This window comes from Triticum aestivum, chromosome 2B (genome assembly GCF_018294505.1).
Source record: "Triticum aestivum cultivar Chinese Spring chromosome 2B, IWGSC CS RefSeq v2.1, whole genome shotgun sequence".
Classification (NCBI taxonomy): Eukaryota; Viridiplantae; Streptophyta; class Magnoliopsida; order Poales; family Poaceae; genus Triticum; species Triticum aestivum.
The window spans coordinates 443,747,347-443,819,046 of record NC_057798.1 but is presented as its reverse complement, the minus strand read 5'-3'; the positions used below and the strand labels follow the sequence as shown (position 1 = coordinate 443,819,046).

Sequence of the window (71,700 nt, the reverse complement as noted above, 5' to 3'; positions counted from 1 at the left end):
TGAGGAAGCTCCTTGTCGTACGCCCCGTGAGGCTTGGCCCCTCGCGAGGGTCTTGAGCTTGTGTTGATGAAGATGGACTGCGCTGGGCCTCCTTCGAGCCACGCCGCAGGCCGCAGGCAGGCAAGTCTGGGGACCCCCGTTCCCAGAACGCCGATAGTAGCCCCCGAGCCCACGGCGCGCCTGAACTTGGCTGAGCAAAGAGGCGAAAGGGCAAGTGTGAAGCGTCGTGGGCCCTAACAGCCTGCGGCCTTGGGCGCCGCGTGGCGGTTGATTGGACGTGGGCGCCTCTGCAACCGCGCGGGATGATAAAGGAGCAGCATCTCCCTTGCCTCCTTTACTTCCTCCAGTTGCTGCTCAGATCCCCTTTCTTGCACCTCTCCTTCCTGCTTCCGAAGTCTTCAGATCTACTCCGCCTGCGCTCCCTGGCCAGTCATGGCACCTCGCCAAGCCCCGGCCGGAGCTTGGTACTCCCCTGCCTTGGACCCGCCAAACATGTCAGCGGTGAGCCTTGCCCTGGTGCGCCAGATGGCGGCGGCGCAGGGCATCGACAGGACGAAGGCGTTCAAGGCCGGCTCCTCCGTCCCTGAAGGCCGAGGGAGGACCTTCTATCTGCTCTTCGTGAGCGCCATCGTCGCCGCCCTGGTGCCTTCCTTTTCTGAGTTCTTCTTCTCTGTCCTCCGCCACTACAATATTCAAGCTCTGCACCTCCATCCCAACTCCGTCCTTCTTCTGGCGATCTTCGCCTACTATTGTGAGGCCCACGTAGGGGTGAAACCCTCGGTGGCCTTGCTGCGCCACTACTTCTCCCTCCGGACCTCCCGTGGCTCTGCCTCCGCGCGTGCGAGCTTCGTCGCGTACGGCGGCTCCATCGCCATTTCGAACCCTGGGAAGAGGATTGAGGGCTTCAGGAGCAAGTGGGTCTTGGTGGATGCTGGGCGCACCCACCCTCGGCTGATCCTGCCCACGGAACACCCTACGAGCTCCGACGACTGGTCCCGAGTGGAGCTTCTGGATCCCTGCACAAAGCTGGTGTTGGAGAAGATGGACGCAGATCTGAGGCCGGCCAGCGTGGCGACGGCGAAGCTGACCGGTGCGTCACTGCTGAGGGAGTTCCTGGAGCATCAGCTGGCTCCGCTTCGTCAGTACTCGCTTCCGATGTGGAGGCCTCACCCGAGCCCCGTGGTCTTGGCCGACGAGGATCTGGCTACGGTCCTCCAGTCCTTGGTTGGGGGCGATGTGGCGAGGCTGGAGGGCGCCCATACGCCCCTGTTCCTTCGCGAGGATTGGGAGCAGGTAGTGGGGTCCATGCCCGTCTTCAACGGGGACGGGCCCATGCCCGCGGAGGCTCCAAAAGACCTGGTGGACGTGTCCTCCGGTGACTCCAGCGAAGAGGAGGAAGAAGGGGAGCGGGAAGAGGGGGTTGACTCAGAGGCAGAGTCAAGGGCTCCTCCCCTTCGGCGCAGGTCCCGCACTCTCCGCCTCCCCCAGAGTGACGACGACGAGGATGAGGATGAGCAGGGCGGCGGGAACCTGCCTCCGATCCCGAAGAAGGACCAGACTGGGCTGATCCCCCGCGGGTCTGCCCCGGCCCCGAGGCAATCCGCAAGCGCACCTCCTGCTCCCGAGCTCCTTGAAGCTGACCCTTGCAGCCGGCTCTCGGGTTTTAAGTATGGCTGGAAGCTGCTTGAGCCCACCTGCGACGACCTGTAAGTCCTCGATTCCTATCTTGATTATTGTTTTGTTGCCGAGACTTGATGCTTGTATCTCCCAGCCAGGCTGGCGCCCGCGGCAAAGAAGCCGAAGGGAGCTCCTGAGGCCCCATCCGTGACAGTGCCCCTGCCCGAGAAAGAAGGTGACCATGACGCGCAGGCCTCTCCTGCCCGGGCATCCCCGCGAGGTCAGGCTGAGCCTGCTGGGGCGAGCTCAGCCCCCTTGACCCAGGCGACTCCCGAGGTGCCCTTGCTTGACGCTGCCTCCACTGCCGTCGTGGCGCAGCTGGTTCCGCCTCAGGATACTGTGGTCATGCTGCCGTCTTCTCCTCCTACTCCACCGACCGCTGCTTCCCCGAATACTGTTCTGGATCGCGCCGTTGCCGGACTAGACCGTCTGCGGCAGGATCTTCTGGGCGCCGACCCTCGTCTAGTGGCCGGGCGCTTGGAGCTGGCTTCTGGCTAGATTTGCTCCGATGCTTCGATACGGGCGGCGCTGGTCCAGGCCTCGTTAGCTTGCGACGAGGAGAAGCAGGCCGTCATTGAGGCGAAGGTTGCCCGTGATTCTGCCCTTGGGGAGGCAGCTAGCGTCCGAGGTCGTTGTGAGACGCTGGAGAGCAAGCTGAAGGGCCTGCAGAACCAGCTTGCCGAGGAGGTCCGCCTTCGCCAAGAGCAGGAGGAAAGCATGAAGGCTTGCGAGGCGGCCGTCAGGGACCTGGAGGCCAAGCTCAAGAGGCGCCGTGGCCGCTTGGGCGCGCTGGAGCAAGAGCTGGAGGCGAGGAAGGTTGAGCTGGATGGCAAGGCCCGGGTTCTTGCCGAGGATCGCGTGGATTTCACGGACATGGAAGAGAAAGCTCGCACTTCACTGAAGACACTTTATGACAGCGGCCTTGAGAGCCCACTGGCCGGCGAGGAGGATGGCCCCGCCAAGCTGCTTTCCTTCCTGGTTCGCGCCCTTCACGATGTCACCCTTGGCCTTGGCCCCACGGCCGAGGCCGAGGCGCGCGTCTTGTCTTCTGCAGCGCTGACGCGGGTCTTCACCCACATCTATCTTCGTGACCCCAACATCGACCTTGACAGCCTACTGGAGCCAGCGAGCAGCGAGCGTGCCGCTGCCGCTGCTGAGGCCATGAAGGGTCGTGCGGAGGCCCTGCTGGGGAAGTTCTGGGCCTTCAGTACCAGGCCGAAGCGGAGCGCTGCTAGCCCTACTTCTCCACAAGGCGAACCTGCTCCGCGCAGCTCTCCCGCCGGCAAGTGACTCCGCCGTGGCTCCCGTCCTGCTTTTAATTCCTGCACATGTACCATGCCTCGGGGAGGCGTTAAAACTTATGTTTGATGCTGTGATAACAGCATGGACTGTAATATTTGCTTTTGAATTCCCTGAAATTTGCATTATTCCTTCCTACTTGCTTATGTTCTACGCCGGCAGAGCCCGGCCCCGTGCATACCTCAACCGCCATTGGCCTCGACTGGAAACCAGGACAGGACCAAGGAGTGAGGGGCTACGTGACAAGTTAGGCTCCAGAGTCGTGATGCTCAGGAGTCCCCCTTGGCGCTCGAATAGCAAGTAGGGAGGTGAGACGTGGGGGTGACTCCTTAGGGAGGTGAGATGCGAGTGGATCTGTCGTTCTACGTCTGCAGAGCCCGGCCCCGCGCATACCTCAACCGCCGTTAGCCTTTCGGAACTAAGGAGTGAGGGGCTACGTGACCAGTTAGGCCCCTGAGTCGCGATGCTCAGGAGTCCCCCTTGACTCTCAAACGGCCTTCATACCTTGGCTCTGCTCAGGGAGGGACGCGCGATGAACCAGGCCCGGGGGGGCCTGGCCAGGTGGCGTGCGTCTGGGCGTGACCCAGGCGCAGCCCTCGTGCCTAGCCCCTTCGCGCGGCACTCCCGAGGGGAGGCATTGTGACAAGGCCAGACACTGAGCTTCGGGCTCCCTGAGGTTGATGCGGCCCGAAGGCCACCCTCAGTTGTTTATCACCAGCGCGGAGCATAGTGCTTCCGTATGCGTACGGGCATAGCCGCTCCTCGGCAGTGTCGTCAGCCAGCGCGGAGCATGGTGCTTCCACTGGTGCGTGGGAGGGGGCTCCCCTCCGGGAGGAGCCCCCGGGGCATATACAGCCCCACCCTGACACGTGGCTGGCACGGTAGGGCTTGACGAGGTGTATCTGGGCACCCGTGAGCCAGCGCGGGACTCATGGGGCCCTACCTCAAGGCGGGTTGCGCCTGGCTCTGGGCCTTATCTTCGAGTGTGTTCCTGCAAATTTGGCCAGATGCCGGTGCTCTACGTCTTCGGGTCCCGGCTCTCGGGCTGGTCTCAGCTATCGCTGGCATGCCAGGTCGTGATGCCATGGATAAGACCAGAGGGTGAGGGCCGGAGGGCCGGTAGGAGCCCTGAGTCATGATGCTCAGGCACCCCCCCTTTAACGCGCAAGCTGGGTTAGATGACGAAACTCTACGTCCTCGGGTCCCGGCTCTCAGGCTGGTCTCAGCCGTCGCTGGCATGCCAGGTCGCGATGCCATGGACAACACCAGAGGGTGAGGGCCGGAGAGCCGGTAGGAGCCCTAAGTCGCGATGCTCAGGCACCCCCCCTTTAACGCGCAAGCTGGGTTGGATGACGAAACTCTACGTCCTCGGGTCCCGGCTCTCGGGCTGGTCTCAGCCGTTGCTGGCATGCCAGGTCGTGATGCCATGGACAAGACCAGAGGGTGAGGGCCGGAGAGCCGGTAGGAGCCCTGAGTCGCGATGCTCAGGCACCCCCCTTTAACGCCCAAGATTCCGACACCCAGGAGAAAAAGGCACCAAATAACAAGCATGGTGGATTGAAAGCATAGCCCTAAGATAAGCGCAAGAAGGATACATGCCGCTGGGACTGGCCCGAGTGGCTTGGGGATGATGCAGCCCGAGGGGCGCCCCCAACAAGGTAAGCTAAGAACATGAAAATAAAAGGGGATACATGCCACAGGGGCGGACCCACGTGGCCTGGGAATAATGTGGCCCTGAGGGCGCTCCCAGCTTGAAATGAAAACTTGAAAGATGTCACCTGATGACGCTGGAGACGAAGGGGTGTTGGGGTAGCAGACTCGGTGGGCTACGGGAGCCGATCCTCACGAGCCCCCAGGCCCTGGGGCCTCGGGAGGCTCCGGAGGCGCTGGTGGCTCCTCGCAGGCCATCTCCATCTCCGCCAGGGCTGCAGCACGCCTGACCTCTTGAGCCTCCAGGATGGCCCTCATGAGACGTTGGTGCGCAGCAGCCGCGTTTGGCAAGCCGAAGGGCATGCGCACGTAGGTGTGGGGCGTACCCTCGCAACGTCCCACTCGCGAGGGCCAGAGGCGCTCTTGAGACGCAACTCGGTTGAGCCCCGGTATGTCGATGTAGACGCGCAGCCCACCATCCTCGCCTGGGTGGGGGGCCACGGCAGGTAGGCGGCGGCTGGCTCTCATGACCCTTGACTCCTGTAACTCCTGAATGGCCTTGCTGACGAACTCCTGAGGGTTTGGCCCTCCTTGCCTTGCTCCTTCTTGAGGGAAACATGCTTCGAAGCACGCCTCCACGTGGTGCCCAAGCGCCTCCCTCGTGACCTTGGTGAGGTCGGTGGCCCTCTAGTGGAGAGCCCCCGAGCCCTGCCTGAGGAGGGTGCCGGGCGCGCCTCCCTATGTGATGGAGGGAGGCTCCCCCTGAGCAGGCGCGGGCCCAGAGGGGCCTGCCTCCTGAGGGGCCGGGCCGGTCATTGTCTTCTTCTTCTTGAGGGCGGCCTCGGGAAGCCTCCTGCCTCCGCGGTCCGGGTCTTCCAGTGACGCGGCCTGAAAGGCTCTCTCCAGGGAGCACACTGCGTCCCTCTCTTCGCAGGGCACCGTGATGACCCCGCCCTTCCTGGCATCTTGAGGACGTTGTAGCCATGGTGGGTTACGGCCATGAACTTGGCCAGCGCCAGGTACCTGAGGATGGCGTTGTACGGCAGGCAAATGTGGGCGACGTCGAAATCGATGAGCTCGGTGCGGTAATTGTCGCGTGCCCCGAAGGTGACAGGAAGGCGGACCTGCCCTATCGGGACCGTGGAGCCGTCGGTGACTCCGGAGAAGGGCTTGGTTGGCTGAAGCTGACTGTAGGGCACTTGAAGATTGTTCAACGTTTCTACAGACAGGACGTTGAGCCCTGACCCGCCATCGATGAGGGTCTTGGTGACTAGCACGTTGCTGATGATTGGGGAACAAAGCATCGGGAGGACTCCGGCTGTGGCCGCACACTTGAGCTGATCCGCTGAGCTGAATGTGATGGCGCATGCCGACCACCTAAGAGGGCGCGTGGCCTCGAGCTTGGGGAGGACTGCAGTTACTTCGCGGGCGAACTGCTTGAAGATGCGCTGAGAGGCTGGGGCTTGAGCTCCGCCCAGGATGCAGGCGATTGCGCGTGGTTCCTGGAAGCCCCCAGCCCCCTCGTCCTGATGACGGTCTTCATTTCTCCTTGGCTGTGGCGGCAGCGGAGGGAGGCCTGCGTTCCCTTGCGGGCGATCCTCGCGAGGCTGATCCCTCCAGCCCCCCTCGCGAGGTGGGTCCTGCCAGCGATCCTCGCGAGGCTGGTCGCGCCACCCTTGGCGTGGGCCGTGGTGTTCCCAACGTCCTGGATTCTTTCCTCCTCCTCGGTCGTAGCCCCGGTCGTTGTGGTCGGGACGTCTGCCGACCCTACCCTCACGCACGGCCCGGAGCTCTTGGCACTCATTGGTGTTGTGGGTGTGGAGGTCGTGGTACATGCAGTACCGACTGCCCTTGGAGGATTCAGGCTGATCTCTGCCCCGCTTGGTGTCTGGCTCGGCTGCGAGTACGGCAGCTCCCTTGCGCTTCACGTCCTTGGCCTTGGGCTTCTTCTCTTCGGGGTCCACGACAGGCAGCTCGAGGAGGGAGAGGCGCCCCTCCTCAGCCCTGGCGCACTTTGTCGCCAAGTTGAACAGCTCCAAGGAGGTGCATAGGTCTTCATGCATCGCCAGCTCCTCCTTCATCTTGACGTCGCGCACGCCGTCGGAGAAGGCTGAAATGATGGCCTCCTCCGTTACCCTGGGGATCTTGAGGCGCGCGTTGTTGAAGCGCTGGATGTACTTCTGCAAGGTTTCCCCTGGTTGCTACTTGATATGGCGCATGTCGCTCACGGCGGGTGGCCGGTCACGAGTACCCTGGAAGTTGGCAATGAAGCGGGTGCGCATCTCGCCCCAGGAGGAGATCGTGCCTGGGGCCAGATTCAGGAGCCAGGTGTGAGCTCCGTCCTTGAGTGCCATGGGAAACCAGTTCGCCATGACCTTTTCGTCCCTGTTGGCGGCCTCGATGCCCAACTTGTAGAGTTGGAGGAACTCCGCAGGGTTAGCCGTGCCATCGTAGCGAGGAGGCAGGTCTGGCTTGAACTTGCCGGGCCATGCGACGCTGCGCATCTCGGGGGTGAAGGCGCGGCAGCCCGCCATGGCCATAGGGGGCCTTGGGCGATGGTGAGCTTGGTCCTGTGGGTCTCCATGCGTCGCGGCTGGGGGCAGCGCAGGGTCTTGATGTGCTGGAGCAGGGAGCGCTCGGGCAGCTTCTCGAGGGCGAGGGACTTCTTGGCAGCTCCGTTCTTGCCGCGCTGGCGCCTGACGGAGCGGGTTCCGCCCAGGGGCCGCGCGCCTTGGGGCCAGGGCGCCTTCTTGAGGAAGAGGCGGCTGAGGCGCCCCATGAGCTTCATTGCCCACGCAGGGCAGGGTGCGGTGCAGCGAGAAGAACGGTGCGGGGGCGCCTCCGGCGGCGCGGACGAGCTCGGCGACTCGGTCAAGCCACTCTTCGTAGACATCATCGATGGGGCGGTAGCGCAGGAGCTCGTTTGCCGCGATGAGCGCAGCTCGGGCCCCCATGGCCGCGCGGGGCGCGCGTGACGACGAACCAGCGGGGGTGAGCGAGGGCGTGGCAGTGCGGCCGTCCCACCTCATGGACGGGTGCCGGGACGATGCTTGTTGTTCGTTCCCCGCCGGGCCGGTGGCGGCGTTGACGGCGGGTGACGGGGAACGACGAGGGCGCCCGCTGACGGGAGCCATCTGGGCGACATGGGAAGCGAGGGCAGCTCGGCGCTCAGCGCGAGCCCGACGAGCGTCAGACATGGATGCGGTGGTCGCGGAAGAACGGGACGACGGAAGGCAATTTCCGGCGCACCCCTACCTGGCACGCCAAATGTCGGATTTCGGGTTCCGGCAGACCCTTGAGGTTCGAACACTGGGGTGCGTGCGGAGATTCAACCCTCTACCGACTCGCTCCTCGCCGAACCGCTGGGACCTAAACTACCAAACTGAACAGCACAAGAGACACAAGATTTATACTGGTTCAGGCCACCATTGTGGTGTAATACCCTACTCTAGTGTGTGGTGTGTGGATTGCCTCTTGGGCTTGATGATGGACAATACAAGGCAGAACAGCCTCGCGAGGGGCTGTTCTTGAACGGGTGCGATGAACTGCTAGGGTGAGTTCACTCGCTTCTCTACCTCTCTCCCTTTCTGGCTGATCTCTAAATGCTGGGCCCCTTTTTCCTCTAGGGGTGGCTAGTCCTATTTATAGGCAAAGGCCTTGGGCCTCTTCCCAAATATTGAGCGGGAAGAGCGCCAACAATTGGCCATTTTGAAGGGGAACAGCGGGTACACTTATCCTGACTAAAGTTGGTCCTCGCCTGTCAAAGGCTCTCATGGTGACGCCGGCTTGGGCTCCACAATGACTTCCTTCCGGCTGTTGGGCTGGTCTTGGTCTTGTTGCACCGAAATGGACGCCTTTGTCCGATGCTCTCGCCTGCGCTTGCCCCCTTTGCACCAAAGAGGAAAGGAGGACACTGCGCGGGCTGGCGCCCGACTGGCGCCCTTGGTCGTCATGGCTTGCGTCATGGGCACATCACAAGGTACCCCGCCTTGAACTCTCCGCCTCCTCATGAGCCAGCCTGACGAGGCCGTGCCTGAGGAAGCTCCTTGTCGTCCGCCCCGCGAGGCTTGGCCCCTCGCGAGGGTCTTGAGCTTGTGTTGATGAAGATGGGCTGCGTTGGGCCTCCTTCGAGCCACGCCGCAGGCCGCAGGCAGGCAAGTCTGGGGATCCCCGTTTCCAGAACGTCGACAGTCACCTTCAGGGCGCGCGACAACTACCGCACCGAGCTCATCGACTTCGACGTCGCCCACATCCGCCTGCCATACAACGCCATTCTCGGGTACCCAGCGCTGGCCAAGTTCATGGCTGTAACTCACCACGGCTACAACGTCCTCAAGATGCCAGGAAGTGGCGGAGTCATCATGGTGCCCTGCAAAGAGAAAGACGCGGTGTGCTCCCTGGAGCGAGCCTTTGAGGCCGCATCACTGGAAGACCCAGATCGCGGAAGCAAGAGGCTTCCCGAGGCCACCCCCAAGAAGAAGAAGACGTCGTCCGGCCCGGCCCCTCAGGAGGCAGGCCCCTCAGGGCCCGCGCCTGCCCAGTGGGAACCTCCTTCTATCGCATAGGAAAGCGCGCCCGGCGCCCTCCTCAGGCAGGGCTCGGGGGCTCTCCCCTGGAGGGCCACCGACTTTGCCAAGGTCACGAGGGAGGCGCTTGGGCACCACTTGGAGGCGTGTTTCAAAGCACGTTTCCCTCAAGAAGGAGCAAGGCAAGGAGGGCCAAACCCTTAGGAGTTCGTCAGCAAGGCCATTCAGGAGCTACAGGAGTCAAGAGTCATGAGAGGCAGCCGCCGCCTACCCGCTGTGGCTCCCCATCCAGGCGAGGATGGTGGGCTGCGCGTCTGCATCGACATACCAGGGCTCAACCGAGCCGCCTCTCAGGAGCGCCTCTGGCCCTCGCTAGTGGGGCGCTGTGAAGGTCCACCCCACAGCTACGTTCGCATGCCTTGCGGCTTGCCGAACGCGGCTGCCACGTACCAGCGCCTCATGAGGGGCATCCTGGAGGCTTGAGAGGCCAGGCGTTCCGCAGCCCTGGCGGAGATGGAGATGGTCCGCGAGGGGCCTCCAACGCCTCCGGAGCCTCCCGAGGCTCCTGGGCCTGGGTGCTCGTGAGGATCGGCTTCCGCAGCCCACCAAGTCTGCTACACCAACACTCCTTCATCTTCAGCGTCATCAGGTGACATCTTTCTAGTTTCATGTCTAGCTGGGAGCGCCCCCCCAGGGCTGCATTATTCCCAGGCCGCGTGGGTCCGTCCCTGCGGCGTGTATCCCTTTTATTTCATGTTCCTAACTTACTTTGTTGGGGGCGCCCCTCGGGCTGCATCATCCCCAAGTCGCTCGGGCCAGACCCGGTGGCATGTATCCCTTTTGCGTTTATTTCGGGTCATGCGTTCGACCCACCATACTTGTTATTTGATGCCAGTCCACGGCACCTCTTCTTCTCCATGTCGACCGCTTGCACGTTAAAGGGGGGGGTACCTGAGCATCGCGACTCAGGGCTCCTACTGGCTCTCCAGCCCTCACCCTCTGGCCTTGTCCACGGCATCGCGACCTGGCATACCAGCGACGACTGAGACCAGCTCGAGGGTCGGGACCCGAGGACGTAGAGCGCCGGCATCTAACCAAGTTTGCAGGAACACATCACAAGATAAGGCCCAGTGCCAGGCGCAACCCGCCTTGAGGTAGGGCCCCATGAGTCCCGCGCTGGCTCACGGGTGCCCAGATACACCTCATCAGGCCCTACCGTGCCAGCCACGTGTCAGGGCGGGGCTGTACACGCCCCGGGGGCTCCTCCTGGAGGGGAGCCCCCTCCCACGCACCAGTGGAAGCACCATGCTCCGCACTGGCTGACGACACTGCCGAGGAGCGGCTATGCCCGTACACATACGGAAGCGCTATGCTCCGCGCTGGTGATAAACAACTGAGGGTGGCCCCCGGGCTGCATCAACCTCAGGGAGCCCAGAGCTCAGTGTCTGGCCTCATTGCAACGCCTCCCCTCGGGAGTGCCGCGCGAGGGGGCTGGGCACGGGGGCTGCGCCTGGGTCACGCCCGGACGCACGCCACCCAGCCAAGCCCCTCGGGCCTGGTTCATCGCACGTCACTCCCCGAGCGGAGCCAAGGTACGAAGGCCGTTTGAGCGTCAAGGGGGACTCCTGAGCATCGTGACTCAGGAGCCTAACTAGTCACGTAGCCCCTCACTCCTTAGTTCCGAAAGGCTAACGGCGGTTGAGGTATGCGTGGGGCCAGGCTCTGCAGACGTAGAACGGTAGATCCACCCACAACTCACCTCCCTACTTGCTATTCGAGCGCCAAGGGGGACTCCTGAGCATCGTGACTTAGGAGCCTAACTTGTCACGTAGCCCCTCACTCCTTGGTCCCGTCCTAGTTTCCGGTCAGGGCTAACGCCGGCTGAGGTATGCGCGGGGCCGGGCTCTGCCGGCGTAGAACATAAGCAAGTAGGAAGGAAAAGCGCAAATTTCAAGGAATTCAAAAGCAAATATTACAGTCCATACTGTTATCACAATACCAAACGCAAGTTTAAACGCCTCCCCGAGGCATGGTACATGTGCAGGAATTAAAAGCAGGACAGGAGCCACAACAGAGTCACTTGTCGGCGGTGGAGCTGCGTGGAGCGGGTTCGCCTTGTGGAGCCGCAGGGTCGGCAGCGCCTCGCTTCGGCTTGGTGCTGAAGGCCCGGAACTTCCCCAGCAGTGCCTCCGCACGATCCTTCACGGCCTCAGCAGCGGCAGCGGCAAGCTCGCCGCTCGCTGGCTCCAGCAGGCTATCGAGGTCGACGTTGGGGTCGTGAAGATAGATGTGGGTGAGGACCTGCTTCAGCCCTGTAGAAGACAAGACACGCGCCTCGGCCTCAGCCGTAGGGCCAAGGCCAAAGGTAACATCTTCAAGAGCGCGGACCAGGAAGGGAAGCAGCTTGGCGGGGCCATTCTCGGCGCCGGCCAGCGGGCTCTCCAGGCCGCTTTCATAAAGCGTCCTCAGCAAAGTGCGAGCCTTCACCTCCATCTCCGTGAAGGCCACGCGATCCTCGGCAAGAACCCGTGCCTTGCCGCCCAGCTCGACCTTCCTCGCCTCCAACTCTTGCTCCAGCGCGCCTAGGCGGTCACGGTGCTCCTTGAGCTTGGCGTCCCGGTCCTTGATAGCCGCCTCGCGAGCCTTCATGCCTTCCTCCTGCTCTTGGCGAAGGTGGGTCTCCTCGGCGAGCTGGTCCCGCAGGCCCTGCAGCTCGCTCTCCAGTGCCTTGCAGCGACCTCGGACATCAGCCACCTCCCCCAAGGCGGCGTCGCGAGCAGCCTTCGCCCCAAGGACGACCTGCTTCTCCTCGTCGCAAGCCGTCGAGGCCTGGACCAGCGCCTCCCGAATCGAAGCGTCGGAGCGAATCCAGCCAGAAGCCAGCTCCAAGCGCCCGGCCACTAAACGAGGGTCGGCGCCCAAAAGATCCTGTCGCAGTCGGTCCAGTTCAGCAGCAACACGATCCAGAACAGTAGGAGGAGTCGAAGAAACAGCGGCCGGTGGAGTAGGAGGAGAAGGCGGCAGCGTGACCACAGTGTCCTGAGGCGGAGCCTGCTGCGCCCCAACGGCTGTGGTGGCAGCATCAGGCAAGGGCACCTCAGGAGTCGCTTGGGCCATGGGGGCTGAGCTCGCCCCAGCCGGCTCAGCCTGGCCTTGCGAGGACGACCGGGAAGGAGAGGCCCGTGCCTTGCGATCACCTTCTTTCGCGGGCAGAGGCGCTGCCCTAGACGAAACCTCAGGAGATCCCTTCGGCCTCTTCGCCGCAGGCGCCAGCCTAGCCAAGAGATGCAGACGTCAAGCCTCAGCAACAACACAAGAAACAAGACAGGAGTCAAGTACTTACAGGTCGTCGCTCACGAGCTCGAGCAACCTCCGTCCGTACTTGAAGCCCGAGAGCCGGCTGCAAGGGTCAGCCTCAAGGAGCTCGGGAGCAGGAGGCACGTCTGCGGATCGCCTCGGGGCCGGGGCAGACCCGCGGGGGATCAGCCCGGTCCTGTCCTTCCTCGGGATCGGGGGCAAGCTCCTGCTCCCTTGCTCATCATCATCCTCGTCGTCATCGCTTGGTTAGAGGCGGAGAGTGTGGGACCTGCACCGAGGGAGGGGAGCCCTCGATTCTCCGTCGGTCGCCTCGGAGTCAAGCCCTCCTTCCCACTCCCCTTCTCCCTTCTCATTGCTGGAGTCGTCGAAGGACACGTCCACCGGGTCCTCGGGAGCCTCCGCGGGCACGGGCCCATCCCCGTTGAAGACGGGCAATGACTCCACTACTTGCTCCCAGTCGTCGCGGAGGAACAGGGGCATAGGAGCGCCATCCAACCTCGCCACGTCGCCCCCGACCAAAGATTGGAGGACCGCAGCCAGATCCTCGTCGGCCAAGACCGTGGGGCTCGAGTGGGGCCTCCACATCGGAAGTGAGTACTGACGAAGCGGAGCTAGCTGGTGCTCCAGGAATTCCCTCAGCAGCGATGCGCCAGTCAGCTTCGCCGCCGCCATGCTGGCCGGCCTCAGATCCGCGTCCATCTTCTCCAACACCGGCTTCGCGCGGGGGTCCACGAGCTCCACTCGAGACCAATCTTTGGAGCTCGTGGGGTGACCCGTGGGCAAGATCAGCCGAGGGTGGATGCGCCCAGCATCTACCAAGACCCACTTGCTCCGGAAGCCCTCAATCCTCTTCCCGGGGTTCGAAATGGCAATGGAGCTACCGTACGCGACAAAGCTCATGCACGCAGAGATGGGACCACGAGAGGTCCGGAGGGAGAAATAGTGGCACATCAAGGCCACTGAGGGCTGCACCCCTACGTGAACCTCGCAATAGTAGGCGAAGATTGCCAGAAGAAGAACATAGTTGGGGTGGAGATGTAGAGCTTGCAGCTTGTAATGGCGGAGGACAGAGAAGAAGAACTCGGAGAAGGGAGGTACCAGACCGACAGTGACGGCTCTTACAAAGAGCGGATAGAAGGTGCTCCCTTGGCCCTCAGAAAGGGCAGAGCCGGCCCTGAACACCTTCGCCCCATTGATGCCCTGCGCCGCCGCCATCTGGAGCACCCGGGCGAGGCTCGCCTCTGACACGTTCGGCGAGTCCAGGGCAGACGAGTACCAAGCTTCGGCCGGGGACTGACGAGGCGCCATGGCTTCCTAGGTCACGCGGTCGAAGTAGATCTGGAGATTTCGGAGGCGGGAAGGAGAGGCGCAAGAAAGGGGTCTGAGCAGCAACTGGAGAAAGCAAAAGAAGCAAGGCCTAGACAGACGCTGCTCCTTTGTCAACTCGCGCGGTTGCTAAGGCACCCACGTCCAATCAACCGCCACGCGGCGCCCAAGGCCGCAGGCTGTTAGGGCCCGCGGTGCTTCGCACTTGCCCTTTCACCTCTCTGCTCGGCCAAGTCCGGGCGCGCCTTGGGCCTGGGGGCTACTGTCGGCGTTCTGGGAACGGGGGTCCCCAGACTTGTCTGCCTGCGGCCTGCGGCGTGGCTCAAAGGGGGGCCCAGCACGACCCATCTTCATCAACACAAGCTCAAGACCCTCGCGAGGGGCCAAGCCTCGCGGGGCGGACGACAAGGAGCTTCCTCAGGCACGGCCTCATCAGGCAGGCTCGCGAGGAGGCGGAGAGATCAAGGCGGGGTACCTCACAAGGTGCCCATGACGCAAGCCATGACGACCGAGGGCGCCAGGTGGGCGCCAGCCCGCACAGTGTCCTCCTTTCCTCTTTGGTGCAAAGGGAGCAAGCGCAGGCGAGAGCATCAAGCAAAGGCATCTGTTTTGGTGCAACAAGACCAAGACCAGCCCAACGGCAGGAAGGAAGTCATTGTGGAGCCCAAGCAGGCGTCACTGCCAGAGCCTTTGGCAGGCGAGGACCAACTTTAGTTAGGATAAGTGTACCAGATGTTCCCCTTCAAAATGACCAATTGTTGGCGCCCTTCCCGCTCAATATTTGGGAAGAGGCCCAGGGCCTTTACCTATAAATAGGACTAGCCACCCACAGGGTAGAGGCATCTAGAATCGAAGACCAAGGATCCAGCACCTGGAATCCAAAGAGAGAGAGAGAGAGAAGGGCGACAGAACTCCTCCCAGCAGTTCATCCCCCCAGCCAAGAACAGACCCTCGCGAGGCTGTTCTTCCTTGTATTGTTCATCACCATCAGCCCAAGAGGCAATCCACCACACCACAAACTAGAGTAGGGTATTACACCACAATGGTGGCCCGAACTAGTATAAACCCTGTGTCTCTTGTGTTGTTCTTTTCATAGCTTAGATCCTAGCGAGGCGGCGGGGAGCAGGTAGGTAGAGGGCAAGATCTTCGCGTGCACCCCAGTGTTCAAACCGCAAGGGTCTGCCGGAACCCGAAATCTGACACCCGCACTATAGCCGCCCCCTTCCAACCGCCTCCGGCCACCTCGGGCCTCCCCAGCGCGCCCGACAATGCGCCTCGACGTCTGTGACACGCCATGCCTCTGTCCCCCTCCTCCCTCTCCCTCTCTCGCCCCTGCTCGCACGCGCGCTGGCCGCCTGAGCGCGCCAATGGCGCAGCTCACACGTGCGGCATCTCTGACCCCTCCCCGCTCTCTCCCTTAGCTCCCCTCGGCGTAGTCCATGCCCAGCAACACCCCAGACATGGCGCCAGCTCCTCCCGAGCCCTGTGGTAACGAGCAGGAGCTCGCCGGTGCACGGGTCCAGGGCACCCCACCGTTCGCCTATTTAAGGGCCTCCCCGAGCTCTCCTCTTCTCACCACTCGCTCTCTGCACCACTAAACCACCCCACTGCACCCCAGTTCCTCTCCAGAGCCACCCGAGCTCGAGATCAAGCTCGAGCTCCGCCGCTTTGGCTCGCCGGAGTTCGCGAGGTACAGGCCGTCCCCGGCCCTCTTTCCTCTCGATCTGGAACCCCTGCAGCCCTCTGATCCATTCCCCCTTGTTTCCCCTCTTTGTAGCAGCCAGAAACGGCTGGAACTGTCGACGCCCGAAGCCCCTCCGCCGCGTGAACTCGTCGCAGGCGAACCAGGCTACCCCAACAACCGCCACCACCTCCACCCGAACGGTGACACGACGCTGAGCCCATCCATGCCCTCGCCCGACCTCGTTGTGCCCTGCATCGTCACCGGTGAGCTTGCTGGCCGTCTGGACTCAGGGTTAGGGATGACATGCGGGCCCCGCCTGTCACCCTCTCCCCTCCATCGCCCCCCTCTGTCTCGCTGACGCCTGGGCCCCGCCCATCAGGTTTAAACCTGGCGCGCGCGTGCACCAGTGCGCTGGGCCGCCACTTCGGCTGGGCTTGCTGCGCTGCGGCTGTTCTGGCCCAGCAGGCACAGAGCCCTTTTTCCTTTTTCTTTTTCTGTCACCCTTCCAAAAATCTCACAGGATAAAATATTTATCCAAATGAAATAATTCCAACTCCTAAATTCCTAAAGTATTTCAACCTATTTAATGGTGCAACTTTCATTCAAATCCAACAACTTTTTCTTCACTGTAAATATTTAAATGTGATTTTAAGCATTTAAATATACCTTTGTAAATCCATTTATCCTATTCTGCTACTCCAAATCCAAAACTAGGAATTTCCCCCTTCTTAGTTTTCACCCTAGTATTTAACAAAAATGAGTTGACATTTTTCTGAGCACTTTGGTTTTTCTGTTTTATTATTGCCTTATTTTTCTCATTATTATTTTGCGACGATAGATTGCGTTGCTGATGAAGGAGTTGGACCAGAAGACTTTGAAGACGCAGAAGACTTTGTTGAGCCAGGCAAGCAGCCCTTTGACCATGTCTATGAATCCCTTTTTATGCATATCACATAGCACCATATTGTTGTTGCGACGGAATCATGATGAGGTAGTAACCACTTTGATGGTTTGCCACCGTACTTCGTCGTTGATACTTGCATTGTGCATGACCCTACCTTCTTATGAGGGTTATGCTGGTGGGAGTAGATAGGATGCTAAAGTAGATGCTACGCAAAAAAAGGGACGGGTATATGCATGGTGAAGGAGACAAAGCATTTTCAAAAGACTTTTCGAAAACCTTGTCGGGTGCCACTTATGCCCGAGGGAGATGATGAGATGGGTAACCACTTGATGATGAAGTGGTATACCGAGGCAAGTGTGTGTGTTGTTTTCGAAAATGGATTAGATTTAAGATTTATCGATTGTCCCAACCTTACATGCGGAACCACTCTACCCTTATATGGGAAAGGGCATTATTGATTACCTAGACCGATACTAGCTTGGAGCCCGCATTACTAGTGACGGGAGAGTTGTTGGTGCGCTCTCTCGGGACGGGTCGTGCCAGGTAGGGCGGCCATGACTGTTTTCACAGGGCACCGGACACACCGTTGGTACCCCGTGCTTGTGGTATGTGATGAATATGGGAGCGAGGCTCCATAACTTTATGATGTGAAATGTTAGGCACGGGGGTTAGTACCAATTGAGTGGACTCCATGTTAGTGTCGTCTAGGGAAAGATAGTGATCGGGTGCTTACCCCGGGTACTTGAGGTATCGCGGGTCGTGGATGACACGGAAGTTCCCCGGATCTTGTGGGTAAAGTGTGCAACCTCTGCAGAGTGTAAAACTATTCTAATAGCCGTGTCCACGGTCAAGGACAGTTGGGCGGTGCTGCTTAAACTATGTCCAGAGTTTACAAACCAGTGTGTGTGTTTGGATAACTACTTGGGTCAAGTCAAAGGACTTGACGTGATTGAGATGGGTTGGTGCCCACTCTATTTATGTTGATATCTGTAACCTGTCCTCATGGTTACTTGAATTCTCCTGATGCATGTCTTACAAGTTGTTGAACATGTCATTGCATTCAAAACTAGCTTTCTGCAAAATTTACCTATATCATGTTTTGTTACATCCTGGACCAAAACATGGGTTGCTTGCGAGTACATTCAAAGTACTCATTGGCTTGCCACTGGTTATTTAATTGGCTAGGCATGGAAGAACCGGAGTTCGAAGAAGAGTTCTTTGGAGACGAACATGCGAACTAGGACGTTTCCTAGTCAGAATGCCTGTAGGGTTAAGGCAGATGGCATGGGTTCTACTTATCGACGAAGATTTCCGATGCTTGTGTTTCATTTGATGTTCAGCCCTTCAGGCTTTATCAATGTAAGACTTGACCATAATGGTCATAATTTGTGTGAGACGGTATGTATGGATGTAAGACTCTTGTTATTCAGCTTCTGTGTGTTCAGCGATCATTGATCTCTCGGTGATCTCGACTTATGAGTCGGGGTCCCCACAACTGTCCCTTTGAACCGGCATTCTTCTTTCCCTTCTCCTATTTCTCTTCATCAGAATCAGGGTCCTTGGTATTATCAGAATCAGCATACTTAACCAGAGCTGCCATGAGTGTTCCCATATCATTGCAGTGACGCTTGAGCCGTCCCAACTTCATTTTAGTGACTTAAACCGGCAATTGCCTTCCAAAGTCACAATTGCTGTATCCGGATTGATGCGGCCTGACGAATGCAAAATTTCTGAAACCCGGCACACCCAATGGGTTGTTGATTCATTCTCTCCTTGGACACAAGCCGCCAGATCTACAATGGACATAGGTTGCTTGCATGTATCTTTGAAGTTTGCTATGAACTTGGCCTTCAACTCATCCCATGAACTGATCGAGTTAACAGGCAGGCTCTTCAGCCAGGTGCGAGCCGTTCCTTCTAGCATCATGGTGAAGTATTTTGCACACGCCGCTTCATCCACATCTAGCATCTCCATTGCCATCTCATAACTTTCAACCCATGCCTCGGGGGGCTGATCAGCGGTATAGTTAGGCACCTTGCGTGGACCCTTGAAATCCTTGGGAAACCGTACATTATGTAGAGCCGGGGTGAGGCACGACACTCCGCAAGAGCTAAAGGCTAGACCACGTTCAACTGATACCGATGGTTGAACCGGAGCGGGTTGATTCTGGTATTGCGCAGCCAACTGTGCTGCCAACTCAGCCTCGCGCCGTGCTCTGCCATTGTTCACCACATCCTGAGCATTCAAACCACTGTTCGCCGGATTAGGCCTCGAGGGGCATCACGATGCCGCGCACTGCTTGACACAGCCGGTTCGTCTATGTGCCTGCTATAACTCTTGCTCGGACGAGGGGTTGAATGTATTCTGTCTCGGCTGTAGGAATAAGCCTGTTGCTGTACAATGGTGATTTGAAGAAGATCCCTGGCCCGCCGTGTCTCAACCACCGCTAGCGAGTCGCCCTCAATCGGAATAGCTACCAAACGCGATGCTGCCGCAATCATGTTATCCAAAGGACTTGAAAAGTGACCTGGTGTTGTTGTTACGTATTGCGGCAGGTTGTCCGTCCGTCGAGGAGGGTCCATCACCCATGGCTGATCCGGCGCCGCCCTGTCGTATTTCGGGCTCCTGCAGACCCTTGAGGTTCGAAATCTGGGGTGCGCAGGAAGATCTTTTCCCTACCAGCTCACGTCTCGAAGTCTCGCAAAGGATCTAGGCTAGAAAGAAGAACACACGAGGGACACGAGGTTTATACTAGTTCGGGCCACCGTTGTGGTGTAATACTCTACTCTAGTTTGTGGTGTGGTGGATTGCCTCTGGGGCTGATGATGAACAGTACAAAGGGAGAACAGCCTCGCGAGGGCTGTTCTTGAGCTGGTGCGATGAACTGCTTGGGTGAGTTCAATCGCTTCTCTCTCTCTCTCTCTCTCTCTCTCTGGTAGATTCGTCGATGCCCCTTCTACTATGGCAGCTAGTCCTATTTATAGAGGGAGGCCCTGGGCCTCTTCCCAAATAATGAGCGGGAAGGGCGCCAACAATTGGCCATTTTAAAGGGGAACATCTAGTACACTTATCCTGACTAAAGTTGGTCTTCGGCTGCCAAAGGCTCTGACGATGACCTCCATCCTGCCGCTCTGCTGGTCTTGGTCTTGTTGCACCGAAATGGTAACCTTTGCCTGATGCCTTGGCCTGTGCTTGCCCCCTTTGCACCAAAGTGGAAACAAGGACACTGCACAGGCCGACGCCCGCCTGGCGCCCGCCTGGTCTCGATCGTCATGGCTTGCGTCACGGGCTCGTCGCGAGGTACCCTTGCCTTGATCTCTCCGCCTCCTCGCGAGCCTGCCTGATGAGGCTGCTCCTGAGGAAGCTTCCTGTCGTCCGCCCCGCGAGGCTTGGCCCCTCGTGAGCGTCTTGAGTTTGAGCTGATGAAGCTGGGCTGCACTGGGCCCCCACTTGAGCCACGTCGCAGGCCGCAGGCAGGCAAGTCTTGGGACCCCCGTTCCCAGAACACTGACAGTAGCCCATGGGCCCAAGGCGCGCCCGGACTTGGCTTAGCAGAGAAGCAAAGGGGCAAGTGCGAAGCGCCGCGGGCCCCAATAGCCTGCGACCTTGGGCGCCGCGTGGCGGTTGATTGGACGTGGGCGTCTCCACTTCCCCACGACACCTCGGCAACCGTTCATCTGACAAAAAGAGGTGCCCGGGCCAGATTTACTCGCTTTGTTCTTGCTTGCCTTGCTCTAGATCCCCTTTCTCGCTCTCTCCTTCCTACTCCCGAAATCCTCTAGATCTGTCTCAACCCTTCCCATCCGGCAAGCTATGGTGCCTCGCAAGACCCCGACCGAGGCCTGGTACTCGCCGGCTCTGTATCCCCCGAATGTGTCGGAGAAGAATCTCGCCCTCACCCGCCTGATGACGGTGGCGCAGGGCAACGTCAGAGCGACTGTGCTCCAGGCCGGCTCTGACCAGCCTGAAGCCAAGGGGAGCACCTTCTATCCGCTCTTCGTGAGCGCCATCATCGCCGGTCTGGTGCCTCCTTTTTCCGAGTTCTTCTTTGCTTTTCTTTGCCAATACAACTTGCAAGCTCTGCACCTCCACCCCAACTTTGTTCTTCTCCTGGAGATTTTCGCCTACTATTGTGAGGCTCACGTTGGGGTAAAGCCCTCAGTGACCTTGCTGCGTCATTACTTTTACCTCCGGGTTTCTCACACCCACATCTCCGCATGCACGAGCTTTATCGCATACTCCAACTCCAATGCCATCTCGAAGCCTGGGAAGAGGATCGAAGGCTTCCGGAGCAAGTGGGTCATTGTGGATATCTGGCGCCTCCACCCCCAACTGGTGCTGCCTACGGGGCAGCCCAAGGCTGATGATGCATGGTCTCGCGCGGAGCTTGTCGACCCCCGCACGAGGTCGGTGCTGAAGAGGTTGAACGCGGACCTGAGGCCAGGTAACTTGGGGGCGGCGAAGCTGATCGGGGCCACGCTCCTGAGGGAGTTCCTGGAGCACCGGGTGGCTCCACTCTGGGAGCACTCGCTCCCATTGTGGAGGCTTGGGGAAGCGGACGCTGCCCTTCGCCTAAGCTCCGAGGCCCTGTCCGACGAAGATCTGGTTGCGGCTCTCCACTCCTTGGTTGGGGGAGACGTGGCGAGGCCGGAGGGCGCTCCTGTCCCCCTGTTCCTTCGCGGCTACTGGGAGCAGGTGGTGAACGCCATGCCCACCTTCAACGGTGAGGGGTTGGTGCCCGCAGAAGCTCCCGGGGATCTGGCGGCGTTGGCGATGGTGAACGTGTCCTCCGGCGACTCCAGCTGGAGTGAGGAGGAAGAAGAGGAGGAGGAAGAAGAAGAGTATGACTCAGAGGTGACTGGCGAGGAGTCGGAGGAGTCCTTCCCCCGGCGCAGGTCCCGCGCCCTCCGCTCCATGCCGGACGATGACGAGGCCGGCGCCAGGTGAGGAGGGGAGGATTCTCCCTTGGTCCCGCGGAAGGGCAGGTCGGGGCTGGTTCTCCCTGGGTCTGCTCTGGTCCCAGGGCGGTCTGAGGCCAGCTCCGGCCCTCCCGACGCGCCTTCTGCCTCCGGGCCTCCCAAAGTCGATCCCAACTGCAGGCTCTCGGGCTTCAAGTTTGGCCGGAGGCTGCTTGAGTCCGCGAGCAACGACCAGTAAGTGCTCGATCCGCGCTTTGCTTTATTTCTGCCGCCGAGGCTTGAAAGGGGCTTCTGCGGCCCCGCTTGAGGCGGGTTCGTCTGTCGGGGCAGTGCCTTCATCCGCGGGGAAAGGAGGCAACGAGGCTCGTGCCTCCCCTGCCCGGTCGTCCTTGCGAGCCCAGCAGGGACACTCTGGCGAGGAGTCAGCCCCAGTGGCCCCGCTGACTCTGGGGGTGCCTGCGCTTGATGCTGCCGCTGAGGTGTCCAAGGCCCAGGGGGCTCCTTCCTCCCAAGTCGTGATCACGCTGCCGTCCTCTCCGCCTGCTCCACCGGCTCCTGTCTCTTCTGATCCCTCTGCCGTCCTAGACCAGGCTGCCAACAAACTGAGCCAACTCGAGAGGATCTTCGGAGCGTGGACCCCCGCCTGGTCGCCGGGCGCCTGGAGCTGGCTTCTGGCTGGGCCCGTTCTGCCGCCTCTGTTCGAGCGGCGCTGAGTCGGGCCGTGTCGGCCTCTGATGGGGAGAAGCAAACCACCTGCCAGGCTAAGGCCGCTCGCGATGCTGCCCAGGGCGACGCTGCGGATGCACGGGGCCGCTGCAAGGCGCTGGAGGTCGAGCTGCAAGGCCTGTGTGACGAGCTCGCCAAGGAGGTCCGCGGCCGCCAGGAGAAGGAGAAGGAGATGGAGGCTCGGGAGGCCGCCGTCAGGGACTGGGATGCCGAGCTTGATGACCGCCGTGGTCGATTGGAGACGCTGGAGGAGTCGCTGAAGGCGGAGAGGACCGAGCTAGATGGCAAGGCGAAGGTCCTGGTCGAGGATCGAGTGGCCTTCGCGAAGTTGGAGGAGAAAGCTCGCGCCGCGCTGAAGACGCTCTATGAGGGCGGCTTGGAGAAGCCTTTGGCTGGTGCGGAGGATGGCCCTACCGAGCTGCTTCCCTTCCTGGTTCATGCACTTGAATATGTCACGGACGTCCTTGGCCCTACGGCCGAGGACGAGGCGCGTGCCCTGTCTTCTGCAGTGCTGACGCGTGTCCTCAGCCATGTCTACCTTCGCGACCCCAACGTTGACCTCAACAGCTTGCTGGAACCCATGAGTGGTGACCTCACCGCTGCTGCTGCAGAGGCCGTGAAAGGTCGAGCCGAGGCTTTGCCGGGGAGGTTCCGCGCCTTCAGCACCTTGCCCGGGCATGGTGCTACCAGCTCCGCGGCCTCAGGAGGCAGAGCCGCCCAGCGCGACCCCACCACAGGCGACGACGCCACTGGGAAGTGATCCCTTCGCGGCTTCCATCCTGTTTTAATTCCTGCAACATGCACCATGCCTCGTGGAGGCGTTTAAACTTGTGTTTGGCGTTGTGAAACAATTTATGGCTTGTAATATTTGCTTTTGAATTCCCTGGAATTTGCATTTTTTCCTCCTATTTGCTTGTGTTCTACGTCGGCAGGGCCCGACCCCGCGCATACCTCAGCCGCCGTTAGCCCCGACCGGAAACCAGGACGGGACTAAGGAGTGAGGGGCTACGTGGCAAGTTAGGCTCCTGAGTCGTGATGCTCAGGAGTCCCCCTTGATGCGCAAATAGAAAGTAGGGAAGGGAGGCATAGGAGTGGATTTGTCGTTCTATGTCGGTAGGGCCCGACCCCGCGCATACCTCAGCCGCCGTTAGCCCTGACCGGAAACCAGGACGGGACTAAGGAGTGAGGGGCTACGTGACCAGTTAGGCTCCTGAGTCGCGATGCTCAGGAGCCCTCCTTGACGCTCAAACGAGTCTTCATACCTTGGCTCCGCTCGGGGAGGGGCGTGTGATGACCAGGTCCGAGGGACCTGGCTGTGTGGCATGTGCTCGGGCGTGGCCCGGGCGCAGCCCCGTGTCCAGCCCCCTCGCGCAGCACTCCCGAGGGGAGGCTTTGTGATGGTGCCATACACTGAGCTCTGGGCTCCCTGAGGTTGATACAGCCGTGAGCTGCCCTTATTTGTTTATCACCAGCGCGGAGCATAGTGCTTCCGTATGTGTACGGGCATAGCCGCTCCTCGGCAGTGTCGTCAGCTAGCGCGGAGCATGGTACTTCCACTGGTGCATGGGAGGGGGCTCCCCTCCGGGAGCAGCCCCCAGGGCGTGTACATCCCCGCCCTGACATGTGGCTGGCACAGTAGGGCTAGGAGAGGTGTATCTGGGCACCCGTGAGCCAGCGCGGGATAAATGAGGCCCTACCGCGAGGCGGATTGCGCCTGGCTCTGGGCCTTTATCAATGGTGTGTTCCTGCAGGGTGGTTAGAATGCAAATGCTCTACGTCCTCAGGTCCCGGCCCTCGAGCGAGCTCAGCCGCCGCTGGTATGACAGGTCGCGATGCCGTGGGTCAAGGCCAAGGGGTGAGGGCTGGGGAGCCAGTAAGAGCCTATGAGTCGCGATGCTCAGGCGCCCCCCTTTTAACGTGCAAGCGGTTTGCATTAGAGTGGAGAGGTTCGCGATAAGCAGTAGATGATAATCATGGGAATCAGGTTAAGCGCGGAGGAGCAAATCCATTAGATAGACGCGGAGAAAGCAAACGCCACTGGGTCAGGGCCGAGCAGCTTGGGGATAATGCAGCCCGAGGGGCGCCCCCAACAAGGTAGGTAAAGAACATAAGCAAAACGGATACATGCCGCAGGGACGGACCCATGCGACCTGGGAATGATGCAGCCCTGCGGGTGCTCCCAGCTGAAAATGGAACTTGAAAGATGTCACCTGATACCGTTGGAGATGAACTGATGCTGAAGTAGCGGATGACGCGTGGTGAGGAAGCTGACCCTCACGAGCTCCCGGGACCTGCAGCCTCGGGAGGCTCTGGGGGCACGGGTGGATCTTCGAGGACCATCTCCATCTCCGCCAGGACCGCACAACGCCTGACCTCCTGAGCCTCCAGAATGCTCCTCATTAGGCGCTGACGAGCAGCGGCAGCGTTCGGTAGGCCGAAAGGCATGCGGACATAGCTGTGAGGTGGACCCTTGCAACACCCCATGCATGAAGGCCAGAGGCGCTCCTGAGATGCGGCTCGGTTGAGCCCCGGTACATCGATGCAGACGCGCAGCCCACCATCCTCGCCTGGATGTGGGGCCATGGTGGGCAAGCGGCAGCTGCCGCGCATGACTCTTGACTCCTGTAGCTCCTGAATGTTCCTCGCAATGAACTTATGAGGGTTTGGCCCTCCTTGCCTCATACATTCCTAAGGAACCGTGCCTTGAAGCACGCCTCCAAGTGGTGCTCGAGCGCCTCCCTCGTGACCTTGGCAAAGTCGATGACTCTCCAAGAAAGAGCCCCCAAGCCCTGCTCGAGGAGGGCGACGGGCATGCCTTCCTATGCGGCAGAGAGTGGTGCCCCTTGAACGGGCGCGGATCCTGACGCAACGCCTCTGGAGGTGCCTACCTCATGAGGGTTTGGGCTAGGTGAAGCCTTCTTCTTCTTAGGGACCGCCTCGAAAAGTCTCTCGCTCCTTTGATCTGGGTCTTCGATTGCTGCGGCTTGGAAGGCACGCTCAAGAGAACACACTGCATCCCTTTCCTCACAAGGCACTGTGATGACTCCACCGCTTCCTGGCATCTTGAGGACATTGTAGCCGTGGTGAGTCACTGCCATGAACTTGGCCAGGGCTGGGTACCCGAGGATGGCATTGTATGGCAGGCGAATGTGGGCGACGTCGAAGTCAATGAGCTCGGTGCAGTAGTTGTTGCGCTGCCCAAAGGTGACAGGAAGGCGAACTTGCCCTATCGGAACGGTGGAACCATCAGTGACTACTGAGAAAGCTTTGGTTGGCTGAAGCTGATCATATGGCACTTGGAGGTTGTTGAATGTCTCGACGGATAGGACGATGAGTCCTTCTCCGCCATCGATGAGGGTCCTGGTGACTTGCACATTGCGGATGACTGGTGTGACACCCCAGAATTTTAACCTTGTTTTATAAATTAAAATTTTTCCAGGAAACTAAAAACTTTTATTTTCTGGATTTCCTTCTGATTTCAGAACCATTCTCTTCTTTTTATTATGGAGTTTTTAACCCAAGTGAAAACTTTTCAGTCATTATTGGACTTATTTCCCCTCTCAAATAAAACAATTCTTTTATCAATAGGATTATCTACATAATTATTTTTCCATTGAGCTTTATTTCTCCAAATTGATTTTTCATAAGTTTTAGGGTTCCATTTTGCACTGCAACCCTCTGATAAATTTATTTAAAAATCCCACCAAAATTTTGAGATGTCTTGTGATGTCTCTAAATCACTTTTATGCAAAAACATATTTCACTCATTGGATATTTTGAGTCCTACACCAAGTTTTCAAATCTGGTCCAGTGGGCAATTTTGCACTACAACCTATTTAAATATTTCTTTAAAACTTCTACCAAAATTAGGGGAGGTCAATAGGAGCATGTTATTCATCTTTGTGCAAAAACCTATTGATGTTCTTTGAAAAATTTGAGTAAATCATCCAAATTTTCATTCTGGTCCAACTTGATGATTTGTACTGCAACCACCTTTTAACTTGCTCCTTTAACCATGAGCTTTCTTCTGCTTGTAGTACACCTTACCAAACCCTTAAGTCCAAGAGATTGGACTCATTGGAGCATTTTTGGTACATGATATCATGCCCTTCTCTTTCTGTCCAAAACTGAAGTTTTGCAAAACTTGCACTAACAAGTTTGTGCTTTTTACAAACTAACCTCACCAACCTCTCATACACCTAAAGAGACTAGGATCTGGAAGAATTGGCCACTCCAAGAAATGCCTAGGTGCCCGTGGCATTTTGTCAAACACCTTGAGAGCATGAACAGATTTGGCATGAGTTTTGGTTTGCATTGTGGACCTGATCCTCTGACCCAACAAGCATGTCCACTAGCATCCCAGCTACCCCTAGACTAGACCTGCTAATCCCCAGCTCCAACCAAGCCACCTAGCAGGCCATGGCATTTCGCCGAGTAGATGGTGGGCATGCACTGGGCGCGCCCAGAGCGCGCCAACTGCAGCCGCGCACCCGAGCCGCCGCGTCGCGCCCAATCCGCGCCCCTGACCTTTGCTCACCTGCAGAGCCCACCCCCCGGCCTCATCCACTCACCCGAAACCCCCAAGCCACCGTGGCACCCTACAACACCGCCGTCAGGGCACTCTTGGTGGCACACCGGCGTCCGCAGTACCTCTGCCACGGACGGCGCCGCCCGAGCCTCCTCCATTCGCCAGCTGCCCTCGTGAGCAGGCCGTCCTCATCCGCTCGCCCTCCCGACCCCGCTAGCCTCCACCACGTCACCCTGCCGCAAACAGAGAGGCGGTTCGCCGGCAAGCTTATCCGCGACCACGGGAACCGACCTCGCCGGGCTATATAAAGCCCTCTCGATCCTGCCTAGGCTCATCAGCAGCCTCACTCGAGCCGTAGGAAGCCTCCCCCCTCCCCAGTTGGCCAGGGGCCACTCTCTTCCCCAACTCTGGCAAGATCGGCCGCAACCTCGCTCCGGCAAAATACGGCCAAGGCCAAAGCCCCCAGACCCCTCCCGTGCTTCCATCCTCCTCCCCATGACCCTACAGAGCCGCCTAACACCTCAGACCCGCTCGGGAACCACCATAGCCAGTAGCCCCAAAAGCTCCCGAGGCCACCTCCGCCGAGGAGCTCGCTGCCGGCGGCTCCCTCCGTCCCCACCTGCCTGGCGACCACCGGGAGGACCGCCCCGGAGTGGCGGATCCATCCCCGCCCTCGGGGCCCTGCGAGGAGCTGCCAATCGCCGGCAACGATCGCCGGAGTCCTGCCCCCTCACGGGCAGAGGAAGAGGAGGGAGGGTCGACTGGTCAAACCTAACCAGTGGGCCCCCTGGACCCACTGTCAGTGACCCAGCCCCGCCACCATGTGACTTAAGTGAAGACGTAAAACCACAAAGTACGTTTCCTCCGCTCCAAAAACGTATTCCTATCTGAAATGTTTTCTTTTCTATTTTTATTTTAAAAACAGATTTTGACCAGAACTTTGACTGACTATAACTTTTTAAATATAAACCCAAACGACTTGATTCTTTTTCTGTTGTTTCCCAAATATTGTCTAGTTTATTTTCATATTTATTTCACAAAATTTCAAACAACTTGTTTGTACTGTTTTGAAAATGTGTGTTAATTCAAATTTATTTAAAATATGATTTTGGAGAGAGAGAAGCAAACTTTCAAAGGTTTTGGAATACACCCTGCCTCTCCACAACTTGAAGGCAAGCATCTTGAACCCTGGCATAATATTTTTGATGTGTTGGTTGACACGATTATAACACCACCTTATTTCGGAGAACTTGTTATTTTATGTGGTGACGCGATCATTTGCATGAATGCGTATTGGAGATTTCCTTGGTGTTGGAAATGAATATACTTGTGATGGTAATCATCCTCATGTGCCTTGCATGCATGCCGGAAAGGAATCCGGGAAAGCCTCTGCCTTTGGTAGGCGTGAGCTTGTCGCCGGTCTCCGTCGGGACGGTTATGTCCGGTATGGCATAGTAAGGTATAATGAGTGGTGATTTTGTTGGTTGAAATATATTTTCTATACATGTCATGCAGGGAATTTATAAACCTCCTGAGTCGACCGTAGACCGAGTCTTGTTCCAGTAACCCCCATAGTTGTTTTGTACTACCACTTGCCCTGCCACAGGTAGGGTGCGGATCAGTAAGTTGTCAACCCCTTTCTTGGCACACACCATACAGAGAGGCCATGGTGGAAGATACCGACTGCAGCCGGTAGGCAGGCCACCTGGTCCGGGGGCATGGGTGTTTCCAGTTGGGACCGAGAGGGGGGCACCCCTTAGAGCACGCGTCATAAATTTGATCCCATGCTACGCGAGGTTGTAGCCTCCCCACTTAGAGTTTCACTTGACAGGTGTCGTGGGTGATTCCAGACACCGGTAAGTTAAGCTGGTGTGTGCAAGTCAGGTGTGTTTTCAATTAAAAGACCGTAGACAGAATTAGTCCGATGGACTAAAGGAATCCGTTACTCGTGGGTAAAGAGTACACCCTCTGCAGAGATTAAATCTATTCGAATAGCCGTGTCCATGGTTAAGGACTACAGTCTGGGTTGGGTCAAGTGTCGGTCTTAGTGTCGGTCTTCGGAGGAGAAACTGCTAAACCAGAACATGGATCATGACTTGTGACTTGTGTTGATTATGATAATTGTGATTATTATTATTATGGACTAACCCATTATATTATTGAGTATCCCTGGGACGGTTCTACCTCCTGGATATTCACTGTGATCAATTATAAGCCCTTTATGTGGTGTGGCACAGACGCCCGACTGTGGCATGCTTGTTATTTATTTACTTTATAAGCCCTTTATGTGGTGTCGCACAGACGCCCGACTGTGGCATGCTTGTTATTTATTTACTTTATAAGCCCTTTATGTGGTGTCACACAGACGCCCGACTGTGGCATGCTTGTTATTTATTTACTTTATAAGCCCTTTATGTGGTGTCGCTTAGACGCCCAACTGAGGCAAGCTTCATATCCTGATCCTTTCGAGGCGTCTCTCCAGACACCCGATCGGTGCATTTTATTTCTACTACGTTATTGCATATTCATGTTGCATATAAATAACCTGCTTGCATGCATCAGAGATTTTATTTTATGACTGACGATGTGATCATAGAATATTTCAGTGCATGCTTATCATTTATATTATTCCCGTGTTCATAATGTTTGCGAGTACATTCAAAGTACTCACTGGCTTGTCCTTGGCTATTGTCTTGGCCAGATTTCTTGCATGGAGAGGAGCGTTGCGATGACAGCCCCGAAACCTAAGCAACAGTGACAACAGCCTCGCGAAGATAGGAGTCAACCTGGTCAGCTGTTCCTGTGGGAAATGGAGTCCCATAGACGCTGATGATCCACAACCGCTTCCGCCACCAAACACTAGAAACCATTTGTTGTACTCATAAGCCAGAATTGTCTTGTACTACATATTTTGTATTTTGCTTGGAATTTCTGTATCAAGTTGGTGCCTCATCAGCTAACAGTAATCCTGGGGCTGGTGAGCACAACGGCCATTTTTCTGGAAATTAATACCCGGAAAACCGGTCGTGACAAACTTGGTATCAGAGCCAGGCTGACCATTGGCTAATCCTATCTTAGCCAGGTCGAAAAACTTAGGCAAACCAACCCACCAGACCTTAACCTAACCCCGGCCAAGTTTCCCGTGCAAGATAGCCACACAGTGACCCCGACACTTTTGGCGGCCGGCGCCCAACCCATCAGCCTATGTCTGTCAATCGCGCGCCAGTGACCGACAGATAAATTGTCTTATTCGCAAGCGTGCGAAGGAAGACTCCATCCCCTTTTTCTATAAAAAGGGCACGCTAGCCTCAATCCAGCACCGCACAAACTCTTTCCCCAGACCAAGCCATAATGCTTGGCCCCGTCGTGCACAATGAGACCACAGCAACCAACCTTGGAGGTTTTGTGACCGTGCTCGCAAACCTCACCCGCCATACCTTTGCATTAGAAGAGCCCCCAGAATATGTTGTGTACCAAGGACCCATGGGCGGTGAAAGCCGTCAATTCCGGGCCACCGTGCACGTCTATGGTAGGGGGTCTATCTCCAGAACGCCCCTACAGGTTCACCGGAAGGACAACTTCCTTTGAGCCACAAGCCATTCAACTAGCTGCTCGAGAGGCTGTAGTTCAACTCCGGCACTTGTCGCCCAGAGTTAACTGCCGCTCGTTCTACTACTACCCCAGCCGTGACGGGTATGGTAGGCCACCCCAGGTTGCCAACGGAGATCACGAAACGGATCTACTCTGTTGCATCTGGTGCGCTATGTAAGTGCACTAGAGGGTCTGTTCGATCAAATCACTCTTGATCTGATCGCAGCTCGTGGAGAGCTAATCCGCCGAGCCCCGGCAAGAGGAGAAGATGAGCCCAACACCGACAACCCAGTCGTGCTGTTCGGACAACCGATCGAGTCCTTGAGGACAGCCCCAGTCATTGACCAAAATACCTTGATGACCCCAGAAGCGCTCCGTCGCCTTTTGGGAACACGCTCCAACGGGATTGTGGCCAACAATCCCCGAGATGGTCATCATCGCTACCCCGACCCTGCAGCCCCTCAACCCCCTCCAGCAAATCACGATGGTGAAAACCATGGAGAAACCTCGACGTCCACGAGACAAGCCCGTTTAGATATTAACGTGGTAGACTGAGTTGCTCGAGCAGTACCGAACCTTAGTATGTCCATGCCCGGTAATTGTGTGATATTGTATCACCGTAAAATAATGTTGTTTGCTTGTGCGCTCCTGTTTTTAATAGTAGCCATGCAGGAGTATGTTAGTGTACGGTTGCATTTTAATCCCAAGCGTAGCTACCAAAGACCAACCTCGTCGACGCAAGTTTGTGCTATGAATAAATCTTTTGGTCCCAGCTAACAGGAAAGATATTTTTTTTCAAAACGACTCTTAACAAATCTCGAGGACGAGATTTTTCTTTAAGGGGGGTAGTGTTGTGACACCCCAAAATTTTAACCTTGTTTTATAAATTAAAATTTTGCCAGGAAACTAAAAACTTTTATTTTCTGGATTTCCTTCTGATTTCAGAACCATTCTCTTCTTTTTATTATGGAGTTTTTAACCCAAGTGAAAACTTTTCAGTCATTATTGGACTTATTTCCCCTCTCAAATAAAACAATTCTTTTATCAGTAGGATTATCTACATAATTATTTTTCCCCTGAGCTTTATTTCTCCAAATTGATTTTTCATAAGTTTTAGGGTTCCATTTTGCACTGCAACCCTCTGATAAATTTATTTAAAAATCCCACCAAAATTTGGAGATGTCTTGTGATGTCTCTAAATCACTTTTATGCAAAAACATATTTCACTCACTGGATATTTTGAGTCCTACACCAAGTTTTCAAATCTGGTCCAGTGGGCAATTTTGCACTACAACCTATTTAAATATTTCTTTAAAGCTTCTACCAAAATTAGGGGAGGTCAATAGGAGCATGTTATTCATCTTTGTGCAAAAACCTATTGATGTTCTTTGAAAAATTTGAGTAAATCATCCTCATTTTCATTATGGTCCAACTTGATGATTTGTACTGCAACCACCTTTTAACTTGCTCCTTTAACCATGAGCTTTCTCCTGCTTGTAGTACGCCTTACCAAACCCTTAAGTCCAAGAGATTGGAATCATTGGAGCATTTTTGGTACATGATATCATGCCCTTCTCTTTCTGTCCAAAACTGAAGTTTTGCAAAACTTGCACTAACAAGTTTGTGCTTTTTACAAACTAACCTCACCAACCTCTCATACACCTAAAGAGACTAGGATCTGGAAGAATTGGCCACTCCAAGAAATTCCTAGGTGCCCGTGGCATTTTGTCAAACACCTTGAGAGCATGAACAGATTTGGCATGAGTTTTGGTTTGCATTGTGGACCTGATCCTCTGACCCAAAAGGCATGTCCACTAGCATCCCAGCTACTCCTAGACTAGACCTGCTAATCCCCAGCTCCAACCAAGCCACCTAGCAGTCCATGGCATTTCGCCGAGCAGATGGTGGGCATGCACTGGGCGTGCCCAGAGCGGGCCAACTGCAGCCGCGCACCCGAGCCGCCTCGTCGCGCCCAATCTGCGCCCCTGACCTTTGCTCACCTACAGAGCCCACCCCCCCGGCCTCATCCACTCACCAGAAACCCCCAAGCCGCCCTGGCACCTACAGCGCCGCCGTCAGGGCACTCTTGGCGGCACGCCGGCGTCCGCAGGCGCCTCTGCCACGGATGGCGCCGCCCGAGCCTCCTCCGTTCGCCAGCTGCCCTCGTGAGCAGGCCGTCCTCATCCGCTCGCCCTCCCGACCCTGCTAGCCTCCACCATGTCACCCTGCCGCAAACAGAGAGGCAGTTCGCCGGCAAGCTTATCCGCGGCCACGGGAACCGACCTCGCCGGGCTATATAAAGCCCTCTCGATCCTGCCTAGGCTCATCAGCAGCCTCACTCGAGCCGTAGGAAGCCTCCCCCCTCCCCAGTTGGCTAGGGGCCACTCTCTTCCCCAACTCCGGCAGGATCGGCCGCCACCTCGCTCCGGCAAAATACGGCCAAGGCCAAAGCCCCCAGACCCCTCCCGTGCTTCCATCCTCCTCCCCATGACCCTACAAATCCGCCCAACACCTCAGACCCGCTCGGGAACCACCATAGCCAGTAGCCCCAAAAGCTCTCGAGGCCACCTACGCTGAGGAGCTCGCCGCCGATGGCTCCCTCCGTCCCCACCTGCCTGGCGACCACCGGGGGGACCGCCCCGGAGTGGCGGATCCATCCCCGCCCTCGGGGCCCCGCGAGGAGCCGCCAATCGCCGGCAACGATCGCCGCAGTCCCGCCCCCTCTTGGGCAGAGGAAGAGGAGGGAGGGTCGACTGGTCAAACCTGACCAGTGGGCCCCCTGGACCCACTGTCAGTGACCCAGCCCCGCCACCACGTGACTTAAGTGAAGACGTAAAACCACAAAGTACGTTTCCTCCGCTCCGAAAACGTATTCCTGTCTGAAACGTTTTCTTTTCTATTTTTATTTTAAAAACGGATTTTGACCAGAACTTTGACTGACTATAACTTTTTAAATATAAACCCAAACGACTTGATTCTTTTTCTGTTGTTTCCCAAATATTGTCTAGTTTATTCTCATATTTATTTCAAAAAAATTCAAACAACTTGTTTGTGCTGTTTTGAAAATGTGTGTTAATTCAAATTTATTTAAACTAGGATTTTGGAGAGAGAGAAGCAAACTTTCAAAGGTTTTGGAATACACCCTGCCTCTCCACAACTTGAAGGCAAGCATCCTGAACCGTGGCATAATATGTTTGATGTGTTGGTTGACACAATTATAACACCACCTTATTTTGGAGAACTTGTTATTTTATGTGGTGACGCGATCATTTGCATGAATGCATATTGGAGATTTCCTTGCTGTTGGAAATGAATATACTTGGTGATGGTAATCATCCTCATGTGCCTTGCATGCATGCCGGAAAGGAATCCGGGAAAGCCTCTGCCTTTGGTAGGCGTGAGCTTGTCGCCGGTCTCCGTCGGGACGGTTATGTCCGGTATGGCATAGTAAGGTATAATGAGTGGTGATTTTGTTGGTTGAAATATATTTGTTAGACATGTCATGCAGGGAATTTATAAACCTCCTGAGTCGACCGTAGATCGAGTCTTGTTCCAGTAACCCCCATACTTGTTTCATACTACCGCTTGCCCTGCCACAGGTAGGGTGCGGTTCAGTAAGTTGTCAACCCCTTTCTTGGCACACACCGTACAGAGAGGCCATGGTGGAAGATACCGACTGCAGCCGGTAGGCAGGCCACCTGGTCCGGGGGCATGGGTGTTTCCGGTTGGGACCGAGAGGGGGGCACCCCTTTGTCGGTGTACTAGAGTAGGGGTACCCTAGTATCCCGAACTCGTGCACGGGCAGTTGCAGCACCCCGCGGCAAGGCTTGCCGGGTGACCGCCAAGACTCTCCGTGGTTCCCTTGAAGACCATTCAAGAACAAAGTACACAAACCAAGGCCCCGGCAAGAGGAGCTTGCCGGGAGGGCCAACCAAGGCCCCGGCAAGAGGAGCTTGCCGGGAAGGCCAACCAAGGCCCCGGCAAGAGGATCTTGCCGGGAAGAGCCAAGGCCCCGGCAAGAGGAGCTTGCCGGGAAGGCCAACCAAGGCCCCGGCAAGAGGATCTTGCCGGGAAGAGACAAGACCCCGGCAAGAGGAGCTTGCCGGGAAGGCCACTCAAGGCATACCAAGAAAGCTTGCCGCGACGCGCCCTGCGTCCCGGCGAGATCCGGCGAGCGACAAGCTTCCGGACACGACAAGACGACGGCCGCGGCAAGGAGCTTGCCGCGGGAAACCCCCACTTCGTGCCCGCGCTCCAGCACACCTGCTAACGTGTCGCTCTAGGACTCTCCCAAGCACACGTGGCAGGAGGCCATGCAGCTAGGGGTACGTGGTGGCAAGCGGAGATGAAGAGAAGCCCATCGTGGCAAACGGTGGCGCTCCTAACGGTCACCTTTTGCACTGTTTAGGAGACTCAGACGGGCATTTAATGCCCTTGTCCCCTGCCGTCAGAGTTAGGTAGGGTGCACTGTATCCACAGTAGCGGTAGCTGCACCTACCGCATCCTTTTCTATTTTTACCCTTCTAGTCTACGTTGCCACCTGTCAGTGACCCCTTGAAAGTATAAAAGGAGGCCCAGGCGCAACGTAGAGGGGGTTCGGCCGGTTCGGCTCATTCGAAACACCAGAAACACTCCCACGCTCAGTCTGATAGCGTCAATCGCTCCTGAGCAAAGATTCAATACACACAAACAAGCAGCAGTAGGGTTTTACGCATCCGTGCGGCCCGAAGCTGGGTAAAAATCGCCCGCGTGTACTGCCTCGATCCGCTCTTTGTGCGCTCTCCGCCTCCCACCGAACCGAAAGGGGCCCTGTCCCCATAGGTGTTGGTGGATCAGCACCCCCCGACATCTTTGGCGCGCCAGGTAGGGGGATTCGGCGGCAGCTATTCCGTCCACGTCAAGGCTCAGCTGTTCTTCATCGTCATGGCTCCTAAGAAGCGGGCGAGCAAAAGAACGACGCTAGTGCGGCAACAGAAAAGCTAAGTCGTGCGAAACTTTAGATATTTATTTTCTATATAAGGTTATCCGCCTCGGAGATCTTGTTCTTTGTACGGAAAACCTGTGCGCGGAGGAATCAACTCGTAGCTAGTTGCGCCCTTACTTTGTTTCGAGTCCGCTCAACAACTTAAGTGAGCTGCTAGCGCCCTTACTTTGCTTCGAGTCTGCTCAGCAACTTAAGTGAGCCGCTAGCGCCCTTACTTTGTTTTCGAGTCCGCTCAACAACTTAAGCGAGCTGCAACTAGTTGCGACAAGATTGCTTGTCGGTAGCGACCCCGCCAGCAGGCTGCTGAAGTTCCGCACTCGGCGCTCGCGGCAAGGGTGCCTGCACCAGCAAGTTTCCCTAGAAAGCGTAGGGTGGACGTACAAAGAGAGGTTGAACAGGAAGATAGCATGTGCTATTTATTTGAGATTTCTGCATAGACCTGTATGCCAAGGAGCCTTCTCGGGGCTAGTTGCGCTCCATGTTGCCTCGAGTCCGCTCGGCAACTTGTGCGGTTGCGCTAGAACCAAGAAGGTAAACCTTTCTGGGAGGCGATGTTCCCGAATAGCCGCTAAGGGCCCGTTCCCTCAAGCGCTGCTAGCTGGATCGTACGCACCGGAAAGCATTCCAGCAGGCATAGGGAATATGTAGCAGAAGTCAAAATTCGCAAGCGAGTTAAGTGCACTTCAGATGCTAATCACTTGTCATGTTTGAACGCAGTTATGGCCCGGGGGCTGGCAACGCCCTTAGGACCAATCTTTTTGGTGTCAAGAACGACGAAGTTCTTCACCATAAGCCTTTCCGGCAACGATCTTGCCGGGAGCCAGTGTCAAGAACGACGAAGTTCTTCACCATAAGCCTTTCCGGCAACGATCTTGCCGGGAGCCGGTGTCAAGAACGACGAAGTTCTTCGCCATAAGCCTTTCCGGCAACGATCTTGCCGGGAGCCGGTGTCAAGAACGACGAAGTTCTTCGCCATAAGCCTTTCCGGCAATGATCTTGCCGGGAGCCGGTGTCAAGAACGACGAAGTTCTTTGCCATAAGCCTTTCCGGCAACGATCTTGCCAGGAGCCGGTGTCAAGAACGACGACATTCTTCACCATAAGCCTTCTTGGCAACAAGCTTGCCGGAAGCCGGCATCGAGAACGTCAAAGTTCTCTGCCGAAGATAAAAGCCTTCCTGGCAACAAGCTTGCCGGAAGCCGGCATCGAGAACGTCAAAGTTCTCTGCCGAAGATAAAAGCCTTCCTGGCAACAAGCTTGCCGGAAGTTGGCATCGAGAACGTCAAAGTTCTCTGCCGAAGATAAAAGCCTTCCTGGCAACAAGCTTGCCGGAAGCCGGCATCGAGAACGTCAAAGTTCTCTGCCGAAGATAAAAGCCTTCCTGGCAACAAGCTTGCCGGAAGCCGGCATCGAGAACGTCAAAGTTCTCTGCCGAAGATAAAAGCCTTCCTCGCAACAAGCTTACCAGAAGCCGGCATCGAGAACGTCAAAGTTCTCTGCTGGAAGATAAAAGCCTTCCCGGCAAGCCAGTATCGCTGGGGGCTGCGAGTGCCACGAATCGTCCACGGAAAACCAGAGTTGCCGGGGGCTGCAATATCAGATAAGTCTTTTATCCCTCATCATGCATCCTCTTATGGACTGGGGAATGCGAAACCACGTTTCTTCCCGAAAACTACCGTGCTCCCTCAACTCTAGGCCCTGGGGCTCGTTCTCGGGGCCAAGTTTGGTCGTAGTCGCAGCAGCAAAGGGATGAAACAAGGAGACCGCACCCACCTCGTTCCTGCCTCCGTCAAAAGCGTGAGAAAGGTCGAGCGACGTGGGAAGGCGGCAGGGCCTGTTGCCGGGAGATGAAATGTCTGTCCGAGGGATACCAAGGATTTACTCCTTGGCGTGGGTTCAACTCGCGAGACAAGTAACCCGGCAAGCATCCCCTTTTCATTAAAAAAACATCCCACTCTTTATAAAGGAGCGAGGTGGGGGCTCGGCCGCCCCGCTCAGCGAATCAAGGCACGGGAAGGGCAGGGAGTCGGGGCCAACCCGCTCGCGACGGCCCAGTTTCCCACTCTACTGTCCGTGACCCCAAGCGCATGGGAGCCGCGTGGCGGGGATGCAGAACCAAGGCGACAGATGAGGCGGCCTCGCTCCGCCCCGTGAACGCGGGGAGTGGACGTCCCGAAAACCGCGCACCGGCCCCGTCCAGTAAATGCACCGCGCCCCCACGCCTACCTCCGTTTAGGGGGGAGGGCGTGAACCGTCCTCATCATCGTGGCCTGACGCATGCTCGAGGGGCTTAGCCCCGCGCACGCCGCCCGCGTCACCCATGACGCCGTGTTTGACGCATGCCGTTCTGGGCGTGCGCGCTGGGAGCGGAGTTAGATTCGGCGTGACCCAGGCCGCGCGTGCCCGTGCACTGTTTTGGGCCTGGCCCAACAGCGCTCGGCATCGTGTATGGCCCAGGCCCGGGGGCTCCTGTCGGTGTACTAGAGTAGGGGTACCCTAGTATCCCGAACTCGTGCACGGGCAGTTGCAGCACCCCGCGGCAAGGCTTGCCGGGTGACCGCCAAGACTCTCCGTGGTTCCCTTGAAGACCATTCAAGAACAAAGTACACAAACCAAGGCCCCGGCAAGAGGAGCTTGCCGGGAGGGCCAACCAAGGCCCCGGCAAGAGGAGCTTGCCGGGAAGGCCAACCAAGGCCCCGGCAAGAGGATCTTGCTGGGAAGAGCCAAGGCCCCGGCAAGAGGAGCTTGCCGGGAAGGCCAACCAAGGCCCCGGCAAGAGGATCTTGCCGGGAAGAGACAAGACCCCGGCAAGAGGAGCTTGCGTACCAAGAAAGCTTGCCGCGACGCGCCCTGCGTCCTGGCGAGATTCGGCGAGCGACAAGCTTCCGGACACGACAAGACGACGACCGCGGCAAGGAGCTTGCCGTGGGAAACCCCCACTTCGTGCCCGCGCTCCAGCACACCTGCTAACGTGTCGCTCTAGGACTCTCCCAAGCACACGTGGCAGGAGGCCGTGCAGCTAGGGGTACGTGGTGGCAAGCGGAGATGAAGAGAAGCCCATCGTGGCAAACGGTGGCGCTCCTAACGGTCACCTTTTGCACTGTTTAGGAGACTCAGACAGGCATTTAATGCCCTTGTCCCCTGCCGTCAGAGTTAGGTAGGGTGCACTGTATCCACAGTAGCGGTAGCTGCACCTACCGCATCTTTTTCTATTTTTACCCTTCTAGTCTACGTTGCCACCTGTCGGTGACCCCTTGAAAGTATAAAAGGAGGCCCAGGCGCAACGTAGAGGGGTTCGGCCGGTTCGGCTCATTCGAAACACCAGAAACACTCCCACGCTCAGTCTGATAGCGTCAATCGCTCCTGAGCAAAGATTCAATACACACAAACAAGCAGCAGTAGGGTTTTACGCATCCGTGCGGCCCGAAGCTGGGTAAAAATCGCCCGCGTGTACTGCCTCGATCCGCTCTTTGTGCGCTCTCCGCCTCCCACCGAACCGAAAGGGGCCCTGTCCCCATAGGTGTTGGTGGATCAGCACCCCCCGACACCCTTAGAGCGCGCGTCATAAATTTGATCCCATGCTACGCGAGGTTGTAGCCTCCCCACTTAGAGTTTCACTTGACAGGTGTCGTGGGTGATTCCAGACACCGGTAAGTTAAGCTGGTGTGTGCAAGTCAGGTGTGTTTTCAATTAAAAGACCGTAGACGGAATTTGTCCGATGGACTAAAGGAATCCGTTATTCATGGGTAAAGAGTACACCCTCTACAGAGATTAAATCTATTCGAATAGCCGTGTCCATGGTTAAGGACTACAATCTGGGTTGGGTCAAGTGTCGGTCTTAGTGTCGGTCTTCGGAGGAGAAACTGCTAAACCAGAACATGGATCATGACTTGTGACTTGTGTTGATTATGATAATTGTGATTATTATTATTATGGACTAACCCATTATATTATTGAGTATCCCTGGGACGGTTCTACCTCCTGGATATTCACTATGATCAATTATAAGCCCTTTATGTGGTGTCGCACAGACGCCCGACTGTGGCATGCTTGTTATTTATTTACTTTATAAGCCCTTTATGTGGTGTCGCACAGACGCCCGACTGTGGTATGCTTGTTATTTATTTACTTTATAAGCCCTTTATGTGGTGTCGCACAGACGCCCGACTGTGGCATGCTTGTTATTTATTTACTTTATAAGCCCTTTATGTGGTGTCGCTTAGACGCCCGACTGAGGCATGCTTCATATCCTGATCCTTTCGAGGCGTCGCTCCAGACACCCGATCGGTGCATTTTATTTCTACTACGTTATTGCATATTCATGTTGCATATAAATAACCTACTTGCATGCATCAGAGATTTTATTTCATGACTGACGATGTGATCATAGAATATTTCAGTGCATGCTTATCATTTATATTATTCCCGTGTTCATAATGTTTGCGAGTACATTCAAAGTACTCACTGGCTTGTCCCTGGCTATTGTCTTGGCCAGATTTCTTGCATGGAGGGGAGCATTGCAATGACAGCCCCGGAACCTAAGCAACGGTGACAACAACCTCGCGAAGATAGGAGTCAACCTGGTCAGCTATTCCTATGGGAAATGGAGTCCCATAGACGTTGATGATCCACAACCGCTTCCGCCACCAAACACTAGAAACCATTTGTTGTACTCATAAGCCAGAATGGTCTTGTACTACGTATTTTGTATTTTTCTTGGAATTTCTGTATCAAGTTGGTGCCTCATCAGCTAACAGTAATCCTGGGGCTGGTGAGCACAACGGCCATTTTTCTAGAAATTAATACCCAAAAAACCGGTCGTGACAACTGGGGAGCAAAGCATCGGCAGGACTCCGGCCGTTGCTGCGCACTTGAGCTGATCCGTTGAGCTGAACGTGATAGCGCACGCAGACCACCTAAGAGGGCGCGTGGCCTCAAGCTTGGGGATGACTGCATTCACCTCGCGAGCAAACTGCTTGAAGATGCGCTGAGAGGCTGGGGCCTGAGCGCCGCCCAAGATGCAAGCGATTGCGCATGGCTCCTGGAAGCCCCCAGCCCCCTCGCCCTGATGATGGTCTTCATTCCTCCTTGGCGGTGGTGGCAGAGAAGGGAGGCCTGCGTTGCCTTGAGGGCGGTCCTCACGAGGCTGATCCTTCCAACCTCCCTCGCGAGGCTGGTCCTGCCAACGGTCCTCGCGAGGTCGGTCACGCCACCCTTGGCGAGGGCCACGGTCTTCCCATCGTCCTCCACCTCTTCCTCCTCCTCGGCCATAGCCCCGGTCGTTGCGCTCGGGGCGTCGGCCGATACGCCCATCTCGCACGGCCCTGAGCTCTTGACATTCGTTGGTGTTGTGGGTGTGGAGGTCGTGGTACACGCAGTACTGGCTGCCCTTGGATGACTCAGGCTGATCCCTGCCTCGCTTGGTGTCTGGCTCTGTTGCGAGCACAGCAGCCCCCTTGCGCTTCACGTCCTTGGCTTCTTCTCTTCTGGATCGGCAGCCGGAAGCTCGAGGAGGGAGAGGCGCCCTTCCTCAGCCCTGGCGCACTTGGTCGCCAAGTTGAACAGCTCCAGGGATGTGCACAGGTCTTCATGGATTGCTAGCTCCTCTTTCATCTTGATGTCATGCACGCCATCGGAGAAGGCTGAGATGATGGCCTCCTCAGTCACCCTGGGGATCTTGAGGCGGGTGTTGTTGAAGCGCTGGATGTACTTCTGTAGGGTCTCTCCAGGCTGTTGCTTGATGCGGCGTAGGTCACTCATGGCGGGGGGCCGGTCACGAGTGCCTTGGAAGTTGGCGATGAAGCGAGTGCGCATCTCGTCCCAGGAGGAGATCGTGCCAGGAGCCAGGTTCAGGAGCCACGTGCGGGCTCCGTCCTTGAGCGCCATGGGAAACCAATTCGCCATGACCTTTTTGTTCCTGTTGGCGGCTTCGATACCCAGCTCGTAGAGCTGGAGGAACTCTGCAGCGTCTGCAGTGCCGTCGTAGCGAGGAGGCATGTCCGACTTGAACTTGCCGGGCCATGCGACACTACGCAGCTCGGCGGTGAATGTGCGGCAGCCTGCAGTGGCCACCGGAGCTCTCTGCTGATGCGGGGCTTGCTCCTGGGGATTCCCGCGCACCGCGGCCTGGAGCAGCGCGGGGTCTTGACGTGGTGGTGCAGGGATACGGTCATGGCGCACTGGTGCTGGGAGCACGCGGGGACCTTCTTGGGGACGAGGGATTTCTTGGCAACTCCTTTCTTGTCACACGGGCGCCGGACGCGGAGGGTCTCGTCCTGGGGCCGCGCGCCTTGGAGCCAGGGCGCCTTCTTGGGGAGGAGGTGGCGGAGGCACCTCTTGATCCTCGCCTCCTGCGTAGGATGGAGGGCGAGGCAGCGCGAGAGATGGCATAGGAGAGCCCCCTGCGGCGCTGACGAGCTCGGTGATGCGGGCGAGCCAATCCTCATAGAGGTCGTCGACGGGACGGTAGTGCAGGAGCTCACGCGCAAGGAGCAGCGTAGCGTGCGCGTCCGTGGGGGCACGACGGGCGTGGGACGACGACCCGGCTGGAGTCAGCGACGGGGTGGCGGTGCGGCCTTCCCACCGCACCGAAGGATGCAGGGATGAGGCCTACTGCTCGTTCCCCGCCGGGCCTGTGGCGGTGTTGGCGGCAGGCGACGGGGAACGATGGGGGCGTCCGCCGACAGGAGCCGTCTGGGCGACTCGAGCGGCGAGAGCAGCCCGACACTCAACGCGGGCTCGGCGAGCGTCAGCCATGGACACGATGGAAGATTGACGCCCGACCGGTTTATAGAGTCCCGAGGCCGGCTCATACAAGTGTCCGGCTCGGTCTCTTCCTTTCCCTGTTTTACAACACAAGTTATACAACTATGGCGGTTTACAACTATGGGCCCTAATCCGCCTTTAGGCTCTGGGCCTCTAAGCTTTATTGATAGAGCGCCATCTTCTTTATCTCCATGGGCTTCAATATGGATGAGAGTGAACCGGCCCCTCCTGGGCAGTTTACACTCAGTAGTTATATCCTCAACAGTTTCGAAAAAAGAGTACTTGAACGGATGTCTGTATGATTTTGTATTGAGCATGTTTTCACATACTAGACTTTACTCTGTATTTTCGGTATAGTTTTCCTCGTAACTTCTCAATGGTATCATCATGCCTGAAATTGCATAGTTTATACCATTTGAACTAAATGATTTTTTTAATAAAACAAATTTGTTGTTGTGTTTTCTTTTGAACTCAACATTGTTTTGCGATGATATTCTGGACTTCTATCATTTTACCACGTGAACTTTTACCATTTTGAATTTCCATTGTATTTTTTTGGTTGAGTTTTTTTCCAAACTTACCTGGAACGTCGTGTTCAACTTTTTCTATACTTATATGCTAATAATAATAGAACATTTCCCATACAATTTTTGTCCATTAATGGACATCAACCAAAATAGGCAGGAGAGAGCACTATCGAACTGATCATTGTTTTCGATCGAACTATTGTGTTCTTCTTTTCAAAGAATTGATCATGTAATACATATTGAACGACCACACATGTATGATATAATGAACTGTAGGGCCTTAAAAGTGTAGTGACAGTACATCTATAAAGCTCCATAAGACCACATGAAGCCTCTGCCAAATGAAAATACAAAATACTGACAAAACTTCACACATTTTGCACAAAGGGCATACTTCCGAACATGCACGACGACACCCATTGAAATTGCACAATCTAAGGGTGGGAGCAAGCAGCAACTTTAAAGTATGCAAATTGGAAAGCTCATAAAGTAAAACATGGCATCTTGTTTTTTTCCAGAAAAACAACAGGAGCACATCCACATAGTTATCCATCTCCATATCAATAATATTTGGCCACCAAAAACCCGACAATTGTTTTTTCCTGAAAACACACAACACATTTTTGGAATGCATCAGTACAAGTTGACATTTTCAGCTTTCAGAAGCAAACAAACTTGCTAATTAGTACTCATGTACTTATAGGACCACACATATCCTAATGTTAGTACTCATGCACTTACTGCGGCATGCACTCAGCTCCTTGAGCGACTTGCCACAAAACAAGACGTTGTACTGTTGAGCAGGAGGTCCTTGACCCGTGACTCCTCCAGCGGGCTCCACTGTTTGCCACTGAAGCATAAGCCATGCCGTTGGAGTGGGACGCGTCCACGCGGCGACAACTTGAGAAACTGGTTCTATAGAAAATATTTTTTCATTAAATGGCCACAACTTTCAGTGCAATAGTGCATACATTTTTAGTGCAAAAACCTACGTGCCAAAGATGTGCGTGTAGCTGGCAGTGATGCTGGTGTTTCCTTGTGGCGACGATGTGGACGACAACGACTTGTGCATATCCCTATCGCCCATGAAGTAATACAAAGAACAACTATAAGAAGTAACCATTGGAAGTTCACTGATCCTCATTATCCTATCAAAGTTGGACTGAAACAGTACTACTAAAAGAACAATTGGAAAATGGAATTTCCCTTTAGTCTCGACAGCGAGCCTCTCAAGATCATGATCTGTAAGGAAAAAAATGGAGCAAAATAGGTAAAAAAATCATATAGATCAGATGAACTATCACATGCAATAGATTATTTTCTTTCTTTCAGGAATAAGAACAAACACCCATGGAGCACAAAATGGAAGCCATCCGCAAGTAGATGCAATGGTCTTGAACTGTAATGCAGCACCCATTTTTTGGATCCATTTGAACTAAAAGGGAGCTACTTTTTCACCTGCAAGATGAATTGAAAAAGCACACAATGTTGATCTGGAGAACCACCATATGTCGAACTGAACATATACAAGAAAAGGACCGGTAGCAGATGTCAATATATAAATTGATGTTTTTTTGCAGGCTTTTGGGAATGAAAATTCATGGTTTGTAATTACATTAAATTTCTAAATATGTGTGCTGCTCCATAAGAAATGTTATTAATGCATATGTCCAGACTATTTAGCTTCTATTTGACAATAAAGAAACATCAAAAGGATGATTGAAGTTCTTTTTAGGCATACAAACATATAGCTTGAGAGGAACATGAATAGTACAAGTTCTCCAATGCAAACTAAACAAGGTTTACCAAACATAAGAACAAAAAGGTAGAGTGCACCCAATTTGTTCGGGCCTCCTTTTCTAAACTTTTTTGCATGCTAGATTTAACAAGCGAGGATCCAACGATCAAAATATAAATTTAATCACACCAACTAGTAGAGAGAGATGTAGCAGCACAAACACAGTCAATCTTTGAGAATACAGAGAGAGTGGTAGTTACGGATGTGGGTGTTCCATCCCAATGATCACTCAATTTTGCTTTGTCTGGTGTTCCATTCCCATGTACCAGAAGTTGACCTTCAGGCGATGGTGAAGAAGAATGGTCGACAACCAACGGTGACCAATAGGCATAGCTGCTCACATCGTGACGGCTAGCAAATACGGTAGCGTCCAACAACTCCCCTGTCCTGGCTCATTGCGGGACATGCACTAGACCAACAAGAAAAAGGATCTGAACTGATATACGCAACAGACTCAAGATGACTAAAAATATTGTCACAGCATAATTGAAAATTAACATCTAGCTTCTTATACAACACAGATCTACCCTACTAACCAACATATGCAAGTTCGATATATACAAAATTGGTTGAAGATGATTACCAGAACAAAATGGATGCTATTTTCAAATTTGAATTTCTACTAATTGGACTTGTGTCCGGGAAGTAGATGGACTGAAAAGCATACAAAAGATGAACTAAAAATAATTGAAGCTCTTCTATCAACATTAGGGAGAGATAATAGCTTCAGGCTGTTTTTGGGGGCTCTTCTATCAGAAGACTAGTAGCCGACCATCTACGACGTGCATGTAGGAAAAGATAGTTGTACCATATATCTATATGAACATACATATTGCATATGATTGCATCTACCATAGTTATACATTTAGAGAAAAGAACATTCGAGAAGTTCTATGTTCCTCAGTGATGTTCCCACCAAAAACTCATTTTTTTAACAAAACCAATCTTTTTCAATGAAATTATTTTAGGTTTATGTGTTCAAACTTGCAAGCTTTCCAAACAAGTACTTAGCTCGCTTTTCTTTTTTCACTTCACGAAGGGATCATAATTGCACAGCATAGAAACATTAAAAGAAGGAACAACTGGGGCAAACAAAAGAACACAAAACTAAAGAAATATATGTGCATAAAAAAAATGCATCTCCTCAATGGGCCATGATGCAGGCATCGCCGCCAACAATACTTGTTGCACCAAAGAACGTGCACCGCTGGATTTGTCGAGAGAGAACTGAGGGCAGCACATCCTCGTGCCTTTTTTCTGTGGTATTCGCCATGAGAGGGCAAGGGAGGAGTTGCAGCACAGGGAGCAAGGGAGAGGAGAAGTAGCAGCATACGGGGCATCGACCAGCGGTGGCGTGGAGCAGAAGCGCTACAGCTGCAGGAACCGCACCGATGAGATAGGCATCAGGCGCCGACTGGATGTTGCCCATCCTGGATCCATGCCTTTTTTGAGTCTAAACTGTCATAAACCTTTTCGTGGAACTACTTGCCAAATTCCCATGTAGTGATTTTGTTATATTATATAATGCTAAACTTGTTTATTTAACACAAATTGAACTTATTTTAATACACACTGAACTATAGAATAAACAACAAGATCGGGGACACAAGCATGGGCTTATACTAGTAACGATGAGCTACGAAATAAACCATCGGATGTGAAATTGCTTCCAGGTCAGGTTTGCTTTTTCTTATTTGATGCATCTTTGCACTAATGAACTGCTATTGGTTTTCAAGTTGGACTTCAGTAGTTGTGTAAATTTTTGCATAGTTTACTGCCGAAATCTTCACCACAAAAGAAACACATATCATTACCACTTGCATAATTTAGCAAAAATGAAAATTTTGCATCTACTGTTTGTTTTTGCAGAATGTACTTGTATTTATTATGTACTTGAACTATTCAAGGTATTGAAAATCACAGGCATATCCATTTCACACAAAGAACAACATAAAATTTCACTCATTTTGGCAATATGACAGAAATTTTCACATAGGAGCACATCACATGAGAGAGAGAGAGTAGAGAAGAGCAGCAGCCTACGCATGTTTTGTGGAGGACTCCTTCCCATGAGTCGCGCTGACAACCAGAGACAATGGCCTGCCGGTGGTCAGGGGATAGGAGGCCCAGCTGTTCGAAGGACGATGCCCCGCAGTTCGAGTTAGCGCCGGAGGAGCATCTCAAAGACAGCACCGCGCCTCCACCACGATGGTGCAGCCGGAAGTGTGCCATCTAGGGCGTTGTGGCACGACAAGAAAATGGGGACAGGTGGCGGCCGCAGCGGGTGTAGATGGAGCCCTCGGCGGCACGCTGGGGGAGAGGGGGGCGGCGGCGGCGCACTGGGGAAGAAGGTCGGCGGTGGCGCACTGGGGGAGAGGGGGTCAGCGGCGGTGCGCTAGGAGAGGGGGCTGGTGGTGGCGCGCTAGGGTAGATGGGGCAGTCGGCGGGGTGCAAGGGAAGGGGCCGGCCGGCGGTGCGCTGGGGGAGGGACCGACCGACGACGCGATGTGGGAGGGGATCATTGTCGCGTGGGTTGGGGACGATGAGATCTTGGGTGGTTTTTTTTCCATGATGGATCTTGGGAGGCTGCGTGGGGCTATTTTACTCTTTCTTTTGGGCCGGAACGATTAGCTGAGCTTTTGGGTTAGGTTGCACCGATCGCTCTATATAGGGCGCGAGAGTAATAGAATATTATTCTATTGCTGGTAATAGAATAGTCCATATATATATATATATATATATATATATATATATATATATATATATATATATATATATATATGCGTCATTAAACCTCGCTCCGTGTGGGGACTTTCCGGTTCGAAAAGCACACGGCCACATCAAAGTTGTGCAGCACTCCCTTGCATAGTTAAGCTAGCCTATTTCTGTGGGGCCGCGTGTGGAACATCAATGCATGACTTTAACCCAACAAACAAGAGAGGTTATACGACCAAGGTGGTGATTCTTCTTGGTCAGTCTTAGAATACGCTTTGGTGAGATGCCCGGCCCCTCCCACCGACTCAAAGTGTCACTACTGCAGGATGCTGCTAACGCGACACTACGATCAGAGACCCTTCGACGAAACTGTGTGCGATGCAATAATCACAAACGATGGTGTAAAAAACCGTCAAAAAAGGTGCAAAACATTTGCGATGACGAATGCATCAAACGCGGTTCATATTTTAGTTGCGTGTGCGATGTAGGGCATATGGTACAGTTCAATTAACTGTTTGCGATGAGGAGGAAGAAAAGAAGCGGGCAGCCAAATGAAGGTGTGTGTGATATACAACATACGGTTGACTCAGATGAACTGTTTGTGATTAGGCAACACAAAAGAAAGAGTCAGCCAGATCAAGGTGTGTGCGATATACGGCATGCAGTTCAATCGTATGAACTATTTGCGTTGAGACAAGAGAACAGAAATGGTTCAATATAACAAGATGTGTGTGATACGTGGCAAACATGTCTGTAATCAGAAATGTGCGTGAAGACCGATAATAACATAGACGACTGCTGCTAATAAGGCTACTACAACCATGTCATTTGCACACACCAGAGTAAACTATTACATGCATAATTACGTAGGTTACTACGACACACATGACATTTCCACACACCAAAATAAACTATATATTAATTACATGCATGATTAACTAGGATAGACGATCATCCGATCATCATCTACTTCGTGTGCGCTTGCTCCGCTTGTGGCTCGATCCAGCCTCGTCGATTTGGGTAACGAGGCACTTCCTCAAGTCAACGATCCGCATGTGGATATCGTAGCATGTGTACACGCTCTTGGCCGCAAACCTGAGGTGAGGTTCATCCAGTTGCCGCATCTAGGCCCCGTGCCAGGATACAGGTCGTGTTCTGTTGGCATCCTGCTTCATCTTTTCGTAGTATGGGTCGATGATGGATGAGGCGAGTTCAACCAGGGAGTCCTTCTTCGTGCTGCCCTAGACCCTGTAGTGCTCATGGATTTTGACAAGGTTCTTGCAGGCCAATCCCGTAACCCTGAGCGCTTTTAGATCGTCGGTGGTTTCCACCGTAGCAAACTTGTTGTCGGTGTTGTTGACAAACCTGGCAAAAATGTCGAAAGGCTATGTGGCCATGCAATAGTGGTAGATGAGGACATGATGGCGTACGCACAACTGGGCGATGGCAACCTTCTAATCCATGTTGGGATGATCGGCGGTGTACTGGAGGTTGATGCCGACCACCATGTACTTGTGTCATGCAAGCAACTACTCAACAATGTTGATGTAGTCGTCCACCACGGCCGGGTCGATGGTGTACACCACCGAGAGATCCATCTCCCTCGCGTGGGTCTCCACTTTATGCTCGTCGAAATCCATTGGAGCGCCGCTAGACATCCCCTCTCTAAGTGTCGTCGTGGGTGTGCTTATTGTGTTGTGGGGCACGATCGAAAGGTTGAAGAGACTAAGGTTATAATGACCGTGGGAATTAAAGGGGCAGCCAGACGACCTGGAATATCGGCACACCCTGATGGCAGTTCTAACTTGCAGCGCATAACTCCATCGTGCCGCATGTAACTGCATTGCGTGGTAACGCGCGCGGCACTGCATGGATATGGGGCCCCCGACATGATCGTGCTAGGCCCAACCGTTGGCAGAGCACGTGCGGAGGGACGCGAGCAGAGCGCTCCGCGGTAGCCTCACCGGCGAGCAACCATGTATATGCATATGAACTCATCGCTGATGGATTACCTAGTGCGGTCCGTGTGCGATGTGATATGCTCTGTCTGCAGAATATCTATGCTCTGTGTACAGAAGAACAACATATATATACTTGTAACACGACATGATTGCAATACAAAATTAAACATCCAATTACGTTATATAACAAATACCATAAATATTGCAAGGTTAAAATTCAAAGGTTACAATGCCCAAATTCAAACATTGCAAACCTCATCATTTTTGCAAAGGCTGACAAGTCATGTATGGGTTGGACACAATGACTAGAAAATTTTAGAAAGCAATAAGAGTCAACGGATATCGTTTCGTCCCCAAAGGTGGCACATTCCTTACCGAAACCATTAGGGTTGTTGTGAGAAGCTTATATCCAAACCTGCCCCAAATGGGAAAAAATTACCATGGCATGTTGATGCCGCTCCACGATAGCATGCCATGTTTCATGAACTTCACACGAGTTATGGATTTACTAGAATTTCAAAACAAGATATCTCAATGTTTTGCCGGCAAACAACGGTGCCTTGTTGTTTGAAATTCATTCTCATTTCTTGCATGGGACATAAGCATGCACCCAAGGACAAATATTTGAATTTTCAACAAATTTATATGCACTGGAGCATGTGCATCTATTTGAAATTTAAATTATGCACATAAAATGCCTAGAAACCTGAGTTAATGTATAAAAATGTCCAAACGAACCCCGAAAAATTCCAAAACTTAACACAACAGTCCTATTGATCTATGTCGACACTAGAATTATTTTGAAAGCAATAAGAGGCAACGAATATCATTTCGTCCCCAAAGGTGACATGTTCCCTACCGAACACATCAGGCTTGTTGTGAGAAGCTTATACCCAAACTTGCCCCAAATGGGAAAAAATTACCATGGCATGTTGATGCCGCTCCATGATAGCATGCCGTGTTTCATGAATTTCAGACGAGTTTTGTATTTACTAGAATTTAAAAACTAGGTATCTCAACATTTTGCCGGCAATCAACAGTGCCTTGGTGTTTAAAATTCATTCCCATTTCTTGCATGGGACCTAAGCATGCACCCAAGGACACATATTCGATTTTTCAACCAATTTATCTGCACTGGAGCATGTGCATGTATTTCAAATTTAAATTATGCACATAAAATGACTAAAAACCCAGGTAATGTATAAAAATGTCCAAACGAACCCCAAAAATTCCAAAACTTAACACAACACTCCTGTTGTTCTATGTTGACACTAGAATTTTTTTGAAAGCAATTAGAGGCAACGGATATCGTTTCGTCCCCAAAGGTGGCACGTTCTCTACCGTAACCATCAGGCTTGTTGTGAGAAGCTCTGGTTTGTGAGAAGCTTATACCCAAACCTGCCCCAAATGGGACAAAAAATTTACCACGGCATGTTGATGCCGCTCCATGATAGCATGCCACGTTTCATGAATTTTAGACGAGTTTTGGATTTACAAGAACTTAAAAATCAGGTATCTCAACGTTTTGCCAGCAATCAACAGCGCCATGGTGTTTAAAATTCATTCCCATTTCTCGCATGGGACCTAAGCATCCACCCAAGGACATAGATTTGATTTTGCAACCAATTTATATGCACTGGAGCATGTGCATGTAGTTCAAATTTGAATTATGCACATAAAATGCCTAGTAAACCTAGTTAATCTATAAAAATGTCGAAACGAACCCCAAAAATCCCAAAACTTAACACAACACTCCTATTGTTCTATGTTGACACTAGAATGTTTTTGAAAGCAATAAGAGATAACGGATATCGTTTCATCCCCAAAGGTGGCACATTCCCTACTGAAACCATCAGGCTTGTTGTGATAAGCTTTGGCTTGTGAGAAGCTTATACCCAAACCTGCCCCAAATGGGACAAAAAATTTACCACCAATGTTTATGCCGCTCCATGATACCATACCAAGTTTCACGAATTTCAGACAAGTTTTGGATTTACTAGAATTTAAAAACCTGGTATCTCAATGTTTTGCCGGAAATCAACATTGCCTTGGTGTTTAAAATCCATTCCCATTTGTTGCATGGGACCTAAGCATGCACCCAAGGACACATATTCGATTTTTCAACCAATTTATATGCACTGGAGCACGTGCATGTATTTCAAATTTGAATTATGCACATAAAATTGCCTAGAAAACACAATTAATGTATAAAAATGTCCAAACAAACCCTGAAAAATTCCAAAACTTAACACAAGACTCCTGTTGTTCTGTGTTGACACTAATTTTTTTTAAAGCAATAAGAGGCAACGGATATCGTTTCGTCCCCAAAGGTGGCACGTTCCCTACTGAAACCATCAGGCTTGTTGTGATAAGCTCTGGTTTGTGAGAAGCTTATACCCAAACCTGCCCCAAATGGGACAAAAAATTTACCACCAATCTTTATGCCGCTCCATGATACCATACCAAGTTTCATGAATTTCAGACGAGTTTTGGATTTACTAGAATTTAAAAATCTGGTATCTCAATGTTTTGCCGGCAATCAATAGTGCCTTGGTGTTTAAAATTCATTCCCATTTGTTGCATGGGACCTAAGCATGCACCCAAGGACACAGATTCGATTTTTCAACCAATTTATATGCACTAGAGCATGTGGATGTATTTCAAATTTGAAGTATGCACATAAAATGCCTAGAAAACCCAATTAATGTATAAAAATGTCCAAACGAACCCCGAAAAATTCCAAAACTTAACACAACACTCATGTTGTTCTATGTTGACACTAAATTCTTTTTAAAGCAATAAGAGGCAACGAATATCATTTCGTCCCCAAAGGTGGCACGTTCCATACTGAAACCATCAGGCTTGTTGTGAGAAGCTCTGGTTTGTGAGAAGCTTATACCCAAACCTGCCCCAAATGGGACAAAAAATTTACCACGGCATGTTGATTCCACTCCATGATAGCATGCCAAGTTTCATGAATTTCAGACAAGTTTTGGATTTACTAGAATTTAATAACCAGGTATCTCAATGTTTTGCCGGCAATCAACAGTGTCATGGTGTTTGAAATTCATTCTCATATCTTGCATGGGACCTAAGCATCCACCCAAGGACACAGATTTGATTTTGCAACCAATTTATATGCACTGGAGCATGTGCATGTAGTTCAAATTTGAATTATGCACATCAAATGCCTAGAAAACCCAGTTAATTTATAAAAATGTCCAAACGAACCCCAAAAATTCCAAAACTTAACAAAACACTCCTGTTGTTCTATGTTGACACTAGAATTTTTTAAAGCAATATGAGAAAACGGATATCATTTCATCCCCAAAGGTGGCACGTTCCCTATCGAAACCATCAGGCTTGTTGTGAGAAGCTCTGGTTTGTGAGAAGCTTATACCCAAACCTGCCCCAAATGGGACAAAAAATTTACCACCAATGTTTATGCCGCTCCATGATACCATGCCAAGTTTCATGAATTTCAGACGAGTTTTGGATTTACTAGAATTTAAAAACCTGGTATCTCAATGTTTTGCCGGCAATCAACAGTGCCTTGGTGTTTGAAATTCATTCCGAATTTCTTGCATGGGACCTAAGCATGCACCCAAGGACACAGATTTGATTTTTCAACCAATTTATATGCACTGGAGCATGTGCTTGTATTTCAAATTTGAATTATGCACATAAAATGCCTAGAAAACCAAGTTAATGTATAAAAATGTCCAAACGAACCCCGAAAAGTTCCAAAACTTAACACAACACTCATGTTGTTCTATGTTGACACTAGAGTTTTTTGAAAGCAATAAGAGGCAACGGATATCGTTTCGTCCCCAAAGGTGACACATTCCCTACCGAAACCATCAGGCTTGTTGTGAGAAGCTCTGGTTTGTGAGAAGCTTATACCCGAACCTGCCCCAAATGGGACAAAAAAAATTACCACAACATGTTGATGTTGTTCCATGATAGCATGCCAAGTTTCATGAATTCGGACGACTTTTAGATTTACTAGAATTACAAAAGCAAGTACGCCCACATTTGCCAGAGAGTCACGGTGCCATGGTGTTTGAAATTCATCCCCATTTCTTGCATGGGACATAAGCATAAACCCATGGACACATATTTGATTTTACAACCCATGTTGGTGCACCGGAGCATGTGCATGTAGTTTAATTTTGAATTGTGCACCTGAAATGGCTAGAAATCCAATTTAATGTATAAAATGTCCAAATGAACCCTGAATAATTCCAATTCTTTTACGACATACATATAGTTGCATGTTCACTGCAGATAAAAGTTCTAGCAATTTGAACACCGTCCATTGCCGCTATGACCCCATTATGTAATTCATATCAAGATGAAAAATCAAGTAGATCCCACACAATTTATTATCACCAACCGTGTGAGACATAGTACAAAATATCCTGGAGCACCGTCGGTGTATAGTATGCCTATGGCTTACGCGAGAAGGTGCATCAGCTACAGTCCACAGCCGGCGTGTCAAGCACACTAGCTTACTCCCCAAATACTCCCGCCTCAGCATCCCTCGCAATCTCAAAAATATTACTTGCTCATAATCTCAAAAATATATACCACCTAGAAAGTTTTAATGTTTGATAGCACATGATTAGTATGTGCGGACCGTGTGCGATATCTGTTACTCCCGCTCTGCTTCAGTCCCTTGATTCAAATTTTTCAGTAGCCCCGGCATTTTACTCCCGCCTCTGCATCCCTCGCAGTCTCAAAAATATTTGCATGCTTACGTCATACTCTTCGCATGCTTACGTCATACTCTTCTACATGAGTTTTCCTTTTTACAGACACCATTCGTGCAATACCCTCCCAGGACACGACACAACGGAGACAAAGGCGCAGACGTGCAGCAGGGCCCCGCTCAAAGGTTTCTCTTTAGATTAAGCCCCTGTGTAAACCTTCTTTATTGTCTCTTGTGGCTTACACATCCCATGGGTATTACACCCACATGGGATACTGCCGTTATTGGCATTTCGCCATGATAGACTAATGCACGTACCTGGAAATACAGGGTTCATAATAAAGGGCGTCATTCAGCCCAGTATATGTTCTAAAGTCCGAATACCTTCGGGAGTGTTTGGCGTCGCGAGTTTGGCCTTATATGCATCAGCTCCGAATCATGTCTTTGGTCAAATGTTGGGTTTGCCCGGCTCCTGGGTTTGCCGCCTTACGTTCCGTTCTTACCGGCTAAGGCAGCCAAAGGAGAACTACTGCGATTGTGCCCTGGTTATTCCGGATGAGCACCTCAGTAGAGAAAGATGAAAATTGACTGTCGTGATATAGCGAGAGACTGGTCAACCACTCGAGGACTCATCGGAATCTTTAGGATTCCTCCGCATTAACGAAGGACCGTTTCCCGGTCATGTACACATGCGCCCGTATTTGGATGCATGCAAAGGTACCAGGGGATACATAGTAGCCCCACCGTCAAACTCCTATGGCTAAGTGAAAGTGTTAAAGCTATATAGTCCGGTTGCCTAGTTCGATGTGCGATCACCTCCTTAATGGACCAAGATGTTGGATCAAGTATGATTACACATATTCTTGCGAACACCCCGGCATTGTATGCGTGGGGGCTGAAGCCAAAGATTGCTAACTTTCAGATTACATACATCAAACGGCCGCACAGGAGGCACAATAACACTTTCGGGCGAAAAGTATAAACATAGCCTCCATAATTAAAATGAAATTGTTTTTACAATGAAACGATTTGTCACCCAAACATGACATTCTTCGAGCACTAAGCCTCTATTAAACGACCACCTTCTGTTACCTGCTCCAAGTAGTGCTCGGCTGGATCCTGGCTTCCCGCCGGATTCTGGGTCGCAATGATGGTGGCCTCCATATCTGTCCAATATGCTTTAACACGGGCAAGAGCCATCCGTGCACCCTCTATGCATGCCGACCTTTTTATGGCATCGATTCGCGATACGACACCAAGGGATTGTTGCACTAAACCAAAATAACTGTCCGGCTTTGGCCCCTTCGGCCATAGATGGTCTATTACAGACCTCATTGCAAGACCGGACAACCTATGGAGCTCGGCCACAGCAGCCATCCTCTCACTCAATGGCAACGGGCGCGTTGGAGCACTGAATTGCAACCAGAATAGCTTTTCCACTTCATTATCTTTTTGATCCTCGGAAAACTTGGCCACATCAGCCGTACTCTTCGCCAGATCCGCATACGCGTCTGCAGGGCTCCAGCGTCGATCCAGAGGAGCGTACATTGGATCTAAGAACTTCATTCGCAACAAATAGGGGTTTCCAGCCGCGATTTCTCCGGCTTGTCGAAGCTCTTCCCGCGCATCCCTAATTTTAGAACGCATCTCCTTGGACGCATCAAGGGCCTTCTTCAGGTCAGCCGAATTAGCCTGATTCTCTTTTTCAAGGAGCTCATAACGGTTGGCGGCGTTTTTCAGCTCCACAGCCATCTCGGCTATTTTATCTTTGCTTCGGCGATGAGCAGCCTGTTCGGCTCTCAACTCTTCGGTCGCCTTTAGCAACATTGCTAGATTGGTCTTGTTCCTTGGATAGGGCAAGTTCCGCCCTCAGGGCCTCCATGATAGCAGCTCCGCCTACAGTCCAAGCATATCACATTAACATTATGCTCCTCTTAATATTTCCTATAAAAAATAAGGAAAGCAGAGCACATACTTTGTGACTTGTTAAGCCGCTCGTTCACAAGTGTGATATCGGCATCCACAACTTCAATCTGTCGCCTCAGTTCGGCTACTTCAGCGGACCGGTTGGCTGCCGGACCCTTAGCCACCTGCGCATGAATACAGTGTGATCATTACTCAATAATGTGATCCTCCGTTTGCCGCCTAGGGCTGGCAACTAGAGTCTCAGGGGCTACTATCCATATGGAGCACACCTAGCGTGTGCGCCATAATCAAAAAATTATGTATTTCATTACATACCTCAAAGCCTCTGAGCAGGCTCGTAAAAGCTTCATTCAACCCGCTTGTGGCGGATGAAATCTTCTCAAGCACCATGCTCATTAATGAATGGTGATCCTCTGAGAGAGCAGCTTGCTCCAGAAGGTCCGTCAGTGTGTCCAGCTGGTCGCCGAGCTGTGCTGGACCCTTCTTATCACCCCCCGTGGGAGCCGAACGCTCCGGGCTCAGGGCGGCCGAAGTACTAGCTTATGGCCTTGGCAAATCTGGACTCCTCCGTGAGACACCTCTGGGTCGCCCGCCCCATGAGGCGGAGAGGCTGGTGGGGTTTCACTCTCCATCATCTCCGGAAGGAGATCCCCCGAAGATGAACTCTATCAAGAAGAGCTGCTAGCCGGACTACAAAGGATGGATCCTGGTTATTGTTCTTGGAGGAGGGAGTAGTAGCTTTGTATTTACGATTAACTTACAGCACGGCTGAGGGCTGGCCCGTTTGCGGGCATGGCATGGTGAGGACACCCTTTGGGGCAGGGCCCCCTGGTGAAGTTTTCTTCCCTTGTTTGGGCACCTCCTTCTCCAAGTCTTTGGAGGCGGCCCTCTTCTTCCCGCGGGGGGAGGAGATCCTAGATTCCCGTTCCTGACTATCCTCCTTCGTGGAGGTAGTAATTCCCCCGGTTTGGATGTGCAATGTGTGAAGTTCTGCTTCTCTGTTCTTCCCTTCGTCTTTCCCCGAGGGCACTTGACTTAGCACACGACTAAGCATCTTGGCTATGGCAGGACTAGGCGAGCTTGCGGGAAGTGGCGCCGGACACCTGATTCTCTCCGCCTTGTTGAGCCATTCCTGGCCGCGGATGGTTTTCAGAATAATGTTATGACAAATATAAACAAAGTGTTCGGTTTCTAGGTTAGTTACTCGGGTATCTGGGCGGTTGCAGCTCAGGCCCGCATCCTCGATGGTGTCCGGACACTTTACTTGTGGTCCGAAGAATAACTTACACATCCCTTCGAGTGTCATGCCGAAGAAGTGCAGAATAGTCCGCGGACCTTTTGGATTGAACTCCCACATCCGGAGAGGCCGGCGTTTGCACGGCAAGATCCGTCGGACTAACATTACCTGAATTACGCTGACTAGGCTAATGTCCCTCTCAAGAAGCTCCCGAATGTGGCTCTGCAATGTTGGTACATCATTAGCAGGCCCCCAATACAGTGCCACATTGGCCCACGACGCCAGTTAAGGTGGAGGGCCCGAACGGAAGTCGGGGGCAGCCACCCACTTTGTGCCTCTGGGAGCCGTGAGGTAAAACCACCTCTGCTGCCATAGATCGGACACCTCCGGGAAGGAGCCCTCTGGCCATGGGGCGTCGGCATTCCGGGAAGTGAGAAACAAATACGACGCTCTCGTTGGGCTCGGGAGTAGGGATGACCTGCCCTGGAGCAGGAAGCCTGTGCTTGATGTTGGCGGTCAGATATCTGACCTCCCTAAACTTCACAATGTCCTCCGCTGCCATCCACCGGCCTTGGAGGTTGGATTTGGACATGATTGAAGATCCAGAGTGCTTAAGCTTGTGCTTCGGGTGTTGGAACTCGAGATGCAAAAAGGCGCAAGTGTGGTAGAAAAGAGGGATAGGCCTCGACCCCTCTATAAAGGGGGTGAATATCAAGTGTCCTCAGCATAACCGCTTGGGACTTACCTAGAAACATGGAATCATACCAACAGGCATCATGGGGTTGCACGCGCCCGTATTGATGGAAGATCCCGCGATAAGGGGAACACAATCTCTGCTTTGGCAAGGCGTGCCAATGAAACCGCCTCGCAACGCTTATCGAGGCAGGCCGAGAAAAACTGGTTCATGTTGGGCCAGACCACGGCGTAAGGGCACACCGTAAAAAAAATTGTCAGCAGATCAGATTTTTGAAGTGTTATGCTCTCTACGGTGGTGTACGGAAATTATCTAACAAAGCCGGACACAATCCTTAATCTGCTTTGGAGTATTCAGAGATGGAACCCGCCTTGCAATGCCGAAGACAATCTACACGCCGGACTCATCGTCATTGAAGCCTGGTTTAGGGGCTACTGAGGGAGTCCTTGATTAGGGGGTATTCGGACAGCCGGACTATATACTTTTGCCGGACTGATGGACCATGAAGATACAAGACTCAGGACTTCGTCCCGTGTCCGGATGGGACTCTCCTTTGCGTGGAAGACAAGCTTGGCGATCCGGATATTAGATCTCCTTCTTTGTAACCGACTCTGTGTAAACCCTAACCTCCTCCGGTGTCTATATAAACCGGAGGGTTTAGTCCGTAGAGGGACAATGATAATCATCATAGGCTAGCTTCTAGGGTTTAGCCTCTACGATCTCGTGGTAGATCAACTCTTGTAATACTCATATCATCAAGATCAATCAAGCAGGAAGTAGGGTTTTACCTCTATCAAGAGGGCCCGAACCTGGATAAAACATCGTGTCCCTTGCCTCCTGTTACCATTAGCCTTAAACGCACAGATTGAGACCCCCTACCCGAGATCCGCCGGTTTTGACACCGACAACGGACCCAGTCTGTTTAGTTGCTACCATCATCTTTCAACTTAGCTTTCTCTTGGAACGCATTAAAATTTAGGGGAACAGTAGCACGGGCCATTGATCTACAACATAGATATGCAAAAACTATTAAGAATAAGTTCATGATAAATTAAGTACAGTTGATCAAATTACTAATGAACACCCACTTAAAATAACATCCATCAAGTTATCTAAGTGATACATGATCCAAATCAACTAACCCAGGTCCAATCATCACGTGAGATGGGATAGTCATCAATGGTGAACATCTCTATGTTGATCATATCTACTATATGACTCACGTTCGACCTTTTGGTCTCTAGTGTTCCAAGACCATGTCGGTACATGCTAGGCTCGTTAAGTTTAACCCAAGTATTTTGCATGTGCAAAATTGTCCTGCACCCATTGTATGTGAACGTAGAGTCTATCACACCCAATCATCGTGAGGTGCTTCTAAATGATGAACATTGGCAACGGTGCATACTCAGGGAGAACACTTTATCTTGAAATTAAGTGAAGGGATCATCTTATAATGCTACCGTCGTTCTAAGCAAAATAAGATGCATAAAGGATAAACATCACATGCAATCAAAAATATGTGACATGATATGGCCATCATGATCTTGTGCTTTTGATCTCCATCTCCAAAACTTCGTCATGATCTCCATCGTCACCGGCTTGACACCTTTATCTCCATCGTTGAATCGGGGTCGTCTTGCCAACTATTGCTTCTACAATTATTGCTAACGCATAGCGATAAAGTAAAGCAATTACATAGCGCTTACATTTCATACAATATTAAGAGACAGCCCTAAGGCTCTTGCCGGTTGTCGACATTACAAAACGTGATCATCTCATACAACAACGTATATCACATCACGTCTTGACCATATCACATCACAACATACCCTGCAAAAACAAGTTAGACGTCCTCTACGTTGTTGTCGCAAGTTTTACGTGGCTACTACGGGCTTCTAGAATCGTTCTTACCTATGCAAAACCACAACGGTGATTATCAAGTTTGCTGTTTTAACCTTCTTCACGGACTAGCCATAGTCAAATTCGATTCAACTAAAGTAGGAGAAATAGACACCCGCCAGCCACCTTTATGCAAAACATGTTGCATGTCAGTCGGTGGAATAGGTCTCATGTTCGTGGACATGTAAGATTGGTCCGGGCCCCTTCATTCCACAATAGCGCCGAATCAAACTAAGGCGTTGGTGGTAAGAAATATGACCATCACCACCCATAACTCCTACATGTTCTACTCGTGCATATCATCTACGCATAGACCTGGCTCGGATGCCACTGTTGGGGAACGTTGCATGGGAAACAAAGAAATTCTATGCATACGCAAGATCTACTCATGGAAATGCATACCTACTATAGGCGAGAGTATGTCTATGTACCCTCGTAGATCGTTTAGCGGAAGCGTTTATCAACGCGGTTGATGTAGTCATACACCTTCATGATTCGCCCGATCAAGTACCAAACGTACGATACCTCCGCGTTCAGCACAAGTTCAGCTCGATGACATCCTCGCCTTCTTGATCGAGCAAGACGGGTGAAGTAGTAGATGAGTTCCGGCAGCACGACAGTGTGGTGATGGTGGTGATGCAACTATCTTCACAGGGCTGCGCCGAACACTACGAAAATATGACGAGGATGAACTAGAGGGAGAGGGGCGCCGCACACGGCTTGGGGATCGTGGTGTGTGTTGCCCCTCTCCCTCCACACATGTATATAGGTGGGGAGGACTAGAGGCAGCCTAGGGCTCCCCCAAGGGGTCGGCGGCCACCTTGGGCTCCTGCCCTGGCCGGCCCCCTTCCTTCTTGGGTGTGCGGGGGGAAGGCAGGAGGGGGTGGCGCCCCCCCTTTCCTTTCTCTTAGGTGGAGGGAAGGCAGGAGGGGCTAGCCCCCCTTTCCTTCCATAGGGCTGGCGTCCTAGAGGTGGGGCGCGGTAGCCCCTTGTGGGCTGGTGTGCTCCCCTCTTTCGGCCCATACGGCCCAATAACCTCCCAGGGCCTCCTGGAACCCCTTCCGGTGATCTGATGACTACCCGATACATTCCGAACCTTTCTGGTGACCAAACAACATCATCCTCTATAACCATCTTCACCTTTGGACCATTCCGGAGCTCCTCGTCATGTATGTGATCTCCGCTGGGACTCCGAACAACATTCAGTCATCAACTCACATAACTCATATAATACTATATCATCAACGAATGTTAAGCGTGCGGACCCTACGGGTTCAAGAATGACGTAGACATGACCGAGACACCTCTCCAGTCAAACCAATAGCGGAACCTGGATTCCCATATTGGTTCCTACCTATTCTACGAAGATCTTTATCGATTGAACCTTTATGACAACATATGTAATTCCCTTTTTCTGTCGGTATGTTACTTGCCCGAGATTCTATCGTCGGTATCCTCATACCTAGTTCAATCTCGTTACGTCAAATCTATTTTTACTTGTTCCATGATACATCATCTTGTAACTAACTCCTTAGTCACTTTGCTTTCAGTCTTCTTGTGATGTGTATTACCGAGAGGGCCCTTCGATACACGGAGTGACAAATCCCAATCTCGATCCATGCTAACTCAACGGACACCTTCGGAGATACTTGTAGAGCATCTTTACGATCACCCAGTTATGTTGTGATGTTTGATAGCACACAAGGTATTCCTCCGGTATCTGGGAGTTGCATGATCTCATGGTCGAAGGAATATATATTTGACATTAAGAAAGCAATAGCAATAAACTGAACGATCATATGCTAAGCTAAGGGATGGGTCTTGTCCATCACATCATTCTCCTAATGACGTGATTCCGTTATCAAGTGAAACACATGTCCATGGTTAGGAAATCTTAACCATCTTTGATCAACGAGCTAGTCTAGTAGAGGCTTACTAGGGACACGGTATTTGTTTATGTATCCACACATGTATTTAAGTTTCTGATCAATACAATTCTAGCATGAATAGTAAACCTTTATCATGAATAAGGAAATATAATAATAACAACTTCATTATTTCCTGTAGGGCATATTTCCATCAGAGGATTGAGAGGAGTCTAGCCAACATCTCCAAGAACCAGGAGAGTCTAGAGCGGATTGTCGAGACTAAGGTTCATGATTTTGATATAAAGATCACAGAGGTTCAGACTATTGTGGAGAAGCTTAGAGATGATGTCGAGGCAAGCAATATGGCTGCAGGGGATAGTGGAGATGAGAGATGCACTACTCAGAGATTTCAGACGGTACATAGCTAGGGAACCCAGATCTTCAGTCGTGCCAGTTGGAGATACGAGGACCACTCTTTCTGCAGCTACCGCTACTGCCATAGTACCACCTCCAGTTTGCACTCCACCAGCCTAGCAGACACCAGCAGAAGCTTTTGCATATGCACTTCTGTCAACGCCATCTACGCACACTGGATCCACCAGCCAGAATTCACCTTCAGCAACTCCAGAGGATCGTGCCTAGAGAGACGCGTAGCTCTATACCTTTCAAGCTTTTTTTGTACTTGTTGCCAAAGGGGGAGAAATTGTATAGATCATTAGGCTTTGAGAGAGAGGGAGTGTCTTGCTTTTTCTCTTTGGTTTTTTCTCGATTTCTCTCTACTATGTTCATTTGATTCGCGCTACTTGATTGTTATGCTTGTGAGATACTATGCTTGGTGTGTGATTGATCATACTATGCCTTATGTGTGCTTAATGCCTATCTCTTTCACTATCTATGTATGATGATTCACTTATATCTTTGGTGATGCGTGCATGTTATTTCACTCATATCATTTTGTCCGCTCCACCAAGATGTATGTGACATGGAAGAGTGACCCATGATCCTAATCGATTGTGCATTTGCATTCAAATGAAAATCTTTAATAATGCACAAATTTAGGGGGAGCTCTTTCTTATCACATACTTCTCAAAGCGAAGATTTATTTCATTCATTTAATCATTTGTCGAAGCTTTGCTCTATATATTGGCATCAATTACCAAAAAGGGAGAGATTGAAAGTGTAACTAATCCTGTTTGGTTTTGGTAATTCATAACAACATATATCTCATTGAACTAATGTCCATTCAAGATAAATATTTAAGGATGTTCAATGTATGGCATGGCATTACATAGAGATGTGGACCCCTCAAAATGATAAGGACAAGGATTGGCAAAAGCTCAAGACTCTGCATTTTTGTTAAGTGATCCAAGATCACATTGAGTCCATAGGAAAACCAATTCTATTAAAAGGAGATGAGGTGTTGCTTAATGATCAACTTGCTCAAAGTGCTTAGTGATATTGCTCCAAAACCCTCAGCCACTTTCTCTATCCAAATATGTCAAAACCCTAATTCCCAAGTCGGCCCCACCGATATCTTCCATTCGGAGCCACCGAGTTCATCTTAACATAGCCATAGCCAAAACCCTAATGATTCGGTCACACCGATATGGATCTCGGTCTCATCTAGATGGCCCTGCCAACTCCCTGTTGCTTGTTGCAATTATTTCGATCTCACCGAGACTTGCAATCGGTCTCACTGATATGGCTTGCCAACTCTCTGTTGCCTTATTGCTTCACTTCGGTCCCACCGAGTTGATGCAATCCACTACAAGAAAAATACACTTCTGTGATGATACGTGTTTGTCACAGTAGGTCACGTTTTCTGTCATGCATGTACATCCATGACGATTTTATGACAGAATCAAGATAGTCATACATGTGTTGTCGTAGAAGTGTTCCATGACATTACCAAAATTATCATCACGGAAGTGTCCACTTCCATGATGATAAATCGTGCATCATAGAAGTGCTTTCGTTAAGGGTAAATGACACATGGCATCCACCATCACGGGTCATCGTTAAGCTATCGGGTCCAGTTTTGGATCAGATAACCCGTTAACAGCCCGGACCAATGGGGATTTTCCACGTGTAAAATTCCCAATGGCCAGAGGAACCACATGTCGGCTCACCGTTGGGACAGATGTCATCCACTTATTGGACCGGAGGCGCCTATGATACGTCAACACGTGGCACGACCCAACAGAGGCCCATTCCGGTGAAAAGGCTGGCCCGTTTGACTTGGTCAAAAGGTAGCGGGTCGGCCCATGGAAAGCATATTATGGCTTGTTCGCATATAGCCCATTTACAGCCCGCTAACTCTCGGCCAGTTACGGCCTATCTGAATTAGGCCTAAAAGTGTCATCTGGGCTGTCCAATATGATTCCAACTTGTTGTAACTTCCGACCCATGTATGGCCCATGATGTCTTTCGGCCCATATGAGGTCCTTTGTACTCTTGGCCCATTAACGACCCGTGGTGAAATTGGCCTGTAATGAATAGTGTATCATTATATACCCATTAGCGGCCCATTATCCCATTGGGTTGTTTCCAACATGTGTTGTCTTTCATCCTTCTCAGGGCCCATTTATCCGTGGGCTCATTTCTAGCATTCGGTTACTTACGGCCTGTTACTGGCATTTTTTGCTTTTGGGCCAAATTCACCCCGTGGTTACAGCCGGCCCGTTTGTGGCTCGTTAATCCGTTGGGCCATTTTCATAGCGTCATGAAATTCGGCCGATTAACAATGACCCGTTATGGTCGGCCCATGAACAGACGATTCCAACTCTAGCCCGTGTACGGCCCATAATGCGGTCTGTTATTGGCCCATGTTTGGCTAATCGATCATACGGCACGTAGAAGGCCCATTGATGCTACGACCCATAGAAGGCCCATTGTTTCTTTGGCCCGTAGAAGGCCCATTGTTTCTACAGTCCATAGGAGGCACATGGTCACTACAGTAAATATGTTGCCCATGGTTATTGTGGCCTAGTTTTAAAAATAGGTTATTACAACCACTAGCAAACCGCGGAAAAAGAACAACACTGACTACAAGCAAACAAATAAACAAGACAACAAGGAAATAAATAGGCAAGCAACTTACGCTGGGCTATCACGGCTATTACACATATTACATCCAGTGAGCATCAAAGTTCGTCACCAGTGCAAATATAGCGAACAAAGCTTCATATCACATATACTGGTTGTCAAAGTTGGCGACCAGTGCAAATAAACTCCACAGCAAAATAGGTCCAGAACTGAACCCGCTTCAGAAGAGCTCAAGAAACAATATCCTGGGTACCCATAATGCTGGCAATATGCTTAACAAGCTTATTAACTTTCTCTTGTTTGGCGCTTAAATCCTCCAGCGCTTGCTGTTGCACCAGAAAGTATGCATCTGAATTCTGCAGGGACTTCCTCAGCCCTTTGGCTTGCTGCATAGAACATCTAATCGATGTCTTTCAACTTGAAGTTGAGACTTAAGAAGCCGAACTGATGCAAGCAGTGAGTTCGAAGAGCTGGTGCTAGCAGTAGTGGCCAGTAACTCGAACACTATATCAAGACAGGACTTTGGGGTTGTCTTAGTGTCTTGAATATAGTTTTTGTCAGATTTCTTGGAGACCAACAGGGATGTCTCACTATCTTGAGCCTTATCTGCATTACTTCCTTTACCATTGCATAACGGGGTACTCTTCTCCAATATTTTATCCGCATTCTAAAAGAGAAACAAACAGATACATCACAGGTTTACCATGTTGTATATGAAACTCATTTTGGTAAACCAGTTCAGTAGTAAGGTGGACAGGATAACAACATGAAACAAACATATATCTATGTAGTATGGTCACTGTATGGTCTATATCATTCTAGTTTATGATGCCAAATCAAGATAGAGATAGTTCAAATCATATCTATTTAAGATGAAGCAGCATAGACAAAATATAAGTGTGGGAAGCTACACAGCAATAACAACACTTGTAATGTGCATGGCATGAGAACATAACTGTTTATTCAATTGAAACTGAAATCAACATAGATCAAGTTACAACAGCTAACACGTTAAAGAAACAGGTTTAAAACATACATGTTGCACCATTGGAGTTTCAATTGCATCCTTCAAATTTGAAATTAGTTGGTATGAGTAAATACAGTGATGCGAGAGCAAAGGAGTATGAACTATAGCTATAGAACCGGACCTGAGAACAATTCTTCTTCTGCTTTAAGCATTGACTTCGAATACGGAGTGGACGTCCTTGTGCTTTGGGCACTGCGGTAGCCTTACTAACTGCTCGTGTTTGGGTGCTCTGCGGTGGAGACGGTGTTGTGTCAATTGGAATTGGGTTACTATCTGCTGGGGTTGGGGTTAGAAGGGGTATAGCTGGTTCTGTGTCCAACTTGGTAGGGGTACAATCTGCATGAGTCTGGGTTTTGTGTGGTGGGGTTGGTTCTTGGGCAAGTACAACTGTGGTTCTATATGCATTGACAGGTAGCACGATCTTTTCTAAAGACCGTGTTTTTACTCCCATAGATACTACCATCACCCCCTCTAATTCAAATGGCCGATAAACAAGAAAAGTAATTGAATGTACAGACATTGTAAGATAGACAGGTGCAATGGATAGTAGGGAAGAAAACAGGGCATGATATAATTCACATTTATGTTGTCTAACCAAACAGAATAGCATGGCATAATTTCACATACATGATGGCTAATTAAACAGGATAGCATGACACAATTTCACATGTATGATGGCTAACTAAACAAGATAGAATGACATACTTCAAAAATATGATGACTATGTAAACAGGATGACATGATATAGCTATACGATGTGTCTATTAAAGTGGTTGGCATGCCAGAATTCACAAACATGCCGTCGATGGAAACATGATGGCATGATATAATTCATGGATAGAATGACATAATTCAAAATACGATGTCTATATAAACAGGATGAGATGATATAACTATATTATGTCTTTAGAAAATGGGTTTGCATGCCATAATTTAGATACATGTTGTCTATGTAAACATCATGGCATGATATAATTCTAATAATATAATAAGCAAGTAAGCAGAGGGCAATCACATATATGATGTGTCAACTAAGGAGATGGTATTCAATATTGTGTATACGATGTAAAAACTAAGCATTGCAAGACAACATATCCATAATATGAGTAATATAACCCTGCCATGTTTGAGCATACACCTTAGGGGGATAATAGGACTGGTCATCTACCTCTGAATCCTCCTCTGAGGAGCTATCTGTAACCAGCAAGATATCTGCTTCAGCAGGTAGCATTGTCTTCTCTGAAGACCTTGTTTTCACTCCAAATTTCTCCATCACCAATTCAAATGGCTGATGCACAGGAAGAGAAGTTGAATATACAAACATTGTCGACAAATGCAATGAGTAATACAAAAAAAAGGATGGCATGATATAATTCACATATAAGATGCTTGGCTAAACAGCATGGCATTGCATAATTCACATACATAATGCCTTGCAACAAGATAGCATTGCATAATTCGCATATATAATGTCTTGCAACAAGATGGCATTGCAAAATTCACATACATGGTAATTAGACACTAAACAGGTGGCAGTCACACAAAGCATGTCTAAACTAAGCAAATGACATGCCAATGCAAGACACCATATGCATGATATGAGCAATATAACCCTGCCAAGTTAGAGCATGCACCTCGGGGGGGGGGGGTAGGACTGGTCATCTGTCTCTAAATCCTCCTCTGAGGAGCTATCTGTAACCAGCAAGGCATGCGCTTTGTCAGATAGCATTGTCTGCTCTGAAGACCTTGTTTCCACTCCAGATTTTTCAATGACCGTGTCGAATGGCTGATGCACAGGAAGAGTAATTGAATGTACTAAAATTGTTGAAAATTTAATACGTAATAAAATATGATGGCATGATATAATTGACATATAAGATTGCTAGTTAACCAGGGTGGCATTGCAAAATTCACATATATGATGCCTGGCTAAACAAGATGGCATTGCATGATTCACATATACGATATAGAAACTAAACAGATGGCATTCACACAATGCATGTCTAAACTAAGCAGATGACATATTTTATGTATAAAGTAAGCAATGCAAGGCACCACATGCACGATATGACCAACATCAGCATGCCAAGTTAGATCAAAAGACCTCAGGGGGTAAATAGGAGTGGTCTGCTCCCTCTGAATCTCCCTCTGAACTGTTATCTTCCTCTTGATTACAGTCTGGAACGGGGGGAGGGGGTTGCTTTTGCACCGACCATGGAGCGACGTCTGCAAAGAAATTTTATTGCCATGCAAGGCTCACCTATTTTGCTCTATATGTTAAGTACCATTGTGTACAATAACTGACATGCATAGGAATAAAACATAGTGAGATTATGTAAGGGGTGCATGCACAAATCCAGAGTGATGGTAGCAAATTGTGGATAGACCCAAAACCAATGATAGCAGGCAAATAATAGCTTTAGTTAAAAAATATAGATAATGGCTCCTTTAATGTTTGTTTCCACCCAACATGAAAATCATAGTAGACACCCAAGATTAACCATATAGTAGACAAATAGTATTGATTGTTGCCCCAATATGTACCCCACAACCATTTAAAAACTCAAGTTTGAGCATTAGTTTGGATCTAACTCGGAGTCTAATGGGTGAATAGGACGATAAAGTAGCATGTCATCATATTAAGCGATGCATAACGTAAGCAGACACGAAAGAGTGTGACCTCTATTGTGGACCCATGTAGTCCTCAAGGTCATCTACTCAGTGATGATGGTAATGCAGTTGTCGTGGCTGCCGGCGGCGGGGAAGAAGATCTGAGGCGGCGAAAGACAGTCTGGAGGGTGGATCCCTGCTATGGTGAACTCTTCCATCGTTGGAGCAACTGAGCTGGGGTGGAACATAGCACAACAGGAGCGGGACAAACCACACAAGGTTTTCTTTGACACATATCTGTAACATAAGTAATTGTGTAAGGGCTTATTTGAATTTGAGGATTCTAATAATGCAGGGATAGGAAATACACAGGAATAGGATAGGAATGCACGTGCAAAACAGAGAATTTAAAAACACAGGATTTCTGCCTATCTAGGTGTTTGATTCACAAGAATTGGAAGATCATAGGATGCAAAGAAGCATCGTGAGATTAAGTCAAACCACAAGAAAATGTACGGTTATAATGCTATTATGCTACTATCTCTTAGTCTTGTGCTTCATGAATAGGAATTTGAAAATGAGGACAAGTGGAAATTAAAATTCCTATGGTTTTTATTTGAAGGAGACACTAAAGGAACAAATCCTACAGTTTTCCTTTGCTCCATTCCTTTGAACCAAATGCATGAATAGTATGCAGTACCATAGGAAAATTTCCAATTCCTATGTTTTTCCTTCACTTTTCCTTTCAAGCACTGGTGATTCCAGTAGGCAGGCATGAGCAAGGAAAAGCCTAACCTCAAAAATGATTTTGTGCTACTTCTACTACTTTGGACCCAGGCCACTGCCCTACTATCTCAACTCCCAGGCTCATCTACAAATGCATAGCTCAAACGCGCAGAGATAAATAATGATGGCATTCAAGAGAGTCCATCATGGATAGCTAAGTTGCCTGGTACCTCACTTCTTTTCATATAGTAGGAGAAACTAATCGTATTTCACGTTACTATGTGCGCTCAGTGGACAATATATATAACATGTAGAGTAAAAAAGCGATGCAACAAGTGTACAACCCCTTTGGTGAAGCCATGTCGATCTCAGCGTGATTGGGTTGGTCGATGAGGATGCTCCGGCTGATTTGGCTGTCAGAGGAGAGGAAGAAGATCTTAGGCATCTGGAGATGAATCCATGGGTACAACTCCATTGTGATGGAGGGTTTCGTCATTGGAGCAGCTCCGATGAGTTGTACGATGGCGAGGCTGAAGCAGGACAAGAGAGACAATGTTAACCTAAATGGAATTATAATAACATCTCCAATAGATGACGTAAAGTATATAACCACAAAGTACTAGATGTAAAATACATCAGGTGCTCATCTCTGAACTTAAATGTCAAAAATGAATTTAACTGTCGAAACTAAATTTAACTGTCAAAACTGAATTTTGCTATCGAAACTGAATTTTACTGTCGAAACTGAACGCACTAGTAGTAGAAAAGCAGTAGCAACAACAGCAGAGCCTGGAGCAGCAATGCATGCGAGAGCCAGGGCAACTGGTCATGTAGCAGCATCTTGGCTAGCGGCTGAAGGGGCTCGAGCGAGAGCAAGATCTGCTGGTCGTGCAGCAGCTGTGCGTGCAAGAGTACAGCAGCAACGCAAGCAAGAGCAAGAGCGAGAACAGCAGCGCAAGCAAGAGCAAGAGTGAGAGCAGCAGCACGAGCAAGAGTAAGAGCAGACCAGGTAGGGGACCGAGAGCAAGAGCAGAGCAGCAGCGCGAGTGAGAGCCAAAGCAGCAGCAGCTCCTACTGATGTGGACATCACCGCCGAGGGAGCGACGCCGTGGAGGAAGTGGCCGGTGACGCCGCCGTGGATGGAGCTGCGCTATGTCGGCTCAGGAGCAGGCGCCGGTAGCACCGTGAGATCAAATCAAGAAGAAAATGCGGCAATTAGTGTAGAACCTCTTTGGTGGCGCCGATTAGGCCTCAGCTTCATCTGAGGAATCGGTGATGATAATGCTCTTTCGGTGGTGCAGGTGAAGACGGCGGTGTGGGAATGGAGGTGGCGCAAAAGACAAGGGGAACATCGGGGCAACTCCTTGGAGGTGGAGGACGAGGTGGCTGAACTGGCAGGACGACGGATGCTCATCCGGTGTGGTGGATCGGAGCCATGGAGGTGTTGTTGTGGACGATGTCGTCGGGGAAGAGGCTCCGGCTGGGTGGCGGACAGAGGAGGGTGTGGGGCATCGCGGGTTTTCGCGGCCTCGGTGTACGAATGGGTGGGTAGATGGGATGAGAGTGGGAACCATGGCTTAGGGACGCGCTTGTCCGAAATGTGGGGTAAGTTACAAAAGTACCCCCACCGATTTGAGCTAGGCGGTTCTTTCGGTTCAGGGGTATCACGGGCATTTTGCGTGTCGGGATTTTGCAGGAGGTGGGATTTTCGCGCGCGTTGTAATTTTGGGATAGCAAGGCGCGGGTTGAGATGGAGGGAGTTTTCGGAGCACAATGAGACAAAGATATATCTTCAAATTTCGGGGTAACAAGGCGAGGATTGAAGAGGCGGGAGTTTCACAGCATGATAGACAGAGATGCTAGCTTGAAATTCCGGTATAACAAGGCGCGGCTTGAAATTTCGGGAGAACAAGCTAAAAAACTAAAAAAATCGGGACAACAAACATAACGTGTACAGTACCAAATCAATTTGCACTTCCCTCAACAATAAAAAACAATTCATGTTGTCTAGCATATGGACTAAATTGGAGTGCATTTTCCCTGTTTGAACGGGATTGTACTCGGGTTAGTTATACAACCATCTAAATATTATCTTCACAACACATGACATGAATATAGGAGTAGTAAATTCCTATATAAATACGAACAACATGTACATACGATCTCAAATTCAAATATATGTATCCATTTTATGTTGAATTCAAATCATAGTACATGTATGCTCTAGCTAGATGTTCGGAATCTAAACCATGTCTGATACTACATACAATGTGTTTAACAAGCACAACACACACACAAACACCATTTAGACTAGTAAGGTACACGTGCATTGCACGCATGAGATTTGGCAACCAAATAATAAATAAATACCACATTATAGCAGGTTACCTTTGAGTCGTATATGCATGATGTAGATGTTCGTTTAATTCTTATAGTTCATCTCATACAGAATCAATTAGTTTTTATAAAAAACAAATCTATTTTAAGATTCATGGAATTGTGCGTTGTAAATAATGGCAAGTCATGTAGAAATTTTTTTGGGCAATTATGATACAAAAGATTCTAGAACAAAAGAGAAGTTCTTGTGTTTTGAGGTTTGTGCATTATCTTTAAGTTCAACCATGGAGTCTTCTAGATTGTACATGTGGCAAAATCTGGTGGAATGTAGATGATATCCAACGACCAATAGTGCTTAGATTTGCCATCTCTGCACCGTCGGATTGGCTTCATCCAACGACCATCTTTCAAAGTTATTCGCACACTATATATGGGTATAGACTAGTAAGGTACACGTGCATTGCACACATGGTATTTGGCAATCAAATTATGAATAAATACCACATTATATCATGTAAGCTTTGAGTCAAATATGCATGATGTAGATGTTCGTTTAATTCTTATAGTTCATCTCATTCAAAATCAATTAGTTTTTATAAAAAGCTAATCTATTTTAAGATTCATGGAATTGTGCGTTGTAAAGCATAAAGTAACAACAAATAATGACAATTCATGTAGAAAAAAATTGGGCAATTATGATATGGAAGATTCTATATATCTAGT

At 51.5% G+C, this 71,700-nt stretch overlaps 1 protein-coding gene across 6 annotated transcripts; it reads right to left on the bottom strand.

Moving 5' to 3' along the window:
- Positions 1–42,656: 42,656 nt before the first annotated feature.
- On the bottom strand, positions 42,657–46,837 carry LOC123045349 (uncharacterized). Of its 6 annotated transcripts, none has more exons than XR_006421340.1 (5): positions 44,422–46,837; positions 43,772–43,881; positions 43,416–43,665; positions 43,165–43,338; positions 42,657–43,025 (listed from the first exon to the last, which is right to left on the bottom strand). XR_006421340.1 is itself a non-coding variant. In XM_044468365.1 (5 exons), the coding sequence occupies exons 2-5, from the start codon at positions 43,851–43,853 to the stop codon at positions 42,704–42,706; spliced, it is 828 nt and encodes a 275-aa protein (XP_044324300.1). In that variant the 5' UTR covers positions 43,854–44,630; positions 46,265–46,837; the 3' UTR covers positions 42,657–42,703. The 6 variants fall into 6 exon arrangements, 2 of the variants coding, with proteins under 2 accessions (XP_044324300.1, XP_044324301.1); XR_006421339.1 differs by having other exon boundaries at positions 43,416–43,881; positions 44,422–44,630; positions 46,265–46,837; XM_044468365.1 differs by having other exon boundaries at positions 43,772–44,630; positions 46,265–46,837.
- Positions 46,838–71,700: the final 24,863 nt, after the last annotated feature.

Coding starts and splice junctions, on each gene's coding strand:
- LOC123045349 (XM_044468365.1), bottom strand. CDS start 43,853: ATGGATCCAAAAAATGGGTGCTGCATTACAGTTCAAGACCATTGCATC. Junction 43,339..43,415: donor TACACGCACATCTTTGGCAC/GTAGGTTTTTGC, acceptor TATTTTCTATAG/AACCAGTTTCTCAAGTTGTC. Junction 43,026..43,164: donor GGAGCTGAGTGCATGCCGCA/GTAAGTGCATGA, acceptor GTGTGTTTTCAG/GAAAAAACAATTGTCGGGTT.